At 34.4% G+C, this 72,089-nt stretch overlaps 2 long non-coding RNA genes across 3 annotated transcripts; one reads left to right on the forward strand and one right to left on the reverse strand.

Annotated features, from left to right (window-relative positions):
• Positions 1-23,205: 23,205 nt before the first annotated feature.
• On the reverse strand, positions 23,206-26,253 carry LOC124900833 (uncharacterized). Its single transcript, XR_007058424.1, has 3 exons — positions 26,110-26,253; positions 24,548-24,758; positions 23,206-23,360 (listed from the first exon to the last, which is right to left on the reverse strand). It is a non-coding gene; the product is annotated as an uncharacterized LOC124900833 (long non-coding RNA).
• A 2,074-nt stretch (positions 26,254-28,327) lies between these two features.
• On the forward strand, positions 28,328-51,284 carry LOC107986228 (uncharacterized). 2 transcript variants are annotated; one of them, XR_001741512.1, is made up of 4 exons: positions 28,328-28,721; positions 45,877-46,035; positions 48,975-49,111; positions 51,189-51,284. It is a non-coding gene; the product is annotated as an uncharacterized LOC107986228 (long non-coding RNA). The 2 variants fall into 2 exon arrangements; XR_002959838.1 differs by lacking the exon at positions 45,877-46,035.
• Positions 51,285-72,089: the final 20,805 nt, after the last annotated feature.

Here is a 72,089-nt window from a genome sequence, read left to right on the forward strand (position 1 = left end):
AAAATAGAGGCCTTTATTTCTTTAAATATTATGTTTTCCTTGTTGATTTATTTATTCTCTTTTTGATATTGTAATTAGGTGTATGTTATACTGTTTGGTATTATTCCATAGTTCTTGAATGCTCTGTTCTGTTCTTTTATTTTTTTTGTCTGCATTTTAGCTTGAATCATTTCCATTCATTTATATTCAAGTTAAATTAATTCTTTCTTATCCATGCTAAATTTACTGATGAACCCGCAGAAGGCATTCTTCATTTCTCCGCTTTTTATTTCTAGCACTTTCTTTGGATTTTGACATTATCTATCTGGTTTTGTTATGTTTTCTGTTCATTTCAACTAAAGGCTCAACATATTAATGGTATTTATTCTTATTGACCCAAAGGAAGAGGCTGAGGCACAAAATATAATTTTAAAGAGTTTACTTGAACCAAAGTGAAGACAGCTGCCCACGACACACTTCCAGGTTGCTTTGGGGAGTGCTCTTTTCAGCCTTTTTTGCAAGCAGGTTTTTAAAGGCAAAAAGAAACCAGGAGTGGGCCGATACAAAGTTGTTTGACAGGGATTCTCATTGGCTTACGGAGGTAATATTGATTAGTGATTGGCTATACCCTGTTTTACTATAGGGTATGAGTTATGGTGTCTAGCACATGGCATTCTATGACTGCTTGGTATCAGTTAGTCTAGAGCCCATGTAGCAAGGGGCTTCAGGAGGTAATTACTTAGCTCAAGGTGGTTGTAGGACATCACTGCTGTCACATTTCAATGCTTCTCTGGGATGGATAATTTAAAGGGGCTTGCATTCTCCAGATAAAAAGTTGTCTTTTTTTCTTATTCTAAACTCCTTGGTAATTCCAATGTATGTGTCATATTTGAACTTGGTTTGGTTTATTGCTTTGTTTCTTCAGACTGTTTGGTTTTTACTTTTTGGTATGTTTTGTGTGTTTCTTTCATTGAAAGTCAGTTGTGTTGTAGATAATTAAATTAATAGGACTTTAGTATGAGGAAATATGCTCATCTGGCTGTGAGTTGTGTTGTGTTGTGTTATAACAATGAGAACAAGCGGCTTCAAACTCCCCTTGTTATTTTGTTTTCCTTTGTACTATTTTCTTTGGAGCTTCCCTATGAGCTGCACTTCAGGAGAAGTCTCTTACAACTCTCTTCTCACTATAATTCACTGTGACTATTACTAGAGTTTTATTTTTATTAATGTGGTAGTATGGTGTGAGGGAGGGTTGTTCTCTAGTCTTTGAATTGTGTGGCAATCTTTAACGCACAATGGGCCCACATGTTGAGAGTATGGCCTTTTCAAGTGTTCTGGGGCTCCTCAAGGTTGAGCTTTATTTCCCTGCTCCTTGGTCTCGTCCCATACTGCAGTGGGTATGCTCCAACATCCCTAGAGCTGTGTTAGTAAAGCCCTGTCTCTTGCATATTAATATTTTCCCCGCTAGATGAGATAAAGTTGGAAGTGGGAAGAGCAGAGTTTTTTCCTACAATTGAGAGAAGTTTCTACTACTATCCTCTAGGGATGTCCGAACCCTACAGATTTAGTCTTCTGCTACATAAGAGAGAAAATATTCTGAGTTTTCACAATGGCTACACTTTCCTTCCTCTTGCCAGGACCATGACGGGGAGGGAGTAGAGGCTTTCTCCATATTTTTCCCTATTATCCTTGGGAAAGCCTGGCAGAATTCCTACAAACAACAACAAAACAAAAACCAAACAAAAACCCTGCAAAACTGCCCCTTGCCCCACTGCCCTGTGACTGTAGCCCCGCAGAGACTTTTACTCTCACTCTAGCTCACACTTGTCCTCCAGTAATTAATTAAAATATGTAGTTTAATGTTCCTACTGGCTTATATGACTTCTGGCTGCCTCTCTCAATGTAAGGAATGGCCCAGATCTTGGGTTTCCTGGAGATATTTGCCTCACAAGATGTCAGGATGATGGTTTTCTCTGTGACTTCACTTCTCTAAAGAAAAGTTGTTGCTTTTCAGTGTGTCTATCTTCTTCTTCTTGTGAGAATGGGAATGAGGATTCCCAAGTTCTTTCCTCTCTACACCGAAACCAGAGCCTCTGTGTGATATTTCAATTAAACACCACCAACAAATGGATAATGATGAACTGTTTGGGCATTATCATCAAAAAAGGAGTAATTCTATCATATAATTTAACAGCTTTTCACTTTAGTTAATGGAACAAGAAGTGGTATTATTTTCTTCTTTCTACTGTTGGCCATTCTTTCTTAATTTCCCATAACAAACAGATTATTTGTAATGAATTTCATACAGAACATTTGAAAGCGTAAGTATGTTTAACTAAATTTCAAAACCTTGTTGAAAATACACTGTAAAAACAATATAGATATTTAGATGACCCGAAAATGAAGAAATGAAGAAAGTCACATAAGCATTCAAAGTATAATTGTCAACCTAATGAGACTGAAGTTTGCATTTGTCTCTAAACTTCCAGAAGGCAAGAAAATAACAAGTGAGGTAAACATGATCAATTATCTAGTGTTCTTCAGAAAGTCTTCAGAGAAACAAAAACTTTTCAGTACTAAATTGCACAAGTTTATCAGTTGTAAATATTTATAAGAAAGATGATAAAATAAAGTGTCCTCAACAATGAGACAATGAATTTTACAGTTCTATTAATTCTTAAAACCTTAGAGAAATGTCAAAAACCAAATATAAATGATATTCACAGTCATAGATAATAATGAAGATACCTCCAAGTAAACTAATATGGGCCAAGTATATACAATTTTCATTATTCATTTTGATCGCAGAATGGAATTGATAAAATCTACAGAAGGAGGTGTTGCATATTGCATATTGCAGTAGCCCAGTTCCAGGATAACTCCCAAAGATCCCCTACTTTTGGTATGCACAACATTGTGTAGTCCTCTTTCACTTGTATTAGGTTTGGTCTGTATGATCAATAGACTATGGCAGAAGTGTTGGTTTGTGGCTTCTGAGACTCAAATATAAAAGGCCTTGTGACTTTCTCAATGTTTCTTTTCTTTTGGATGATTTGCTCTGAGGAAAAGCAGCTGTCACATCATAGAGCACTCAAGCATTCTTGTGTAGAGAGCCACATGGCAAGGAACTGGGGACTTCTGGCAACAACCCATCTTGGAAGAGACTCTTTTATCCCCAAATAAGTGTTCAGATGACTTCAGTAGCAGCCATCATCTTGACAACAACCTCATTAGAGTATCTGAGACAGAACCACCCAGCTAAGCCACTGCCAAATTCCAAACCCTCAAAAACAGTGTTGTTTTCAGCTAAGTTTTGGAGTAATCGGATATACAGTGATAGATAACTAACTCATCTTCCTTTTAGCAAGTCTTTCCTAAATTTCACTTGTCTCATCTAGATTTGGAACAGGAACTGAAGAACAGCATATGGTGGGACTTCTGAAAAACTGCTTTTTGGCATTGTTTTTATTCTAAAATGTTGGTTAAATGCAGTATATTTTGCTTTCAAAACAAGATCTTATAACAGTTTAAAAACTTCACTAACTCTTGCTGAAACTAAAGATTATCAAAACAACCACACAAAGGTGAATTATGTTCATTAATTTTATATATATTTATTTATACCCTGCTCTTTCCAAGGCGTTGTGTAGGTCATATGGGCGTACAGACTTACCTTCCTCTTGTGTGGAATAGATCTGTGCCTGTTGTACCTTATATATATGTTCTCAGTTGAGTAATTAGAGGCATTACTTCCAAAATATGGACAATAAAATGTTGGGCTTAGAAATTTTTAGTTGCTTTTACAACATTGGAAAAACAAAATCAATACATCTTTCATGGAATATCTGATTTTAAATAACTTGGTTTCTTAGTGTTCCTGCCAGGATTAATTATGAACAAACTATTCCTCTTTATACCTGAATTAATTGACTTGTTATGAAGTAATTTGATATAAACCTGCTGATCTTAAAGAAGTACCTATCATGTTTATTTAAGAATAAAAATTCATTGATTAAGTCCCTATTGTTGGTCATGTAATTTATATAAAAATTTCAATTAAAAAAATGAGGAAGAGAGGCCAGGCGCGGTGGCTCATGCCTGTAATCCCAGCACTTTGGGAGGCCGAGGCAGGTGGATCACGAGGTCAGGAGATCGAGACCATCCTGGCTAACATGGTGAAACCCCGTCTCTACTAAAATTACAAAAAATTAGCCAGGCGTGGTGGCGGGTGCCTGTAGTCCCAGCTACTCGGGAGGCTGAGGCGGGAGAATGGCGTGAACCCAGGAGGCGGAGCTTGCAGTGAGCCGAGATCGCGCCACTGCCCTACAGCCTGGGCGACAGGGCAAGACTCCATCTCAAAAAAAAAAAAAAAAAGAGGAAGAGAAAGAAAATGTGTTTGGAGACTTTTTAATGAACGAAAGTTAGCTATGTTCTGATTCTCAGAAATAGTTTATAAAATGAAAATGTGTAGTGGTAGTTTCTGATAGCCTCTATTATTCTTCAGGTAGAAGATATTACCTAATGGACGGGAATAAGTCATTATTTATTTTGAAAATCCATGTCAGTATAGTCAAATATGCAAAGTCACACATTTTCAAAATTAAACACTGAAATTTCTGATATAATCATTGTTCTCCCAGTGTGCCCATGTGATTACATCCACACACTCATCTGCCCTAGCACCATCTCTAATGTCTGAAGCTGACTGAAAATTATTCATAATTACTTTGTCAAATCTGCCATGCTTCACCCAGATAGATGATAGCTACTTAAAAGGAACAGCATCAATGCAGAGAAAACTCAAAAGCACTTCCATAATTTGCCATTACTGGGGCATATGATGTTTCAGGTAAGCAAAATTTTTCTGATTATGGAAAATTGGCTTGTTTATCACTGAAAGGGCTACAACTATTTTTTTTTCTTTGGAGGAGAACAGGGAAAAAGTAAAAATGGAGGCTCCCAAACTATTAAATAAAATACATTATATTATTTGCCCGAGAATTAACTCGATAATTACAATTCGAAAAAAAAAATACTTCATGATTTTCTATCATTGAAAGTTGGCAGAATAACAAAGATTACTGAAGGTTATCATTGCACATGTCTTGAGGGTTCTATTAATACTTCAGTAATGTTTGGACGAATACTAAAGATACATATGTAAGGAAATATTCCATATTTATCTTATAAAATGCACTTTCCTTGGTTTCGGTTTATCAAAATTGCTAATAATGTTTTTATACTCATTGTTTAGTCTTGAAGCTTTTTATTAGTTTTAATTTTTACAAATTTTGCTTTGTGGAGGCAACAGCAATCAGAATTCTTTTAAAATTTCTAAAGCATTCCTTAATTCATGGAAGTAAAGCATGGATTTTATAATCAATGTTAACATATTGCAATGTAGTTGCATAAATTACATTTTTAAAAAAATCACAGACAATAATGCTGTGAACATCTCAAAACACCATCATAAAAGTTGGCTTAATAGGCAAAGCAGATTATTAGAGTAATTAAATAAAGAAGAATATCACCTTGACTGAATTTTTGTGTCTCAAAAAGAGTTTAAGAAATATGTATTTATACTTATGTCCATATATAAATACATATTTTATCAAATATATATTTACATATTTTATGTAATACATATTTTATATGTGAATATATAAATACATATCTATATATGCACAGACGTAGGTATATATAGAGAGAGAAAAAATGAAAGAGAGAGAGAGACAGAGAGACAGAGAAAGAAACAGAGAATTTAGGACTGAACTCAACAGTGTAGAGAAAGTCAGTCAGGAGACTGATTCAGAAATTAGGCTGCTTTGTGACATGATAGTTTCATATTTGTGGACATTGCAATGTCATAAGAGTAAACTGTCTATCTCAAAAATAGTTTGAACAGCAAAATTATGTACTAATTTACAGTTTTATCCTGTTAAAGAACATATTAGAATAAATAATCACATTGTGTTGACATAGATGGTTGTTGGTATCATTACAAAATGTTTCAATGTAATTATATAAGTGACTATCACATAGATCATAAATCTTACCGTCTTATAAAAAATCTATCATCTATCTATCTATCTATCTATCTATCTATCTATCATCTATCTATCATCTATCTATCTATCTATCTCTACTGGTTCTTCAATTATACTCTTAACATTTTTATTGCCAAATTTTTACAGTGAAAACTAATTTCTAGAATAAAACTATTGCAGAGTAATTTTGTGATTATTTTTACATGAATCTTCCTCTTCATAGTCATGCAGATTGTTTTAGTGTTCTTGTAAATTATCACTTTTGTTGCATATATGTTATGCTCAGAGTTTTTTAATTAAGGGAAATGTCTTTAAATGTTTTAAAATTATGTTTTAATCATTTAAAGTTAAATAATAACTTTATTTATTCACAAATTTTCTAATAAACAGTGTGAGTAGAAAGTAAGTGTTGATACCAAACAACTACAACAGAGAAAATGTTAAATTAATTTCATGTTTTGGCGAAATACCACAATTAGGGTTAGCTCTTTGAGGATTTTCTGTGGGATTTGAATGGGATCTTCCCTCTCAACTTGTCTCGTGCATCTTTTATCTAGTCTAAATGAAGCCTAATTGCTTGAACAGAATTTAGATAGGACTACCATAATGTTTCCAAGAATGATTATTATGTCAGATTCAATGCATGTTTTTTCAAGTTGTCTCACTTTTAAATACAAAGATGCAAGTTGAAATTAAAATTTGCAGTCTCTAAATAGTAAAGAATTTTATTACTAAGTATAGATGAAGTACAAAAAAGTACTCTAGATTTTTTAGCAAACTTTGATGCTTATTGTTTTGTTTTGTTTTCTTTCTATTTTTCCTAGAACAACCACAGTGGTAACATTTTTATAAGCTTGCTCTCAAAAAACTTTTGTATTAATTTCAAAAATTAAGCGTTCTTGTTTCAATTCTTCACTTGAGTCAAAACTTATACATTTTAAAACCTTATTTTCATATTTTCTTTTAATAGTTCAACAATCTACAAAATAAATATTTGCTGTTCAACAGGTTTTTACCCTGATATCATCTAATTAAAGTGAATAATATTATGTTTAAATTCTTATGGTTGACTTTTATCTTAGTATATGGACTGATAAATTAATAATATCATTTTGGCTTCAGCCTAGAAAGTGATTGTATTAAAATTTTCATGTTTATTCCATGTGTTCATTTATTCTAGTATCAATTTCAAAATTATTTTAAGTAAAGCCAATTTTTCTATTGTTTCTGTATACGTATATTGCTTCTAGTAACACCAAAATATAAATATAAAAGAAACTGTATTTTAAAATAAAGTTACAATTATAATTTATAAGGGTACCACTCTGTCTTTGATAAATTCTGTTAATGGTTTGGAGTTTACATTAGCATTTTTTCAAACCTAGAATTTCATGACTGCTGATTTGTACACAAGTAACATTTCATAATTAACAATTAAATATTTTATAATTTGAAGTTACAGAAATTACATCTGACCTGTTTAAGTTGTGAATTTGATGAGAATAATTTTCTTGCTAATTTTCTTTGTTTTGATCCATAATTAAATCTTCATTAAATCAAGGATTTATAATATCTTGATTGCAAATTTTATGTGAGTGATGTTGGAGAGAAATCTGCTCACTTTGTCTCCAGATTTTAAAATGTAAGCATGCTGTGTTTCAAAGTTTCCTTTTTTAGCTTTGCAGTTTTTAAAAATAAACTAAATTTCTATCTTTCATTCCTTATCTTATTCTAACTTACACTAGCTCTGAATAACAATCTAAATAAAGTAAAAAATAAAAAAAATTGTATTCAGAGTACATGAAATTTAAATATCCACTTATCACTAAGGCAGTGCAAAATTAAATAGTAAAATCATTTTTCATACATTTCTAAAGCAACTTATTTCTTTTCTAAAATGTTAAAAATTTCTAAGATATCCAAATGTATACAAATTATGATTAATATCAAAACATTAAATAAAACTTTAAAAATCAGAAAATTATAATTTACATAATAAAAAAATTAATGAAAATATATTATTTTTAGAAATTAAAATTATTGGGTTAATCTGCCACTAAATGGTACTTCATGAACTAAAAAATTATATGTAGCGCATTCTATATGTTATATCTAGCCTTCTATTATAAAAACTTCAAAGAAATATTAATTATTTATTAGAAAATGTTTCTTAGCTGCTATGTTCATCTAATATCAGTGTGGTGTGAATTCATGATCACCTCTCTTAGGACAAACTGGAACAAAAAAAAGAAGCAAGAAAATGGACACAGCACCACTGACAAAAGATTCTTTCCTGTGCAAAAGTCCGTTGCACTAACACATATCTGAAAAAAAATGATTTGATAAAGAATTTTCTATAAATAAGTGCTTGTGCTGCTTAAGTCCTCCCTACGCTTCAAAGCAATGCTATCTCCAGCACCGGCAGTGCCACTGCACTCAGACTTTCACTCACTCTGTTGCTTTTAGTCCTAAGGAAATTGAAGAAAACAAGCCTTTCCCTGAGGCTTGAACCTTGCTAATCACGAAAATGAATGTCTAGGATGGGGGCTACAAGTGTCAGTGTTGAGATAGATGTCAAGGGACAGAAGTGCCAGAAGTTTCATAAAGGATTTTGTAGTAAGTCACTTTGGAATTTGTAAAACCTGGGCCCAGGACGAGGGTTTTCTTGATGGAATCATACTGTGTCCTGCTACTAAAACTGCATTTAATTTTCAATAATATGCATTTTCATGGGAAAATATTTTAGAATATTTACTATAAAAATTCTTGTTAAGACACTTTTTTTTTGTGGCTGAAGTCTGGTTATGTATAAACCAATTGAAATGAGTAAATTAATATAATTTTTCTTAAATTAAATATAATAAGATATATCAAGTGTAGAGAGACGTGTTATAATAAAACAAAAATTGAAGATCTAAAATTAGATTTTTCTGAGTTTGTGTTTCCATACCAGCATTTCAGGACACTTGTACTTTTCCCTTCAACTAGACTGTCATGCTGGGCACACCTCCAATGGGGGGTCACTGGGTTGCCTGTGGCGTTCTTCTCTTCTTCTCTCACTGACCTGAACTCCTGGGTTTTTGGACCTATTCTTTTCTTTCCCCAGGAATCCTTATCTTCATCTTGGCTTCTGGTTCAAGTTTTCAGACAACAGATTTAATCTAATGTTTTCTTCAAGAAACCTGGAGTACAGCAGCAAAACATGCAGGAAAATCTCTTTTGGTTTAGCCCCACAGTAAAACAAATCCTGGCTGTTTATTTTTATTGCACTGAAGCAATACATATTATTTCAAATTTCTATTATTATTTGTAAAGGGTTGCATTATAAAGACTCTTTAAAGAGTCTTCAATTTTTCTGTGATATCGAAGAATCTTTCCTATTATCTTGGCTGATTTTAGACCAGAGTCCTTGGAAACTAGTGGTGAAATGCCATACCTCAGAAAGGAGTTAGGGCTGGGGGAAAAAATGTATTTATTTAAATACACCCCCGCCAACACACACATATATATGAAGTTTAGTTACACTTACCTAGCAGAGTTGTTGAGAACAATAGAAACAATGTCTGCTAAACACCTTGCATAAAGTACGTATTTAACAATTTGTGGCTATGATTCTATGTGAAGAGAAGTTTTACTTTAAGAAGCAGAATCACACTAATGAACATTAATTATTACACTGTAGTATCTTAAAGTTTAGGTTTTCTTTCACAAAGTAATATTTATAAAATACTGTGTCTAATTTGATATGGTTCCTTTCTTCTGCTGCCAACTATCAGTTTCATTTTTCCAGCTTCCAATCTGTATTTTTTAATGTGATGAAAATTGAAACAAATATAATCAAAATTTTACTTTGTATAACATCTAATTAAATTGAGCTTTAAAGAAAATATCAGGTCCAGACTAAATTTATTTGATGTGGTAAGCTAACATTGATGACAGCAATCTTGAAAGTTGATGAGGAGATTCATGGTTATGTATAGGTTTAGACTGAGAGCGTGACAAGGAATTCACACATCCACCAAGGGCTCAAAGAAAGGAAATTCTGGCAAAGTTACACTTGTTAGGTATATAACCTAAATTTACACCCCATTGGGCTACATGATTGATATTTTGGACTTTGTATCAATCACAAATCTCAATGACTAAAAGCAATGCATTATTTCTTTCTTTGATACATGATAATTGTGAGTTGGTGAGGTGTCATGGCCGTCTCTGTTCAAGTTTAATCAGGAACTGATGTCTCTGTGGCAAGAGTAAGAGTGTATTATCACGTGCTTTCTCTCAAAGACTTCTACCTAAAAATGACAAGTTACTTTTTCCCTCATACTTCATTGGCTCAACTGATAGGGATTAACTTGAAGGAGTTGGGGAGCTCATCATATGCCAAAAGAGAGGAGGAAGGAGAATATGGGCAAATGACTTCTAATATCTACATTATGGCACAACGGCATCCTGACATCATTGTGGCTTTTCAAATAAATTTTTTTTGAACTTTTATCAGGTGGCTGTGGTTATCAGAAGTTTGTTATTTAGAACATTTTTATATTTTATTTTTATATTTTATTGTTAAATAAACAGTGAACCATTTTTGTATTTCATTGTTAAATCAAATTATTAAAAATTAAAGTAAAATTTTAGATTGATTTTTCCATTTTCCAACTCATTAAAAAGTCAGACGTATGAAATTATTGAATCTATTTTCAGCATTTCAGCAAGTATAGGAAAAATAATACCTTCATACCCAGAAAATAACTATTAGTATTAGTGTAATTTTTTCTAACTGCCACTTCTTCCATGCCATGTTTCAATAACAATAATCTATTTCAATTGTCTTATTTTTTTCATTTAAAATTGGAACTGCCAAAAAGATAGTCAAATGAATTTATCTTACAAAAGAAAAAATAAAATAATGTTTGGAATTCATAGCAGTAGAAGGAAAAATATTTTGTTCTTACACAGTTTTAAATAGTGTATTATTTTTCCAATCAAACTTCAAAAGAAAATCAGTTATATTAACTTATAATTATATAATCAATATAATGTTTTATAGAATAATTTTATAAACTTGAAGATTTATTTTCTCCTTTGAAACCAGTAAGAAGGGAGTTAATAATATATTAAATGTACACAGGAAATGGTACTTCTAGTAAACTTAGGTAGGTCACAGAACTGAAAATTACTTTCGTATTTAACTTTTTGCTGTTTTGAATCTCAATGTGGCTTTCTGTGTGTGAGTAGGGCATGAGGAATGTGGAAAGATGGATATATCATCAAAAACAAGTTTTCTTAATAATTTCATACATTGCATATTACTATAGTAAATAACAGATTGATTTGGGCATTTTAATTACTGAATATTATGAATATTACCAACTTTTGAATACTGCATATATCATTAGATAATGATGTTTCTAGACTCTTTCATAGAGGATTGGCAGATAAAGTGAAGGTGACTACAATGAGCTATTCAATTTATCATTCAGGGTTTTTGACCTGTCCAGATCCATTGTAATTGTGAATTAACAGTAATTATGCAAACAAAAGTATTTTAAACCATTTGTGTGATAGGTGTTTTTTCTTTTTTCCTTTCTTAGAAAAATCAGAAATATTTAGATAAAATATCTTTCATCCTCTGACAGTATGAGATAGACACTTGGCGAATCAGGATATAGGAAACCAGAAGTAATGCAGATTGAAATTAAGCTAACACCTATCTTCTGAATGTCTGTGTGTCCCCAAAATTCCTATGTTGAAACCTAATCCTCAATGTGGTGGTATTACAAGTTGGGCCTTCAGGAGGTCATGAGGGTGGGGACCTCATTAATGAAATTTGTTTTCATATGAGGAGCTGAAAAGACTGGGGTCCTTTCCTTTCATCATGTGAGAACACAGAGAAAAGGTGACTATTTATAAACCAGGAAGCAGGTGCAGTGTTCATCAGACACCAAACCTGCTGGTACCTTGGTCTTGGACTTCCCAACCTCCAGAATTATGAGAAATAAATTTCTATTTTTCATAAGCTACTTACTTTATGGTACTGTGTTATAGTAGTCCAAATAGACTAAGACACTAACCCAATATGAATCAACCTGTAGGCATCTCTGCTGTATATTATCAAAGTTATTAAGATATACTGGGGTCATTTTTGGCACTACTTAGTTGCATATATAATTATGTCTTCTTCTCATTTGATAACTACACAGTGCCATTAAACATATTTGCTTTAGACAAAAATTAATAGTTTTTATGTGCAGAGTTGTTTATATTATCACATCATTTACTCTTCATTGTAAATGTCCCTGCAAAGTAGTTGTCAATATACCTAATTATAATGATGAATAGTAAATTACTCAGGGAGCTTACATGGCTTTCTTAGAACCTCCAAGCTAGTCATCATGAATTTAGATTAAATTATTAGACTACAAAACACATTCTTTTTCTGCTATACCCTACTGAATATTTGGTAGATTAGACTAAAGACAAACAAATTAAAGAGTTTAAAAAGAATTTCTTTTCTTGTTACTCCGAGTAAATGGAATGCATTTCTTATTTTAACATTGTGGTCATGGATATATTTCTATTTTATTATAATTATTCAGACAGATTTTATATTCCAATAATGTCCACAATATCTCGTATCCCACATGCTCTTCTACCAGCATGACTTAAACACTTTTCTCATTGACAGGTAGGGTCTAGATTTCCTCCTATCAAATCTGAGAGGGGTTGTGACTTTGAATAAAGTGATGCTATGTCATTTCCACATTTAAGTCAGGAAAGGCAATACAGCTTCCACTTGATTCTCATGAGATGCTTGCTCTTGAAATCTGGCCACTAAGCACTTTCTGGGTAAGCCAAGCTGTGGGGAGGAGCCAGAGCCCACAGCCCCTGCTAAGCTCCCAACTGAGAGCCAACCCCAGCTTGCCAGCCACATCAAGGAGCCACTTTGGAAGTGATTCCTCCAGCCTCTAGTTTAGCCACAGTGACTGGCACCTTTTAGAGAAGAGATAATTGTCATTTTTGAACTCTGCTGATATTGAATATTTGTGAGAAGAATAAATTATTGTTTCAGACACTAAGCTATGGGATGATTTGTTATGCAGCCGTAGATAGGAAGTTATCTAAGGTACAATTTTCTCTAAGGAAGGTTTAACAATTTCTATCTTTAAGGTAAAACAACAAAATTATTTAATGAGTATTCATAAGGGTTTTTTATTTGCTTGCACTCATAACTATTCATCTACGATGGGACTGCCTTTTGTCTAAACTACTGTAAAATAAAATATATCTAACAATGGATCATTACCTCATTACCTCATTAAAAGCAGCTCTCTTATTGAAGAAGAATACATTTTAAAAGACAGCATTTTCATAAGAGAAATGTTTTTAAACCTCTGATTTGGCAGGAAAATTCAAAGCTTAAAAGCATTGGTTGTATTTTTGAAGCACTTTTTATATTAATTGTTAGAAAATGCCAAAGTCCCTTGTGGTACACAAGGCAAAACAAGCTGATTAAGAGGCTTAGTATTATTTTTAAATTACTTAATTGCCATTTAATGAAATAGGGAGCTCCAACTTCCACGCTACCTAATAAAATGGTTCCCCTGCAAGGAATGAATTGCTGGTTGCATTGACCTTGCAGAGCAAGCTGGGCTTAGAAAAGCCACATAATACATTTCTACAATGATGGTATAGGGACTGAAAGCCATATTACTGGAAATGTGCATGTTAGCATTTATATCCCTTTTATAATTGCTGAAATGATGGCCAACATACATTAAGAAATGTCTGGGTATTCCACTGGGTGCCCTGACTGCCGTCAAACCACACATATGAACACCTCTTAATTGCCAAAGTAATTTCTAAAGAACTAAAAACACAGTTCATTTGCTTTTCCACCCTGCCCTTGGGAACCTGCAATTTTGCTTCATTACAACCACTCAACCTTTAGCCCTCATCCACTTCAGAAAGGTTTGCAGTGTTTTATGTACAATAAACCAGCATCCTTATGCAGCCATGCACAATTCCATTATGTTTGTTAGCACCACTATTTTTAAGTTTAGAATTAGCTAAGTTCAAAGACAGAAATTTAGTTATATCGATGCATGTTTATAAGATGTGCCTACTTGGAATACAAGTGTGTCCCCTTTCACTTAGTAAGACAACTGCATATTTGGGAAGAAAGACTAAGTTACCATCTGTTTTGTTTACTGCTTTGTCTCATGACACCAATTAGCTGGATAAGAAAAAGGAATTTGAGGAATGCACACTGTATATCAGATTTCCTGTAACTACTCCCAAACACTAATTTGTATGGTAAATTTACTTATCTTTATCCATACCTACACACACATACACCATCATGTATATATGTAGCTATATATGAATATACACATACATACACACAAACCATTAGTAAATTTTAGTAAATTATTAGTGTGTGTGTATATTTATCATACATATAACAATTATATACACATCTTTTGCTTGTGATCAGTTTTTGTATCGTTTTTTATGTTCATCTTATATTTACTTTCTTTCTTCACTTTTCTCACATTATCCACATTGTTTACTTTTTGCTTTTGTCTTGTAGCCTGATATCTGTCACTGTCTAAATCACCTCCTACCTGTATATATTATGTGTCTTACTTGTTGGCGACTGATCAAAATTAACTCCCCTATTCTCGGACACTAGTACCCAGATTTTCCTGTCCTTATCCACTCTTAGTTCATGAACTTCAGGTGAAGGGGACAGTCTCTACAGTTGGCTTCCCACTTTAGCTTGTTTAGTCAATGCAATCCACTGTCATAACTACTGTGATTGCCTCGGGTTGGGTTTGTGACATACAAATGGCCAGTGAAAAGAATCTGGAAAAGCTTGTAGCTCTTCTAGGAAAGACATATTCACTTTCTAAAAATGTGCTAAGCTGGTTGTATTAGTCTTGAATACCGTGTGGTCATCTTTTTCATAGCCTGAGATAAGCATGACTAAGAATGAATACAAAGAGAGATATGAAAACAGATTTTTAATAGTGTGCTTAAATATTTGGATCCAACATGCTTTAGGTTATAGATGTTTCAGTTATATAAGACAACAGTACCTCCTCCCTCCTCTACCCCACAAATGGGGTATTGTTATTATTAAGTCAGTTGGATTTCTCTTACTTGCAATGAAAACTAAATTCTAAGTATAAAATTCTTGATTATTTCCTGTTTCTATACTTATATCCCTTTGGATTTCTATTTGTTGTCTAAAGTATCCTTATTCAACCAATGTTCTATTTTATTTTGTTCAGGCTGCTTCACTTTTTCTCTTTTCTTTCAAGTTTATGTGGCATTACCTTCCCCATTTCCTTTAGTCTTCTGCCCATTACTCTGTTACTAGCTCTATTTTATTTTATTTTTCTGCTGCAGCCAGATCTGATGAAAATTGTTTCTTCTCTAAGATATATTTTCTGACTTATGAGCAGGGTATACAGCTTTAGTAAAGTTGGCATATTTAGAGAAATTCTAGTCACAAAATAGAGAAACTCTATGTTTTCCTTAAACCACTCAAGGGTAACAGCCGTCATTGCTTTCTATCTCCTGTGACATTTTCCTTCAGTATCATTGTCGCCTGATTTTAGCAACTAGCCCATTTCAGAAGTAGTAAAGTCCAAAATCCTTTGGAACCAACAAATTATTCCCAAATATATATGTGAATTCAGTATAATTAGAAGTTTAGGTATATAATGATAATGCATAATAAGCAAATAATAAAATTGTATTTCATAGATTACACACATGAAATATAGAGGAGCTACAGTAACAATATATAATGTGTGGTATTTCTTACATTAGATTGTATCTGTTCACATTCAAAACTCTTAAAAATTTTCTTCCAAAATGTCAATGAAAATGAACTATATTTAAAAATTAAATTAAGTGTAAAATAAAGAATGATAGATAAATGACAATAGACATGTTGTCATCATGTCTATGATTGTCTGTGACAATCAAAATTCATTATCCTTCAAATAGTAGTTGACCTTCCTTTTCTTTTGGTTTTTGGCCCAAAACATTAATTTATATTCAAAGATTGCTTAGAAATAAATAAATAATTATGGCTGATACTGAAAAGTTTCACAGATTTGGGTGATATCCAAAATTACAAATGATGTTTGAGGGTTATGCAACTGCAGTAGATCAAGAAAGTACAATTTGACAAACCTTTCAGAGCTTCTTGTTATGATGTGGGAAGTAAACGTTGAATATGAAATAATCCTATTCCTTAGCTAGAGTCTATTGCAGGAGAAGATTAATCCACATATTGGCATGTAATGGGATTGGCAAAAGTTGTTTTGGGAAGACAAGACTAAGGATATTTCACTATTTCTGACAAAGTTAATGAAAGATGACACAGAAAGAAATTATGTTTAAATAAGAGCAAGAGGATATATCAAATACTGGGTGGAGGTAAAGAATCTATTTCAAGTACATGAACAAGAATATTCAAATAAATGAAAATCTAAAGGCATATTGACAAAGTCTCTCTCTTTGACAAAACTTGGGCAGTCTCCTCTGAGCCCTCTTTTCAAGCAGGCATAAAACAAATAAATAAGTTGTGGTGTTACCAAGAATGAAATATTATGTAGCATGACATGAATGAATCTTGTGTACATTATACTGAGCAAAGCCAAGCCAATACCAAATGATACATATTGTGTGATTCCAGTTATATAAGTTCAAAAATGTTATAAACTATTTTATAGCAATAGCAATCAGAATACAGTTCATGTGGAGTGGACATTGACTAGAAGTGGGATATAGAGGATGTCCTAGACTGACTAAAATATTCTGAATCTTGGTTGAGTTTATGAAAACATTTACATTGGTGAAATTTATTAAATTTTAAATTTAGAATTTGTATATTTAACTGTTTTACTCAATTAAAAATTTAACCAAAAAGTAAATGCAATTAAAATCACAGAAAATGTTATAAACAACCAGATATTTATAAAGTGCGAGAAAAAGACATTTTAACATCTACAAGATGTCAAAAATGTATTTCCATAAACCTTTGTTATAAAGCTTCTTGAAGTTGTGCTCTATCAAATTAAGTGAATATTTCAATACATACTAAGACACAGAATACAGAAAACTGAGACTACAACTCAGATATTAGGTATAGTGAATCCCCAGGGTTATGATAAAAAAGATTCCAGGTCAAAAAGTATGCATCAATATTAGAGAACAGGCAATTCAAATTGGTTGGGTTTACAGTCTTCTAGAGAAATTTCTTTAGGTAAATGAAATGGTAACACCATCAGTAGGAGAGCCAGGAGACTCCAACTACAGAAAATATAATTGACCAGAGGTCCCAGCAGCAGTGTTCAGAAATCTTTAGTTGGATTTACAATTGGGCCACCTCAGGACATTACTTGTTTTTAATATTTTTAAAAAGTATACAGCAGGAATGTATACTAATTATAACTGTATAGCTCAGTGAATAATCACAAAGTGAACACACTCATCTTACTGATAGCATAGTCAAATGCCCCAGCCTCTGCACAATCCCAATATCCTCTCTCCTCTCAAAGTTAACCATTTAACTTCTAACACCACAGAGTGACTCTTTTAGTGTCTTTGAATATCATATAAATGGAATATAGCATTATATTCTGTTTGGTTGTGCTGGCTGCATTAATAGTGTTCTTTCTATTCTCTTGAAGAGCTTAAGATACTTTTTTTTTTACTTCCTTAAATGTAGAGAAGTAAGTGGAGAAGACATCTGGTTCGCAGCAGGATAAAGTTCCAAGTATCCAGGAAGCTTGCTTGATCAAGTAGATCAAGTATATTTTGTTTCCTTTCTTCTTTTCCCTGTTTCATTTCCTCATTCTCCAAAGAGCCTTTTCTGGGATCATCATTTAAATTAACTCTTTGCACTTGAGATCTTGACTCAGCGTCAGTTTTTATGGGAAAACACCCAAGGCAATTTTAGTGGATGTTGTTGGTTCTACCTTCAGATGTTCTTGCATTCCTTCCCCTGGTTCTTTGCCTTCCTCCTCTATTATATGTTTTTTTTCTTTCTATGTCTACACCTGTTTTTCTCCTCAGGGACCTTACTTGGGCTATTAAACATGTTTTTATGGAAGTGTCTTAATAAATCACTTACATAGAAATCTCTCACTACTTACTTTGAGGCCTAAGACAGCAATCTTCTCCATATTTCCCCTACTCAACCATCTCTTCCACTATTTATTATAACTATTATTTGTATGTTTTTAACCAAGTATTCCAAGTTATATAATTTCTCTGATAGCATAGGAAAATAATAATCTATACAATTTTTTTCAGAATGAATTTTTTTGGTTATTTTCCATCTTGATATGGGCCATTCAATCTTTACTTTTGTAGTATTTTTGCATAAAACTTAGTTTAATTCCTATTTAATATTCATTTTTAAAGAGAGCCCATTGTAGATTAATTTATCATATATAGGGTGGGAAAATAGCTAAGAAAATGAAATGGGGCAGTTAACCACTCCAGATTACAAGTTTGTCTTAGAAAATGTCATTCCTGAATCAGGTAGTCATCTTTGAAATGCTTTTATGTGGCTTAACATTAGGATTTAAATAGTTGTTATCCAACTTGCAGAAATGTTCTGTAGGCAAGACATTCTCTTTTTTCGTATGTTTTCATGTTTATGGTCAAAACCTGCAAAACTGATTTATTTTCCTCTTTCCATGTTTCTTGCCTTTCAAAGAGTATATGATTTTTTTCTTAACTGAGATCAATATTTTTTAAAATAATTAAATATGAGAATAACATTACCTCTACTTATTTATTTATGATGGAGTCTCGCTCTCTTGCCAGGCTGGAGTGCAGTGGTGAGATCTTGGCTCACTGCAATCTCTGCCTCTTAGGTTCAAGTGATTCTCCTGCCTCAGTCTCCCGAGTAGCTGGGACTACAAGTGTGCGCCACCACACCCAGCTAATTTTTGTATTTTTGGAGATGGGGTTTCACCATGTTGGCCAGTATGGTCTCCATCTCTTGACCGCGTGATCCGCCCACCTCGGCCTCCCAAAGTGCTGAGATTACAGGCATGAGCCACCATGCCCGGCCCATTACCTCTATTTAAAGAATAATTTAAATTCTGTTTAATCCTATGTAAATGCCAAGTTTAGAATCATAAAGTAACTCCTAGTGTTCCCCATTTTTCATATTCTCTGATTTATCTAAAATTTTACAATGAAATCTTACTTTGGTCATCAGCTAAAACTGGATTATCATTCTTTGTTTTAAGAAAATAATAGGATAATTTTTAGGTCTCTGTGTTTATGATTTCTAAAATTCAACTTTATAAAAATATGTTAGTGTAGCAAGAGCTAAGTTAAAGCTACGAAGTTTCTCTACTTTTATGAAGTTACAGTTTAAAAGTTAAAAAATGTTTTTTTTAAAGAAATTTTATGAGAAGCTCAAGATTTAGATAATTACAAATTTCTAGGTGTTTGGGAAAAAAAATGTAATTTCCACTAACCTACTTAAACGCACTCTATGGAAGTTTATTCAAATGGGAAATTCAGATAAATATATTATACAAGGACATAGCTTGAGGTGACTTAGAATAATGACAATGAAATTATCATCATTAAACTCTGTCACACCTGAATTAATAGCAAAGCAGTGATAGTTCTAAGGTAGTCTATTTAATTCTAAATGCCGCTTTTTAAACTGCCTACTTTGATAAGACTTCTTTCAAACAATAGAATTTGTTTAAAGGAGCATAAGTAGTGGCTAGTCCAACCAATTGATATTACAAATGACAAATTGTAGCAGGAAAGGCCCAGTCTTGTTCACTGTCATACAATATATAATTTCCAGGGTTAAATTTAGAGTCCACATTTGGGATTACATACACAGCTTTTTTCTTTTATTACAAACTTAGGTTTATTTGGAAGTCTTGCTATGTTGTTCCTGATTATTCACTCTAAAAAAATTGTAGGATTGAATTTTGGATTAAAATATATGTAAAGCTAATGAATAAGTGTTTTTGGACATTTTAAATGTACACAGGAATTTCTGAGAAAAAAATACTGACAATAATTTAAATCAGTTATTTTTTGGAATAACTATATGACTTAGGCCAGGAAATCTGACATGAGGAAATAATAAATAAGTGACCTTAGCTTCTACCTATAATTTATCAGATTTCAATCAACCTCTTCTCATTATTTTGAGGAGAAGTATAATCAGATTAAAGAAAAAAAAACTGTGGTGTCAACAATTATGTTAACATCTAGTACTAGATTTTGGGTTCCATATTCATATCTGATGTTAAGGATGGAAAATTATATGCATCTGTCATAGCATCTGTTGTAAAAAGTTATTTGCCAAATTCCAAATTATTTGCAAGAAGGCAATAAGGAAATTCCAATTTACGTAAATAATTATGCATACGTTGTTCCTGAAGTATAATACTAGAATGTGAAGAAAGAGAAAAAATGTTTTTTTTTTTGGTTGGTTGTTTGTTTTTGCGTCTCACTCTGTTGGCTAGGCTGGAGTGCAGTGGCACGACCTGGGCTCACTGCAACCTTCGTTCCCCCGAGCTCAAGCAGTTCTTCTGCCTCAGCCTCCTGAGTAGCTGGGATTACAGGCATGCACCACGCCCGGCTAATTTTTGTATTTTTAGTAGAGACGGGGTTTCACCATGTTGGCTAGGCTGGTCTTGAACTCTTGACCTCAGTTAATCCACCCTCCTTGACCTCCCAAAGTGCTGGGATTACAGGTGTGAGCCACTGCGCCCCACCAAAAAAAGTGTTTTTTAAAAAGCAAATTACAAAATGGGAATACCATTCCAAGCTTTTAGTTGTTTTTGCATAAGAATTAGCAAAAGAAAAAAAAAGGTATGAAATTTTGTTGTTGTTATGTTGTTGTTTTAATGCCCATTGAGGGCTCCTGAAGCAAATTCAGGCCTCAGATAGGCTGGGCATTAGCAATGGCTTAGCATTTCATCCAATTATACTTCCCAAAGGTGATCTCAGTTGAAGCATAACTTTCTCAGATTTTGTTCTCAATTTGAACCTAAGAAAATGGTATAATATTTTAAGGAAAAAGATCTTACATCTGTCATGTATATATAAAATAGTGAGAATCTAATCAAGATCTTGCTATCAAATAGTAACAAGAATAAAAATATAGTATCACTTTTTTTTAACTTGTTACTCTTACTTGAGACATTTAAGAAAAAATTAGACTTTTTTTTATGTGGGGAAGTGGTGGGTAGTTGGAGAATGAATTAAAAAAAAAAAAAAAGAAAAAACTAAATTACTCTGGATGACAAAGGGACAGGAGTGGCCAGAGGGGTTTTTAATGCAATGATACATGTGAATGTTTTTAGTCACTTTAAATTATGTCCAGCATCAGAAAGAAATGGCAAAATCTATTGACTACCAAACTTGTCAATTTTGGGCTACCAGAAACAATATTTCTGAATTCTCTAAGAATTCTTAAGGAGAAAGAATTGGTTGCATCTAGTCAGTGTTGAAATGCTGTTTACTGTTGTAACACTATAATAAACAGTATTTTAAAAAGCTACATTTCAACAGATGTCAAATTCTTGCTCCCATTATAAGAATAAGCCTATTTTGAAGTCCAATTATAGATATTGTTGGAGAACTTCTGGGTGCTGCCTAATTCCGAGCCTCGACATTCTTCCTGTCTCTGAAAGGATACTAAATCCTACATACAGATCCAGCTCTGCTTCCTTCTTAAAATCACTTTCAACCTCAGCCAGAGGCATTTTCAAAGCTGCTGCCTAACCTAGTAATACTCTGAATCATGTTGCTCTTGACTGCAAGTCAGTCTTCATCATGTGGTTTGTCTCTTCAAACACGGTTTCTGTCTTTTTCTCTGAAGACTCTTTGCTAATTTGTTATAGTAACAGGCTTACTAACTTGCTCTGAATACCCAAGTCTCTGTGTTAGTAACCCATGTAAGATCCCATTTCTTTAGGATTCAGTTCCTGTTTTGCTTGGTTTTTCAGTGCCTTTTTTACTCAGAACACATTTGTGGCTGGGATGTAGCTATTCTAATAGTATTCCAGAGCATAAGGATTTCAGAGTGTGCCTCAGGGCTGGAAGTATGGAGAAGTCCCATGCTTGGAACTTCAGAATGCCCACACCCTACTTCATTTATTACAAATTTACTTAATTCATTATATATGTTAGGAACTATTCTAGAAAGTACATTCATTCAAAATAGTTGCATTTTTAAATTCTGTAGTTTCACTATTTAAAAATATTTTCAAAATCATTGTGAGAGTATAAAATGCTAATATTTCAAATTAGTAAGAAAAGGAGCAGAGATTTTTGTGATTTATGCAGTTTCACACAGCAAATAATGACATCATTTATGAGTTATTCATATGTGCCTAACATTGTACTGGGTACTTTAGATGTGATCATTCTTTTCATCTTCTCAATGAATGAATTGGGTTAGTACAATTATCATTCCCATTATAAATATGAGGAAAAGCAGCACGTCTATTAGGTGATGTATCCAGGCTTTGCATTCTGGAATTTGCCTCCACCTCCTTCAGAAGTCTTTTACCGTTGTGTTAGAAACTCTGACTCCTGATTCAGAGACATTTTTATGGTCACCAACTCTTCCTGCCTACTCTAATTATTGTTTTGCATTAGAAATATTCCCAAAGTTTATTTCTCAAAAATTAAATTATTCATTAAATTATTTACATATCCTTGCTTGAGTAAATATTTATGGCCTAAATGTCACTATCAACAGAGACTCATTGTTTCTTCTTAAATCATTCTGCAAATGATTGTACAAATCTTCTGCAAGTTAAGAGACTTCAATCTTCATGCGTAATTTTGTTAGAGATGAATTATAGCTGAATTTAATAAAACATTTTTGACATGTTAGGTTATTAAATCTTACTTGGAAATGCTTAAATTGATTTTCACATGATCCCTATTTCATAGACTAGAGGAGATTGAATGGTATTGAAATACATATATATGTATAAATACATACAGTATTGATTTCTCTTTATTGGATTCCATCAAAATATATTTAACAAGAATTTTTGTAAAGTAAATTAAGTTTCCAAATGAATTCCATCATAAAATTAGAGACACAATCTTTTGGAATAATGTTTCCAAAAGAGCAAGTGAAAAACAGTTATTTCAAAAAGTAATTTTTATTAGAGACATTTCATGGCATAATCACAGCTACTGGAGATGTATTAGTACCCTTCGAGACACGTGTAACAAAAGACTCTGAGCTCCCAGAACATGCCTTTCTTTTCCTTCTGTCTATGTTCAATTTAGAAGAGCCTGGAACCAATAGATGTCAGTTAATCCACTATAGAAGATATGCTTTACTGATAATATCATAAAATTATGTCTGAGATAAAGGTAAATATTAGTAGAGAAATATATGTAGAGGAGATAAAAAGGTTTAGTGTCCAAGTGTTTGCTGAAAATGATAAAGGAAACATTTTAGTTTATATCTTCAAATACACATACACATTTTAATAGTTCACTTATGTCTAGTGTTAAAGGGAAAGAAGCCATTAACACATGTAGATTTTTGAGATATTTAAAATGTAATTTATAGAACTATGTAATAAACCCAGACAAGAATTACAGTAACAGGATTGAGAGTTAATATAGCTCTAGTTTATTAAATTAAGATTACATCCATTTTATTTTGTTCATTCACAGGATTACATTTTATAGAAATATTTAGAGATAAGAGCTCATCAAAGTGATAATGTTTGGAGTGAGATCTGAAAACCATTCACATTTTAAGAATCACTAAAAAAGGAGAAAGTACTGATATCTGTTTTCAAATAAGTGAATGCCCATCACATAAAACAAACAAACAAAAAAGACAATAAAAGTTGACCAAGTCCTAAGAGTTGAAAGTATAGTAGATATTCGGTCACTTTAAGAAGCAATTTTCTAATGATTATAATTGCTCCTAAATGAATCCTTGTGTTACAAGTTTAACCAGAGGACAGAAAACATTTTTTATTACAGACCATTTTCCTTTAGAGAAACTCCATACCACTTTTTAGTAAGTTTTGTTTTCAAGTAGGGATATATATATTGGAGAAAATTTAGAAAGGACTAAAGTTTAAATAATATGTAAATTTAACATGAGTTCCAGGACACAAATAATAAAGAAATCTTTACTTATACCCAGAGTTGAAGATGATGGTGTTTGAAATAGCTCAAAATGCTAAAGAAAACTTAGTAGGTTGGAGAAGATTCCTGGAGACTTGATGTATAAGGAAGGGATAAATATACCAAAAATAGCTGAGAGAGTGTGCAAGGCAGAAGAAGCAGAATAAATAAATATATGAGAGATAAACACATGGAGAATTGAGGGAATGCATGGTATGAGGAAGATCAAAATGTGAGACAAATCCAAACTTTGAAGAGTTTGTTTCCTGGCTAAAGTACACACCTATGGATGGTTTTTGATACTCAACCAATGGCAATTAAAAAGGCCTTACCTGGCAAGCCGGATGAGAAAAGCTGCCCTCTCCACATATGACTTGGGGCATAGCCAGTGTGTCGCAGTCTCTGAGGTGAGTTGCAGTCAAGGTTTCAGGTTGGGCCTGGCACAGTGACTCACACCTGTAGTCACAGCACTTTGGGAGATTGAGATGGGAGGATCACTTGAAGCCAGGAGTTCGAGACCAGCCCAAGTAACATAGTGAGATCCTGGATGCAAAAACAAATAAATATATAAAAATTAGCCATGTGCTGTGGCACATGCCTCCCAGCTACTCAGGAAGTACTGAATAACTATAGGCAATTATAACACAATAATATTTGTGTATCTAAAAGTATTCAAACATAGAAAAGGTACAGTAAAAATACAATATAAAAGATAAATAACGGTACACAGGTACAGAGCGCTCACCATGAATGGAGCTTGCAGGACTGGAAGTTGTTCTGGGTGAGTCAGTGAGTGAAGAATTTGGAGGCCTAAGACATTATAGTACACTACTGTAGGCTTTATCCATTCTTATTCTTTATTATTCTTAGGCTTCACTTTATTTTTTAAAAATATTCTTTCTTCAATAATAAATTAATCTTATTTACTATACCATTTTTACTTTATAAACTTTTAAATTTGTTTAACTTTTCTGATTCATTTGTAATAACACTTCTTAAAACACAAACACATTGTACAGTGGTCCAAAAGTATTCTTTCTTTACATTCTTATTTTATAATTTTTTTCTATCTTTAAAGTTTATTTTTGTTTTTACTTTTTAAACTTTTTGTTAAAAATGAAGACACAAACACAAACATTAACTTAGGCCTACACAGTGTCAGGATCACCAATATCACTGTCTTCCACCCTCCATATCTTGACCCACTGGAGGGTCTTCAGGAGCAGTAACTGGTGTGGAGCTGTCATCTCCTATGATAACAACACCTTCTTCTGGAATACCCGCGAAAGATCAGCCTGAGGCTGTTTTACAGTAACTTTTTTTTTTCTAAGTAGAAGTATAACTCTAAAAACAACAATTAAAATCATAGTATAGTAAATACATAAGCCAATAACCTAGTCATTTATTATCATTATCAGGTATCATAATTGTGTGTACTATATTTTCATATGACTCACAGTAGGTTTGTTTATACCAGCATCACCACAAACATGAGTAATGTGTTGTGCTAAAATTTTATGACAGGGAGAATGTCATTAGGTGACAGGAATTTTTAAGGTTTATTATAATAAGACCACCATCATATACGTGGTCTGTCATTTACCAAAATGTCATTATGTGGTGCGTGACTGTACTATCACATCACAGTCAATATTGAAATCTTGACTGTTACTTTCATTTTGCCTTGTTATCTTGATTGCCTACTATGACACCTGGCAGCTCAGCTCTCTCCAGCTGAGCTTGTCAGCTCCTGACAAAAGGAAGAAACTTGTGACAGTAAATTTTAAGTGTCAGGTGGACTGGATTACAGGATATCCAGATAGCTGATAAAGCATTATTTCTGAGTATGCCTGTGAGGGTGTCAGTGGCCTGAATAAGGAAGATCTGCCCTCACCCAATGGGAGCAGGTATCATCCAATCAGCTGAGCGCCTGGATACAATAAAAAGGCAGAGACAATGTGAAATAGTTTGCTCTCTGTCTTCCGGAGCTGGGATACCATTTTTCTCTGCCCTTGGATGTTAGAACTCAGTGTTCTCCAGACTTCGGATTCTGGAACTTGCACCAGCAATCCGTCAGGTTCTCAGGCCTCTGACCTCATACTGAGAGTTACTCTGTAAGCTCCCTTGGTTCTGATGCCTTTGGACTTTGATTAATAGTTACACCACCAGTTTCACTGCAAGTTTCTCCAGCTTGCAGATGGCCTATTGTGGAAATTTTCAGCCTTTATAATCATCAGATGAGTCAACTCACTTAATAAATCTTCTATCTATCATCTATCTATCTATTCATCTATTGTTTCTGTCTGTCTCTGGGGAACTCTGATTAATACAGAACTGATAAATAAGAATCTAGAAAGTGTGGAGTTCTGATTGAAAATAATCCTGTGAGTAATAACGGGTGTCAATACTCTAGGCTCAGGCAGAAGTTATGGGAATGCCAGATGGATTTATTAGCTGTCTAGGAGGCAGATTCTGTATGATTTGTCCACTGATGATGTGAGGGCATGTTAAGTCATGAAGAATCATCAAGATTGACGTTTTGATTTATTTCTGGGGAGATTTGGTGGCTTTTGTTTTTCACTCACATACTAAGTAGAATCAGAGATGAATGCGAGAGAGGGGAGAAAGATAGAGAGAGATAGGATGGGGGAAAGAGAAATAGGCTAGCTATTTAGAATAATCAGGGAGATTTTAGAAATAATTTTGATATCTATGGTAATTAAATCATGGCAGTGTTTAATTCAAGGAAAAATGTGTAGAAAGAAAAGAGAAATAAGAAAATAACTCTGGACATACCAATATTTGAGGCCGTGGCCTAAAGTGTACAGCTGGTGAAGTACACTAAAGGTGAAGTGGTAGAAGGAACATTTATTGATTAATTTTTGCCTCATGTAGTTTTAGTCTCACCATATAAGTCTTTCCAGTTCCCCAAGTTCTTTCCTACTTCAGGGTCTGTGAAAAAGTTTATTTCTCTACTTAGAGAATTCTTACTTCCTGTGTCTCCCTACATCTGCTCTGCTATCTGCTATTCACTTACTGGCTTGAATTTAAAAATTTCTTCCTCCCTAAGATGAGTAGAAAAAAATCAGGAGGGTGGAACTAGACAAGCTGTGTTCAAATACCAGCTGTCTCACCTAATAACTCCATGAATTGGAAATCTCTTAACCTCTCTGCACTTCAGCCTCCTCATATGTAAAATACATAATGAGGATTAAATACTGAGAGCATACAGAACCGTGCTGGTCCAGAGCAAGTGCTCAATCAACATTAGCAATTGTTATGTTACTGTGTTGCTCTCTTAGCATCCTGTCCCTTTTCTACAGGAGCTCTGAAAGCTTGTAAGAAGGATCCTGACTGTCTTCTCACTTCTGTGTCTCCAGGGCTTAGCACAGAGTGGGCACTTAGTAAATGTGGCCCTTTGGGTGTTTTTTTCTTTAGTTTACACTTGTGCAGGAATCTTCATCAACACTGAAAATGTCAAATGCCCAAAGAATATAGCCCATGAATCTGGTTATACCTGGTTTTATCTGATTAACTCCTTCACTCAAAAAGGACTATAACACATATCTCCAAGCTCAATTATTTTTCTAATGGTTTCCAAGCCCAGAATTTCCCTTTTTTTATACTGCAACATTTCTTCTGATTCATTGGCAGTACTTTCTCCTTTTAGTATAATTTAGCTGAATCTCCTACTGTTCTAGATTGTTGATGTATATTACATCCTCTGGTTTAAGGAATATTTTTTAACAGTGGCTTCCAACTCTTAATTTAATTTCTTCAGAGGCAAATATTACTTTTATTTTTTCTGGAGTGCACTTAATTCTGTTGCATTTATGTATGTAAGTATGTATTTATGTAGTTTGCTAGTTTTCATCTTATTTTTTCTTATTAGTTGTCAGATGTATTGTTATTATAACCTACGTTATCCCTGTCTTTTTCTCTTCTTTTACAGAGACAATATTCTCTTGCATCTCACTTTGGATTATTATGCAGATATTGCATAAGTTTTTTTTTTTGTCTTTTTTAATTGAGTAAGTCATATATAAAGTACAAATTTTTCTCACTTGATGTAGGGTTAGTTACTTCCTTTCTTTTTTCCTTTTTCCTTCCTTCTTTTTTGTTTTGTCTATTTTTTCTTGATTGAAGATTGAGTTATCCAAGCCTACATGACAAATCATGATTTACCTTTATATTTGTTTAAAGATTTCACATATGCCACCATTTTTTGCCACTAAGTCTTAAACTCAGAAAACACTCTGAGACACTTGGATAATTTCTAGATAAAGCTGTTGCTCAATGAATGCCACTTTTAAAATTCAAAATATATTCTAATTTCTGCAGTAGGCCAAAGGAATAATAAGTGTGGGGCCAGAGGCACTTTCTATGGAGTATTGACTAAGAGAACAAGAATGAAATTGAAAGACGGGGAAGCTATCAGTGAAAATACACTGTTCCTGGGCCCGAAACTAACTGGATATATGGATGCAAGCAAAATCTTTGGCCAAGGTAACTTTCTGCCTTTCCTCACACACTCTAGAGACTTGTAGCCCTCTCACAGGTCATTTATCTTCTCAATAATTGTTTCCTTTATGGTGCTATCTCCCCAGCCATATATCTTGATGATGGCAGACAGGTCCAAGTAACCTGATAAATTACAGATAGCAGTCTAGTCAATGAATGGCCTAGACCCCAAAATTTATTTTACCATGCCTGCAATAAAATGACTGATAAATACAAATAAGGAAGCCTAAAACTGTCTTATGACACAAGGGGGAGGTACCAGTTGAGGTACATAATCTGCTGGATGCGAACCAAAACTACATGGTTCACAGGATAGGTGATCACAAATTGGGGGAAAAAAGACAAATCAAATATATATTTTGTAAATAAAAATCATCATATGTACACTTGTTTACATAATGTGAAGACATAACTTAATGACAACACACATTGATTAACCTAAAATGTAGGATTTCATGACCAATAATGCACTAAAATTTTAAAATTAAAAATAAAACCTCTGATCAAATGTATAAATTAACTCCATAAAACAATAAAACAAAGAGCAGAATTAGTCACTAAACAACTATGCAATTTAGCATGTCAGCTAAATGGAGATGTGGGGAATAAACAATGAGCCTGCAACTGAAAACTTTATTTTTATTTTATTATTTTCCTGCGTGGCTTCTATAACTGTTAATTTTTATCACCCTCAAGTCTAGGGCTAATTCACTTCGCCTGAATAACCCCAATTTATTACATATTTAGAACCTGGAAAGGAAGACTATTTTCTTTCTTACAAAATAACGCCATTTAATTGTATCTGGGAACTATCACTGTAAAGCTGCCTGGAAAAGCCTGAACATACGCTGGCCTTCTATTCAAGCATCACTAAGTAGAGTGATCAGTCATAGACTCAGTTCACTTTTGTTCTCCTAACCCAGTTTATATTATTAACTGTCCCACATATCAGTACTAATTCTCTATGCATCACAAGTCTACAGTGGCCACATTTAATGGCTCAGATTGGAAGGACTTGAATTCCATTTAACGTGCATTTATTAAAAATACCAGGCTTTGCTCAAGGGTATATGGGTACCATAATAACACTCTTTTGATATTAGGACTTTTCTAATTCTTGATTGACAAATTATATAGTTCAATGATGCCTTATTCCTTATCCTATTGATAACCATGTAAGATGTGGCCCTCAAGGTATCAGTAATAATAACACTATCTTACTCAGAAAAAAAAAACGGCAATTTGACAAACAATATATACATTTCATAGAAATTTCAGAATTTAGGTCTACATGACTGTATAGATTATCTTAATCTGAGTCAAAATATAATAAAAATCCTAGTATCTGCCACTATAAAATAAGTTAACATAAGATAAGGAGTCCATAAGGCTAGAAAATAAATCCAAAAAAGAACATCCACTATTTTAAATTTAGTAAATATTTACTGAACATCTAATATGAGATCACTTAATGATATCTTCTAAGTACTGAATAGTAGTTTTAAACATTTACTGCCTTCATAGATGTTATATTCAATAGTTCATAAATCAGAGTCAATTTAGACCTTGCAAATGTACCTATGACAATTAGCCTTGAAATCTTATCATCATCAAGGTTTGTATCACTATTTTATTATGTTCATACTGTTGTCAGACCAGTTAGTTATTTGCACATTTATTTTACCTTGCAGAATGGCCTATAGTAGGATTTAGTCAGCCTTTGGAAGCCCAGGCCCATTATGAGATTGGAAATAATAATAGATGCATGTGTCAGTGAATTTGTGGATTTCCTGCCTAAACAAGAACAACTTATTATTATTATTTTTATTTGACTATCACCCTTCACAAGGCTACTTGTCACAGGTTCATTTGCAAGGTCTAAATTGACTCTAATTCATGTAGTATTGACTATAACACCTAAGAGGGCAGTAACTTTTCATAACTACTATTCAGTACTTACAAAAAAGCAGAACAATCTGAAAACCAACAATTCTACTTACATTACTCAGAAAATTGAGGTCACAGGGAAGACCACCATAATGAAAACTGAAAAGAGAAGCAAATACAGATAATCAAAGCTTACTGGGAGCAGAATCTTCTGGTTGAGTCAGCATGGAATTGGAATACATGAAATTTAATTGACCAAGTACCAGAGACTAAGAGTGGACTAGATGAAAAAATAACCCCCCAGGAGGCTGAGCCTTCAGAGAGTCCCCACATTTTTGTGAGCTTTACCTGCAGTATCAAGTTCTCAGAGTGAAGATCAGAGAAAATTCCCCTCATGCTTCCTTCAAGGGGTGGGGAAAAGTTACCATTTGAAATAAACCCAGAACAGTCTATCTCTTTAACAAAATCCTGCTATTTTACCAGAGCTAAGCAATGTGCACTTTACCAAAGCCTAAGCTATGTGTAGAAAAGGAAGTACCCAACGCAAATACCTTCTAGCCTTTAAAGTGGGGAAAGAGAAATACCCAACTCCAATTGCCTCTTAGCTGAGGATTGAGGAGGAGAGTAAGCTGACAAGTACTAATAAATATCACAGCTCAGGCGCACAAGCTCACAGAGCCTAAGACTTAATCATAAAATTATAGAACAGTGCCCGTCCCCATACATCTTACTATTACATCAGTAGGGCTTCTGTATAGTAATAAGGGATTATAGCTGAAAATAACTGCAAGGCTCAGACTTTATAGGAAGGAGTCTCTAGGGAAACCCAAAGCATGGTTTGGCTCTGTGCCCCCACTCAAATCTCATGTAGAATTGTAATTCCCAATGTTGGGGGAGGGACCTTGTGGGTGGTGATTGAATTGTGAGGGCAGATCTCCCTTTTGCTATTCTCATGATTGTGAGTGTGTTCTCATGAGATCTGGCTGTATACAAGTGTGTAGCACTTCCCCCTTTGTGCTTGCTCTCTCTCTGTCTCATTCTCTCTCTCTCACTTCACCATGTGAAGAAGGTACTTGCTTCCCCTTCACCCTTCTATGATTGTTAAGTTTCCTGAGGTCTCCCCAACCATGTTTCCTGTACAGCCTGTGGAACTGTGAGTCAATTAAACCTCTTTTCTTCATAAATTACCCAGTCTCAGATAGTTCTTTCTAGCAGTGTGACAACAGACTAACACTGCACCTTAGGAGGCAAAACAAGGATATCATAGATAATAGTAGCTACTGACACCTACCTCTAGAGGATACTTGGACAATTTCAGGATGCCAAATCTTATTCATTTTTTGCAATTGCCATGTGGGCCTGTATCATTAAAGTTGTATAAAGATTTAGGGTCTTCTGCCTACATACATTTTACAGATATATTTTTGGATTAGGGACATTCAATGATTAATATTTTAAAAAAGTATTTCTATCCCAACTAGGAGCTAATCTGAAATATTACTTGTTTGTATCTCTCTGTGTATGGTGTGTGAATGTATTTTTCCATTGTCGTCATTAGTAAACTGTATGGATTTTAGAAAAAAATTTTGGTCATGATATGGGAAACACCATTACTGAGGCTTCTTTTTCCAAAAACTTATTTTCTAAGCACATACCTATATGTAAATACAATGCTCACTCAAATCACTTATCTGAATTTTTTATTGTAACCTACCATGAAGAAGTGTGTTAATTTTCTGCTGCTGCACAAAAAAAGAATCCAAAACATTGTGGCTTCAAACAACACATAATTATCTCACAGTTTTCAAAACTCAGAAGTCTGAACGGGTCTTAGCTAGGTCCTCTGCAATCAAGGAATCAGCTGGAGCCAGGGTCTCAACTGAGGATTTGGATTCTTTTCCAAGATCACTGACTGTCGACAGAATTTATTTTCCCATAGTTCCTCTCAGATTCTAGTAGCCTTCTGCCTCTCCACTTTATAGGAAGATGCAATTTTCTTTTTCAAGACCAGCAACAGAGTGCCTCCTCAGTCTGTTAATATAGTTTTATATAATATAACATGATAATGGGGGTGGCATTCCATTCCCTTTGCCATGTAATGTAACATAAACAAATAAGTGGTAACCCATCTCCTTTGCAATCTTCTATTAATTAGAAGCAAGTGCTTCTTCCCCTCAAATGAAGGAAATTTAAAGGTCATGAACATGGGATAACCTGAGAGTGTGTCAGGTTGACAGGAAGACAGAGTTGTGCTGAGCCAAGTGAATGACTAGAAAATTAAGAAAAAAATCAAAGCACTTGCATGGATTTTAGCAGAACACAGAGTATCCACAACATACTATCCAATATGTCTAGTTTGCAGTAAATATTTCCTTGAGATATGCATTAAAATATGAAAGTTATATTCAAAATAAAGCACTCAGTTGAAACTAACCTGAGATTAAATTGAACTTGGACTTAACTGACTAAAGAGAAATAAGAGCCAAACGCAATGAGTGACAAAGGAGTTGATTCTGGGCAGGAAAATAAAATAGTTGTAAAGGACATAAATTAGTTGTAAAGGACAACAAATAAAATTTTAATAATGTATTATAGATTACATAATAACACGCTATTAATATTTTTATTTTAATAATTACACTGCAGCTATATAATAGAATTCAATTGTTCTCAGTAACTTAACACTGGAGTACTTAAGATAAAGAAGCATGATATCGTAATTTACTCTCAAATGGCTCAACAAGAAAATTATGTATATCCATATATCTATGTCTCTGTGTCTTTACGTCTCTATCTATCTGTCTATCTGTCTATCTATCTATCTATCTATCTATCTATCTATCTATCTATCTAAAGAAGAGGGCAAGAAAAAGAGAGGAGGGATGATGATAAAGTGAATATGCTAAATTATAGCAACACATGAGTCTTAATTAAGGATACGCAACATTTCCTTATAACATTATTACAATTCCTCTGCAAATTTGAAATTATGTGATTATAAAATTTTATATTTTTAAATATTTGTTATATTTAATTGATATTTAATCTTTTTTTTTTTTTTTTTTTTTTTTTTTTGAGATGGACTTTCACTCTTGTTGCCCAGGCTGGAGTGCAATGGCGCCATCTCAGCTCATTGCAACCTCCGCCTCCTGGGTTCAAGTGATTCTCCTGCCTCAGTCCTCCGAGTAGCAGGGATTACAGGCATGTGCCACCATGCCCGGCTAATTTTGTGTTTTTAGTAGAGACGGGGTTTCTCCATGTTGGTCAGGCTGGTCTGGAACTCCTGACCTCAGGTGATCCACCCTCCTGGACCTCCCAAAGTGCTGAGATTACAGGTATTAGTTAGTCACTGCGCCTGGACAATATTTAATCTTCTATATTTCGCTTTTTAAAAATATATAGTATATAAATTGAAAATTAAAATACATATAATATGGAAAGATGAAACAGAGACTGGAAAAAAAATATTATAAAAGTAAACTCTAGGTGTTGTGATGACAGGTAGTTATTTAGGTTTTTTCCCTTTAATTTTATACAGTTTCTACTATATGCACATGTACATATGCAAAATTGCAAGTTAAAGAACATGTAATGTTGAAATGTTAGTAGACTCAAATTAACATGTGATATTTTTCCTCCTGAAGCTCCTACAATAAAGTTACATTTTCATTTATAGCACAACTATATACTGATAATTTTTTAAAGTGAAAAATAATTCATTGAATTATATTAGCTTCATTATTTTACCAAAAATATGTAAAACTCCTTTGGGTGCCTTGAGTAACTTTAAAAATTTTACCTACAGGGAAAATATTATATTTTATAGTAAATGAAATGAGGAAAATAAATATTTGGAAATAGAGAAAATATAAAATGCATATTTTAATTATATTTACATATCATTTTAAAATTTTCTGGGTATCTCTCATTTTAATTAGAAATTGATAATTTTATATGAATAAAAAACAATAATGAGTTAAAAAGGACATCATGGAAGAAGAGTACATGAGTTTGTATTTTCAAAGAAAAATAGTGGATGAAATTTTGTTAGAAGAAATAATTTAAGTTAATTTTCTAATAATTATATGGAAAATTTCCAAATATTGTAAGTTTCATAGCAAATATCAAGATTACTTTGCAAATATTTTTGTTAGTATAATGTAAAATGTGAAAATGTGGAAAGATTGGCATTAGATCATTTCTGGTTGTCCTGAAACATGGACTTGAATATATATAGTATTGATAGTCTTGAACTAGCTACTTCAAGTGGGCTGTATTTTAGTTTCTGGACCCATGTCAGATTGTATTCAATTAAACTCATTTCAGATTCTTATGCCATATTCCATTTGAGGAAAAGTAGAGATTGTACTTGAAATTGCACCAAAGTCTAAAAGGCAATGTCAGTTTTACACATATCAGTTTTTACTGTCCTTCTTGAAATAAAAGCCATGGCATTATTTTGTCTACCAAGTAAATGCTTACAGACAAGTATGTTTATTAAAGCTAGACTGCCCAAAATCAACAATTCCATGAGTATTGGGGCCTACATAATGCAATGAGAATCATTCTAAATGATTCAATTTAAATTAAAATTATCCCCTAACATGGGATCTATATTTTATTATGTGATTGTGGCTGAAGCAATTGACATTGGAAAAAACCTAGTTAAATTAAGTTATTCAACTCAGAGACATATCCAAAAAGGAAACGAAAGAAAATACTTGAAAACTCTACTCTACCTCACTCTTTAACTCATTCATTTCTCATGAACAAATATGTGTTGACTTTTACTAGGATTTGTAATAGGCTGAATGAAGGCACTTTATGAACAAATCTGTCCTAGAATGAACATTAATCTATGACAATTTTAAATGCTCAAAATTTACAAATATATACATGGATGATTTGATGTGAATAGATAGATATCTCCTGGAATGCTGAAATAATGTGTTAATTATGAAGATAGACTTTTAGTGTATTTCTGTCTAGTGCACAGGACGTATCATGAATCAGTAATGAATGAATTGGTTTTATAATTCTGGGTACAATATGAGAAGAAGGACACTCAGTATTAGAGTTGAATTTTAGATTTAGCAAAAATGAAGTGGCTCATGAATTTGAATAAATCTTCAATGGTCGCAGTACTTTAGAAAATAATCTGCCACCTCACAACTTTAAGTTCACCAGCTGACAGGTCTAAACAAAATAAGGTTTTGTCTAAAAAATGTATTTTCTTATGTTAAATGTTCTTTGATAATTTTTTTGCTTTTATAGAAGCTTAATTTGTTTCACTGTTATTTCATTATTTCAGTGCATAGTTATATTTTAGAAAAACCATATCACTAGTCATTTCAAATTAGAGAACTTCTATATCTAAATATATGTCACCAAAAAAACATTTATGGTTATTTGATATGTTTACAGATTCTATTACATATGCTTCAGTGTTTTCCTTTTTGAAACAAAAAAGCATGGAGCAATATAAAATTTATCTTGCCCACCAAATATTTGTATAATGTACCAAAATAAAATAATGAATAAAAAGATAATTCTGAATATTGAAGCACAGAGGGGTGAAAAGAACCTAACATCTGTTATCAAACTATAGGAAATCATAAATGTGAACATGCTATTATTTCTCAAAAAGAAAAATGTTGAGTATCCACAGTTGATCTTTCTTCTCTCTCTGTCCTATTCCTGCCTTTGTCAGAGAAAACATTCTTTTCTCATATACCCAGTCCCCATTTATCATGAATGTTAGCTATCTTTTATATCTTTTATTCTGCTGACAGGAAAAAATGAAAATATAACTTCTATTAATCTGCAGGCTAACATTACCGATCGTACTTCATATGTAGTAATGATCAGTTTACTGCCTCATAAAACCGAAAATAATTAACTTCTAAAAGTATAGAATGGACAGATGACTCCAGGCAAAATTAAAATGATTTGTGCATATATGGAATATTAAATTACTTCATAAAATATTTAACCATAATTTGTTTAAAAAAAGAAAGAAACTTCAAGGCCAATGTCTTAGCTTGTGTTCCAGCTGGGAAGCAGAACCTGGAATCAATACTAGTATTCAGATAGTTTATTTTGGGACATGACACCAAAGGAAGTGAATTACAAGTATAAAAGAGGCAAGGAGATAAAGGCAATACAAGGCTATACAATTAAGGTGATCTCCACTGTAAACATTTGGCACTTGATGTTCCTGGAACCCCCTGGGTTTTGCTATATAGAAAGAAAATCAAAATTGTCCTTTGAAGGGAGGAAAAAAGTGACCATTTTCCCCCACACCCCATTCCCAGTGGACAAGAGTTGCTCTAGAGTGTTCTAACACTGTCACTTCCAGGTTGTCTAATTCTCCCACGCATCCTGCATAGGTTCATTTGAAAAGTCTTGTAGCAAAAGTGAGGCAATAGGTGTTGTGGCTAAGGAGAGTGAGAGGTCAGAATGCCAGGTTATACCTATATCAATCTGGTTGACTGAGCAATGGCTGCAGGTGCACAAGAATATGTTAGGCAGATACACAACTACTAAAAGAGAACTAAAGTATTGCATTCCTAAATTAGAACTTGGATTTTAATTAAATATAGAGGAATGGTTATATAATTTTAGCCAAGCTCTTTGTTCCTGCCATGGTATTTGATTTGTCATATAGTCTCCCGCAGAATATAAAGTGAATGAAATCTTTTTTTTTTTTTTTTTTTATTATACTCTAAGTTTTAGGGTACATGTGCACATTGTGCAGGTTAGTTACATATGTATACATGTGCCATGCTGGTGCGCTGCACCCACTAATGTGTCATCTAGCATTAGGTATATCTCCCAATGCTATCCCTCCCCCCTCCCCCGAACCCACCACAGTCCCCAGAGTGTGATATTCCCCTTCCTGTGTCCATGTGATCTCATTGTTCAATTCCCACCTATGAGTGAGAATATGCGGTGTTTGGTCTTTTGTTCTTGCGATAGTTTACTGAGAATGATGGTTTCCAATTTCATCCATGTCCCTACAAAGGATATGAACTCATCATTTTTTATGGCTGCATAGTATTCCATGGTGTATATGTGCCACATTTTCTTAATCCAGTCTATCATTGTTGGACATTTGGGTTGGTTCCAAGTCTTTGCTATTGTGAATAGTGCCGCAATAAACATACGTGTGCATGTGTCTTTATAGCAGCATGATTTATAGTCCTTTGGGTATATACCCAGTAATGGGATGGCTGGGTCAAACAGTAATTCTAGTTCTAGATCCCTCAGGAATGGCCACACTGACTTCCACAATGGTTGAACTAGTTTACAGTCCCACCAACAGTGTAAAAGTGTTCCTATTTCTCCACATCCTCTCCAGCACCTGTTGTTTCCTGACTTTTTAATGATTGCCATTCTAACTGGTGTGAGATGATATCTCATAGTGGTTTTGATTTGCATTTCTCTGATGGCCAGTGATGATGAGCATTTCTTCATGTGTTTTTTGGCTGCATAAATGTCTTCTTTTGAGAAGTGTCTGTTCATGTCCTTCGCCCACTTTTTGATGGGGTTGTTTGTTTTTTTCTTGTAAATTTGTTTGAGTTCATTGTAGATTCTGGATATTAGCCCTTTGTCAGATGAGTAGGTTGCGAAAATTTTCTCCCATGTTGTAGGTTGCCTGTTCACTCTCATGGTAGTTTCTTTTGCTGTGCAGAAGCTCTTTAGTTTAATTAGATCCCATTTGTCAATTTTGGCTTTTGTTGCCATTGCTTTTGGTGTTTTGGACATGAAGTCCTTGCCCACGCCTATGTCCTGAATGGTAATGCCTAGGTTTTCTTCTAGGGTTTTTATGGTTTTAGGTCTAACGTTTAAATCTTTAATCCATCTTGAATTGATTTTTGTATAAGGTGTAAGGAAGGGATCCAGTTTCAGCTTTCTACATATGGCTAGCCAGTTTTCCCAGCACCATTTATTAAATAGGGAATCCTTTCCCCATTGCTTGTTTTTCTCAGGTTTGTCAAAGATCAGATAGTTGTAGATATGCAGCATTATTTCTGAGGGCTGTTCCATTGATCTATATCTCTGTTTTGGTACCAGTACCATGCTGTTTTGGTTACTGTAGCCTTGTAGTATAGTTTGAAGTCAGGTAGTGTGATGCCTCCAGCTTTGTTCTTTTGGCTTAGGATTGACTTGGCAATGCGGGCTCTTTTTTGGTTCCATATGAACTTTAAAGTAGTTTTTTCCAATTCTGTGAAGAAAGTCAGACGACATGATTGTTTATCTAGAAAACCCCATCGTCTCAGCCCAAAATCTCCTTAAGCTGATAAGCAACTTCAGCAAAGTCTCAGGATACAAAATCAATGTACAAAAATCACAAGCATTCTTATACACCAACAACAGACAAACAGAGAGCCAAATCATGGGTGAACTCCCATTCACAATTGCTTCAAAGAGAATAAAATACCTAGGAATCCAACTTACAAGGGATGTGAAGGACCTCTTCAAGGAGAACTACAAACCACTGCTCAAGGAAATAAAAGAGGACACAAACAAATGGAAGAACATTCCATGCTCATGGGTAGGAAGAATCAATATCGTGAAAATGGCCATACTGCCCAAGGTAATTTACAGATTCAATGCCATCCCCATCAAGCTACCAATGAATGAAATCTTTCAATGTCTACGCTGCCATAATGGCATATGTTTTTGTTATCTCTAACTTGATTGTTTTTCGTTAGACAGAATCAGACTGAATTTCTGAAATGTATAATCCCCAGTAAATAAAGATATTTATTCATAGGCTGGAATGACATACGAAGGATTCCTAGGTGGCTATGATATATGGCTAAGTGACTTTTGGTTCATTTACATCCCTAAAAATTCACTTACAGGCCAACCTCACAAGTATTGCAGGTTGGGTTCCAGACCACCGCAATAAAGTGAATATTGCAATAAAACGAGTCACACTATATTTTTTGTTCCCTAGTTCATATACAAATTATGTTTATACTATAGTGTAGTCTATTAGGTGTGCAATAGCATCATGTCTTAAAAACTAATGCACATACTTTAAAAATATTGCTAAAATTTGTAACAAAGTGAGCACATGCTGTTGGAAAAATGGCTTCAATAGACTTGCTTGATGCAGGATTGTCACAAACCTTCAATGTATAAAAACCACATTATCTGCAAAGGGTAATAAAGCAAAACTTAATAAAATGAGGTATGTCTGTACTCACGAATAAGTTAGCATCCTTATAGTATTGAAAAAGACAAGTCTTTAAGTACAAATTCATACCGATTTTTTTTCTATGTTCCAATACTTTACTCCATAACTTTTTTTAAATGAAGGAAATACACTATTGGAAAATAAACTGTGGAAAAGTGAATTCAATTGATTGATTTTCAAACTATTGCCACAAGTGGAAAGTTTATTTAAAGGCTGACCAACATCCAATTTATGGATCAATAAAGTCATTTTCAAATACGAAGGGAATATCTCGCCTGTATGATCACAATTTTCTCTAAGTCCTACATGGTGCATATCCAGTCTACTTCTCTCGGTATAGTCAGCAAGTGCAGGCGACCCTCTCTGTCTGTGGGTTCTGCATCTGCAGATTCAACGAAATGCAGATGGAAAATATGTTTAAAAATACGATAAAAACACAATACAACATTAAAACTAATACAAATTTTAAATCAATACAGTATAACAGGTATTTACATAGTATTTACATTTGATTAGAAATTATAACTAATCTAGAGATGACTTAAGGTAGGTGGCAGAATGTGCATGAGCTATATGCAAATACTACCCTATTTTAAATAAGGACCTTAGCATCAGGGGATTTTGGTATCCACAGTTGTTCTGGAACTAATAGCTGGTGGATGCTGAGGAACAATTGTTAATATTAAATTGTTACTTACTTTTCTATGTGTAAGAGTTATCTCTTCAACAAGATTAATATTTCCTCAAAAATAGGCATTTTTAAAATTCTTAATATACCTAACACCCAAAATGATCTCTATGAATAGTAAATGACCAATAAATGTCTTATTTATTTATTTAATTTTTTATTATATTTTAAGTTCTGAGATACATGTGCAAAACATGCAGATTTGTTACATAGGTATACATGTGCCATGGGGTTTGCTGCACCAATCAACCTGTCATCTACATTAGGTATTTCTCCTAATGCTATCCATCCCCCTGCCCCCAACTCCCTGACAGACCCTGGTGTGTGATGTTCCCCTACCTGTGTCCATGTGTTCTCATTGTTCAACTCCCACTTATGAGTGAGAACATGTGGTGTTTGGATTTCTGTTCTTGTGTTAGTTTGCTGAGAATGATGGTTTTCAGCTTCATCCATGTCCTTGCAAAGGACATGAACTCATCCTTTTTTATGGCTGCATTGTATTCCATGGTGTGCCACATTTTCTTTATCCAGTCTATAATTGATGAGCATATGGGTTGGTTCCAAGTCTTTGCTATTGTGAACAGTGCTGCAATAAACATACTTGTGCATGAGTCTTTATAGTAGAATAAATTATAATCCGTTGGGTAAATACCCAATAATAGGATTGCTGGGTCAAATGGTATTACTGGTTCTAGATCCTTGAGGAATTGCCACACTGTCTTCCACCATGGTTGAACTAATTCACACTCCCATCAACAGTATAAAAGCATTCCTGTTTCTCCACGTCCTCTCAAGCATCTGCTGTTTTCTGACTTTTTAATGATCGTCATTCTAACTGCCATGAGATGACGTCTCACTGTGGTTTTGATTTGCGTTTCTTTAATGACCTGCGATGATGAGCATTTTTTCATGTTTGTTGGCCGCATACATGTCTTCTTTTGAGAAGCATCTATTCATATCCTTTGCCCACTTTTTGATGGTTTTTTTTTTTTCTTGTAAATTTGTTTAAGTTCTTTGTGGATTCTGGATATTAGCCCTTTGTCAGATGGATGGATTGCAAAAATTTTTCCCCATTCTGTAAGTTACCTGTTCACTCTGATGATAGTTTTTTTTTTTTTTTTTTTTTTTTGCTGTGCAGAAGCTCTTTAGTTTAATTAGATCCCATTTGTCTATTTTGTCTTTTGTTGTCATTGCTTTTGGTGTTTTAGTCATGAAGTCTTTGCCAATGCCTGTGTCCTGAATGGTATTGCCTAGATTTTCTTCTAAAATTTTTATGGCTTTTGGTCTTACATTTAAGTCTTTAATGCATCTTGAGTTAATTTTTGTATGTAAGGAATGGATCTAGTTTCAGCTTTTTGCATATGGCTAGCCAGTTTTCCTGACACCATTTATTAAATAGGGAATCATTTCCCCATTGCTTCTTTTTGTCAGGTTTGTCAAAGATCAGATGGTTGTAGATGTGTGGTGTTATTTCTGAGGGCTCTATTCTGCTCTGTTCCATTGGTCTGTATATCTGTTTTGGTACCAGTACCATGCTGTTTTGGTGACTTTAGCCTTGTAGTATAGTTTTAAAGTCAGCTTTGTTCTTTTTGCTTAGGATTTGCTTGGCTATGTGGGCTCTTTTTGGTTCCATATGAAATTTATAGTAGCTTCTTCCAATTCTGTGAAGAAAGTCAATGGTAGCTTGATGGGGATGGCATTGAATCTATAAATTACTTTGGGCAGTGTGGCCATTTTCAAGATATTGATTCTTCCTACCCATGAGCATGGAACGTTTTTCCATTTGTTTATGTCCTCTCTTATTTCCTTGAGCAGTGATTTGTAGTTCTCCTTGAAGAGGTCATTCATATCCATTGTAAGTTGTATTCCTAGGTATTTTATTATCTTAGTAGCAATTGTGAATGGGAGTTCACTCATGATTTGGCTCTGTTTGTCTGTTATTGGTGTATAGGAATTTTTGAGATTTTTGCACATTGATTTTGTATCCTGAGACTTTGCTGAAGCTGCTTATCAGCTTAAGGAGATTTTGGGCTGAGACAATGGGGTTTTCTAAATATACAATCATGTTATCTGCAAACAGAGACAATTTGACTTCCTTTTTTCCTAATTGAATACCCTTTATGTCTTTCTCTTGCCTGACTGCCCTGGCCAGAACTTCCAATACTATGTTGAATAGGAGTGGTAAGAGAAAGCATCCTTGTCTTGTGCCAGTTTTCAAAGGGAATGCTTCCAGTTTTTGCCCATTCAGTATGATGTTGGCTGTGGGTTTGTCATAAATAGCTCTTATTATTTTTAGATACATTCCATCAATACCTAGTTTATTGAGAGTTTTTTGCATTAATAGGTGTTGAATTTTGTCAAAGGCCTTTTCTGCCTCTATTGAGATAATCACGTGGGTTTTGTCATTGGTTCCGTTTATGTGATGGATTACGTTTATTGATTTGCATATGTTGAACCAGCCTTGCATCCCAGGGATGAAGCCAACTTGATCGTGGTGGACAAGCTTTTTGATGTGCTACTGGATTCGGTTTGTCAGTATTTTATTGATGAGATTTACATTGATGTTCATCATGGATATTGGCCTAAAATTTTCTTCTTTTTGTTGTGTCTCTGCCAGGTTTTGGTATCAGGATGATGCTGGCCCCATAAAATGAGTTAGGGAAGATTCCCTGTTTTTCTATTGTTTGGAATAATTTTGGAAGTAATGGTACCAGCTCCTCTTTGTACCTCTGGTAGAATTCAGCTGTGAATTCATCTGGTCCTGGACGTTTTTTGGTTGGTAGGCTGTTAATTACTACCTCAATTTCAGAACTTGTTATTGGACTATTCAGGGATTCTACTTCTTCCTGGTTTAGTCTCGGGAGTGTTTATGTGTCCAGAATTTGTCCATTTCTTCTAGATTTTCCAGTTTATTTGCATAGAAGTGTTTATAGTATTCTCTGATGGTAGTTTGTATTTCTGTGGGATTGGTAGTGATACCCCCTTTATTATTTTTTATTGCATCTATTTGATTCTTCTCTTCTTTATTAGCCTGGCTAGTGGTCTATTTTGTTAATCTTTTCAAAAAACCAGCTCCTGGATTCATTGATTTTTTTAATGGTTTTTCATGTCCCGATTTCCTTCAGTTCTTCTCTGATCTTAGTTGCTTCTTGTCTTCTGCTAGTTTTTGAATTTGTTTGCTCTCACTTCTCTAGTTCTTTTAATTGTGATGTTAGGGTGTCAATTTTAGATCTTTCCTGCTTTCTCTTGTGGGCATTTAGTGCTATAAATTTCCCTCTACACACTGCTTTAAATGTGTCCCAGAGATTTTGGTATGTTGTGTCTTTGTTCTTATTGGTTTCAAAAAACATCTTTATTTCTGCCTTAATTTCATTATTTACCCAGTAGCTTTTCAAGAGCAAGTTGTTCACTTTCCATGTAGTTGTGCGGTTTTCAGTGATTTCTTAATCCTGAGTTCTAATTTGATTGCACTGTGGTCTGAGAGACTGTTTCTTTCGATTTTCTTTCTTTTGCATTTGCTGAGGACTGTTATACTTCAAATTATGTCATCAATTTTAGAATAAATGCAATGTGTTGCTGGGAAGAATGTATATTCTGTTGATTTTGGGTGGAGAGTTCTGTAGATGTCTATTAGGTCCGCTTGGTCGACAGCTGAGTTCAAGTCCTGAATATCCTTGTTAATTTTCTGTCTCATTGATTTGTCTAATATTGACAGCGGGGTGTTAAAGTCTCCCATTATTATTGTGTGGGACTCTAAGTCTCTTTGTAAGTAAAGACTTAAGAACTGGTTTTATGAATCTGGGTGTTCCTTTATTGGGTGCATATATATATATTTAGGATAGTTAGCTCTTCATGTTGCATTGATCCTTTACCATTATGTAATGCCCTTCTTTGTCTCTTTTGATATTTGTTGGTTTAAAGTTTGTTTTATCAGAGACTAGGATTGCAATGTCTGCTTTTCTTTTCTTTTTTTTTTCTTTCCATTTGCATGGTAAATCTCTCTCCATCCCTTTATTTTGAGCCTATGTATGTCTTTGCACACGAGAGGGGTCTCTTGAATACAGCACACCAATGGTTCTTGACTCATTATCCAATTTGCCAGTCTGTGTCTTTTAATTGGGGCATTTAGCCTGTTTACATTTAAGGTTAATATTTTTATGTGTAAATATGATCCTGTCATTATGAAGCTACCTGGTTATTTTGACTATTAGTGATGCAGTTTCTTCATAGAATTGATGGTCTTTACAATTTGGTTTTTGCAGTGGCTGGTAACTGTTGTTCCTTTCCATGTTTAGTGCTTCCTTCAGGAGCTCTTGTAAGGCAGGCTTGGTGGTCACAAAATCTCAGCATTTGCTTGTCTGTAAAGGATTTTATTTCTCCTTCATTTATGAAGGTTAGTTTGGCTGGATATGAAATTTTGGTTTGATAATGTTTTTCTTTAAGAATGTCGAATATTGGCCTCCACTCTCTTCTGGCTTGCAGGGTTTCTGCAGAGAGATCTGCTGTTAGTCTGGTGGGCTTCCCTTTGTGGGTAACCTGACCTTTCTCTCTGGCTGCCCTTACCATTTTTAACTTTATTTCAACCTTGGTGAATCTTATGTATCTTGGGGTTGCTCTTCTCGAGGAATATCTTTGTGGTGTTCTCCGTATTTCCTGAATTTGAATGTTGGCCTGCCTTGCTAGGTTGGAGAAATTCTCCTGAATAATATCCTGAAAAGTGTTTTCCAACTTGGTTCCATTCTCCCCGTCACTTTCAGGTACACCAATCAAATACAGATTTGTTCTTTTCACATAGTCCCATATTTCTTGGAGGCTTTGTTCATTTCTTTTCACTCTTTTTTCTCTAATCTTGTCTTCTCACTTTATTTCATTGAGTTGACCTTCATTCTCTGATATCCTTTCTTCTGCTTGATGCATTCAGCTATTGATACTTGTATATGCTTCATGAAGTTCTTGTGCTGTGTTTTTCTTCTCCATCAGGTCATTTATGTTCTTCTTTCAGCTGGTTATTCTAGTTAGCAATTTTTCTAACCTTTTTTTAAGGTTCTTAACTTCCTTGCATTGGGTTAGAACATGCTCCTTTACCTCAAAGGAGTTTGTTATTACCCACCTTCTGAAGCCTACTTTTGTCAACTCATCAAACTCATTCTCTGTCCAGTTTTGTTCCCTTGCTGGTGAGGAGTTGTGATCCTTTGAAGGAGAAGAGCCATTCTAGTTTTTGGAATTTTCAGCTTTTTTGCGCTGGTTTCTCCCATCTTCATGGGAGATTGATGTTTGGTCTTTGATGTTGGTGATGTTGATACTATTCCTTTCTGTTTGCTAGTTTTCCTTCTAATAGTCAGGCTCCTCTGCTTCAGGTCTGCTGGAGTTTGCTGGAGGTCCACTCAAGACCCCGTTTGCCTGGGTATTACCAGCAGAGGCTGCAGAACAACCAAGATTGCTGCCTGTTCCTACCTCTGGAAGGTTCATCCCAGAGGGTCACCCACAAGTTGCCAGCCAGAGCTCTTCTCCATGAGGTATCTATTGGCCCCTACTGGGAGGTGTCTCCCAGTCTGGATACATGGGAGTTCAGGGACCCACTTGAGGAGGCAGTCTGTCCCTTATCAGAGCTTAAATGCTGTACTAGGGGAACTGCTGCTCTCTTCAGAACTGTCAGGCAGGGATGTTTAATTCTGCTGAAGCAGCTCCCCCAGCCATTTCTTCCCCCAGGTGCTCTGTCCCAGGGGGCTCTGGTGGGCTCCACCCAGTTCAAACTTCCAGGTGGCTTTGTTTACACTGTGAAAGTAAAACCGCCTACTCAAGCCTCAGCAATGGTGATTGCCCCTCTTCCCATCAACCTCTAGCATCCCAGGTTAACCTCAGACTACTGTGCTAGCAGCAAGAATTTCAAGCCAGTGGATCTTAGCTTGCTGGGCTCTGTGGGGGTGGGACCTGATGAGCCAGGCACTGGAGAGAATCTCCTGGTCTTTTGTTTGTGAAGACCATGGGAAAAATGCAGTATCTGGGCCGGAATGTACTGTTCCTCCCCGTACAGTCTCTCACAGCTTCCCTTGGCTAGGAATGGGAAATCCCCCAACCCCTTGTGCTTCCTGGGTGAGGTGACACCCCACCCTCCTTTGGCTCACCCTCCTTGGGCTGCACCCAATGTCCAACCAGTTCCAATGAGATGAACTGTGTACCTCAGTTGGAAATGCAGGAATCACCCGCCTTCTGCGTGGATCTCACTGGGAGCTGCAGACTGCAGCTGTTCCTATTTGCCCATCTTGCCAGCTACCCAATAATGGGTAGCTTTTACTTTGGATTTAGCTTTACTTGTTAACAAGGAGAGATTTTTAGGTTGTAAGTTTTATGATTATGTTCTTCACATAAATTATGTTATGAAATTTTAATTCTAATCTTTTGTGATAGGCATTTTATTTCAAATTGAAAGATCCTAAGTGAGGAAATAATTGAAAACTGTCAAATAAGTGGTTATCTATACAGACATATAAAATCTAACTACAGATTTGTTAACTGAATCAATATGCCTTTCTCATGATAAAATGATATATTTTACATAATAGTGTGTCAGAGTGATCCTTTATAAAAGCTCTGTACTTCAAAGGTGGATGCATAGCTATATTCAGAGCGAACACCTTTTTTGCTAGCCATGTGTTTAACCTAAAGAATTACTTATACAACTATTTTAGAATAATTACATTTTTACATTTTTTATCTAAGGGAATTATTGCTATGGTACGAGAGAAACAATAACATTTATCTACAATATGAGAAAAACTAGTCCACAGCTTTCTGTTTGTGAATCAAAGGATGTGAGTAGACAATTCTCAAAATAAGATATAAAAATGACCAAAATAAGTATGAAAAATTACCAACTTCACTAGTTATCAGGGAAATGTAAAATAAAACCACAATGAGATACCACCTTACTCCTGTAAGAATGGCCATAATTAAAAAAATAAAAAAAAAAATTGATGTTGGCTTGGATGTGGTGCAAAGGGAAGACTTCTACACGCTAGCAGGAATGTAAACTAGTATAAGCAATGTGGTTATACCGTGTGTTAGAAAACAGTATGAATATTCCTTAAAGAAATAAAAATAGAATTATCATTTGTTCCAGCAATCCTACTACTGGGTATGTAACCAGAGGAAAAGAAGTCATTATATGAAAAAGACACTTGCACACACATGTTTATAGCAGCACAATTCACAATTGCAAAAATATGGAGCCAACCCAAATGCCCATCAACCAACAAGTGGATAAAGAAAATGTGGTATATCTACACCACAGAATACTACTCAGCCATAAAAAGGAATGAAATAACGGCATTTGCAGCAACTTGTATAGAGTTAGAGGCCATTATTCTAAGTGAAGTAAATAAGTAATGGACAACTATCATGCGTTCTCCCTTATAAGTGAGAGTTAAGCTATGAGAATACAAAGGCATAAGAATGATACAATGGACTTTGGGGGTTGGGGGAAGTGTGGGAGGGGGTGAGGAATAAAAGACTACATATCGGGTACAGTGCACACTGCTCAGGTGATAGATGCACCAAAATCTCAGAAATCACCAATAAAGAACTTATTTATGTAACCAACAACCACCAGTTCCCCCAAAACTATTGAAATAAAAAAATCATGATTTTAATAAAATCATACGTTATCCTGCAGTTTCAATGAGTTGAATGTATGTGTTTGTAGTAACATATGTATACATTCATTCTAGCATGTATACACTCATATCTATAATTATTACTTTATATATCAATGTATTAAAATATGCATGAGTTCAAGATAGATATCTTCTCTAAAAGTGTACCATCGGGCTCATTCTAACCTCCTCCTGTGCTGATTTGTAACTTTTTTCTCTGACAGAGAAAAATTTGGTTCCCATTATCTGAAATAAATTTATTTATTTGTACAACTCTAGTATACATGTAAAATAGTTTCAGAATAGTTAACTTGTACCTATGTGAGAAATATAATTAATAATTAGACTACAGTATTTGTGTACAGCCTTTTTGTTGTTTTAGCTTACAGTAACTGGTCAAGATACTTTTAAAGTTATTTAGGTCAGTTGCTATTTTCCTTACTCCTTTCCGTAAGTAGTTAGATTGATTTTTCACAGCCTGCATCCCATCCTTGAACCCTAAGTGACAGATCTTTTTTAAAGTATTTTTATTTATCTCCTCTACTGGCTTATGTGTCAGAGTTCAACCAGAGAAGCAGGACCAGTAGGATGGATAGATAACAGGGAATTGGATTAAACATTCATGGTGGCTGGTTGAACAGTAGCTGCAAGGCTGTTTTTGAGTCTAATGCTGGAGCTCAAGCTAAATCCATGGACAGTCAGGAATGAAAGATCATGAGTAGCCTGCAACCCCACAAGCTGGAACCTATAAGAATGAATTGAAACACGTGTCCTTGTTCATTCTTTTTGTCTCTAACCTTGAGGACATGAGTATCCTGCAGAAGCCAGGTCTTTCATCAAAGAGTTCAACACACATTGGCCTATGAGTCAGAGAAACTGAAGGAGGATACAAGGCAAGGTAGAGCAATTGCAGACACGGCTGCTGCTTCACACCAATGAGGTGAGTCAGCCGATTAGCAACAGTGTGTGTGTGTGTGTGTCTGCGCACACGTGTATGCTACAAAATGGCTATTGCCTCCCTTGCGCCCTCATGTGAGAATCTTCTTGGTAGTCCACCCTAACCAGAAAAATAGAAATATATTTGTGAAATGTGATTCAGCCTGGCCAAACTAACACTCACAAGTCCATCATAGCTTATTTGCTATATGTCTGTTCTTGTTTCTCAGTTGTTACTCAAGGGAGCATTAGCAGCATTTACCTGAATTTCTGTTATACTACATTCCACTTTTCTGAATTTCTATTATACTAAGTTCCATATTACAGCTATATGTCTGTTATTGTTTTTCAGTTGTTACTTAAGGGAGTAAAATGTGTACATTTAATTTAGCTATATTTACTTTAATTTGTTATACTAAATTCCACATTTGTGAAGTTTTCATGTATTTTCTTCTAAATATTCTGTAAACTATATAATTTTTTGCTCTAGTCAGTTGCCTTTTATGAACACATTTTTAAATAGTATTTTATGTCTATTCCCATAGGTATCATTCTGTATTCTTCATTACTTCCTATAGAGCCAGAGGTTTTTAGCTAGCGTCATTTTTTTTAACCAGAAAAATTTCTTGTTTTGCAGTTTTTCTAATTGGATCTTTCTTTCTTTTGTTCTTACTTTACTTTTCTGTCTTTGAAAATATCTCTACTGGGCGTGGTGGCTCACGCCTGTAATCCCAACACTTTGGGAGGCCAAAGGGGGCAGATCACAAAGTCAGGAGGTCAAGACCAGCCTGACCAACATGGTGAAACCTGTCTCTGCCAAAAATACAAAAAATAGCCTGGAGTGGTGGCATGTGCCTGTAATCCCAGCTACTCGGGAGACTGAGGCAGGAGAATCACTTGAACCCAGGAGGTGGAGGTTGTAGTGAGCCGAGATCGTGCCACTGCACTCCAGCCTGGCGACAAAGTGAGACTCTGTCTCAAAAAACAAACAAACAAACAAACAAACAAAAAACTCTTTTCTATAGATATTGAAAAATTTTTATTCTGTTATGAAATTTTACCTTTCCTTTTTTTGGCTCCTTTTCAGATTTTCTCCTTATTTTGTTTTTAGCAATTTAAGTATGATTCATTGTGTTTTAATTTTATTTTGATTTATTCTTTGGATTTATTAATTTTATTGGATCTCTGATCTAGTATTTTTTATGAAATAAAGAAATTGTCATACTTATTTAAATGTTTTGTCTTCAGTTTTTTCTTTATATAGGTTCCAATGATATCTCCTTTGTCTTCTAAAGAAAATTTTGATTTTAAAAGACATAATTATTTATTTATATATATTATATATGTATATTCAGAATTTATAATATTTAACAAACAATAATATTTCATTTCTAATAGTTACACTAATCCAGTTAAATAATTTTTTTACAGCCAACTCTTCATAATATATGTTCCACTACACACACAAATGCGGTATTTCAAAATTGTTTAAAATGCTATTTTGAGCCGCAATTTATAACATACACTCTATATAGTTAGGTCCATTTGTGTCTTTATACTGTTGATGTTTAGAAGTTGTTGCTATGGTATAAATACGTCCCCCAAAATTCATACTTAGTTTTTGCTCTCGTCTGTTGCCTTTTACCAAAAAAGGTTTTGTTTTGTTTTGTTTTGTTGATTTTCTTATTTTATCTTACTTTAAGTTCTGGGATACGTGTGTGGAATGCGCAGGTTTGTTACATAGGTATACATATGCCATGGTGGTTTGCTGCACATATCAACCTATCATCTAGGTTTTAAGCCCCTCATGCATTAGGTATTTGTCCTAATGCTCTCCCTCCCCTTGCCCCTGAAAATATTTTAAATAGTATTTTATATCTATTCCCGTATTTACCATTTCTGTATTTATATATTGAAACTTAATTGCCAATGTGATGTTGTTAAGAGCTGGGGCCATTAGGAGGTGATTAAGTCATGTGGGTGGATCCCAAATGAATGGATTAGTGACCTTGCAAAAGAGGTGCAAGTGAGCTGTTCACTCCTTTTTGACCTTTTGCTCTTCTGTTTTTCTGGTACGTGAGGACCCAGCATTCAAGGCACCATCTTGGAAGCAGATATAGACCTTTATCAGACAAGGAACCTGCCTATGTGTTGTTCTTGGATTACAAAGCCTTCAGAACTGTGAGAAATAAATTTCTATTTCTTATAAATTACCTAGTTTCACACACTTTGTTATAGTAATACAAACACACTAGGTCAGTTTTTATTTTTGTTAAACTTTGATTGTGTATGAATAAACATAATTCCAAGGTAAAAACCTGTAAAATAGCATACATTCAAAAAAATATAATTTTAATTTTTGTCTCCTGTCCTGGTTCATTCCCTCTCTTATATGTAGCTATTTATAATTTTTGGTTTAACTCTCTATTATGTCTTTGTGTGGCTCTCTGTGTGTCTGCATACTTTTATTTCCATTCCCTTTCACATACAAAATATTACATATTATAAATCATAGAGTCTGCTTTTATTCTGAATAATATATACTAGAAGACCTGTGTTACAGTTATTGATTGCTGTGAAACAAACCACCTCCAAATCTTACTCACTTAAAACAGTACCTTTTAAAAAATTATTCATCACAATTTGGTGAGGATTTGCTTGAGTAATGCTTCTTTTCTATGTAGCACTTATAGAGACCACTCAGTGATATTTGTATAGTCCGTGGGGTGCTCTACATGGGTCAAGATGATTTTCCTCTCATCTGGGAACTTAGCTAAGATGGTTAAAAACTGGGCCTGCCAGGGACTTTCTATGTGTGTCTGTTTGAGCTTAGTATTTCCACATGATGAGTCATTAGAGGCTTTAAGAACAAGTGTTCAAATGATCAAAGGTGATGTTGCATGGCCTTTGTATGACCTACTCAGAGAAATCATGTAGTGACTCTTGCAACATTCTCCATTAATTGGAGCAGTTACAACTCCTTGATTCAAAGAGAGAAGATATATAACCATCTTTTAGTGTGAGCTACGTTAAAGTATTTGTGGCCATGTTTTAAAACTGCCCCATTTCCCTGGAGTATTCATTTGGGATAGCTAGATCAGTGGATTAGTGAATTAGTAAATAATAATAATAATACAATCTTATTACTAACTATGCATTTTATTGTAATTTATATTGTTAATAGTATACAAATGGCACAACAATAACTGCTATCAAGAAAATGCAAAGTGAGGTAATATACCTGGACATATTGTTTAGGAAGAGGTGATTGAAACTTTGTTTAGTTGAGAAAGTCTTCTCTGAGGAGAGGACTTTTGAATTGAAATCTAAATGGTATGAAAGTCAGGGGAAACAGTTTCAGCTCAAGAAAGAACTGTGAGAAAGCAATCAGGGTGGCATAGTTTTTGAAGGGATAAATAGCAAAAATAAATAAATAAATAAATAAAAGCAAGGAACACTGTGCTTGAAGCATATTGCACAACTAGAGAAGATATGAGGTCTCAGATATAAGGTACAGGTCTTTTTGAGTTGTTCAACCATGGTAAAGCAGCTAGAATATATTTTAAATGGGTAAAAAGCCATTGGTTGAATAATATGATCAGTTTTATTATTATAAAGTATTACTGGAACTGTATTAGTCAGTTGTTATACTGCTCTAAAGACATACCTGAGACTGGGTAGTTTATGGAGAAAAGTGGTTTAACTGACTTACAATTCCACAGGCTGTATGGGAGACATGGCTGGGGAGGCCTCAGGAAACTTACAATCATGGCAGAAGGCAAAGGGGAAGCAGGCACACCCTTCACATGGCGGGAGGAGAGAGAGAGAGAAGGGGGAGGTGCTACACACTTTTAAACAATCAGACCTCATGAGAACTCACTCACCATCACAAGAATAGCAAGAGGGAAATCCACCCCCATGATCTAATAGTCTCCTATCAGGTCCCTCCCTCAACAATGGGAATTACAATTTGACATGAGAGTTAGATGGGGACACGGAATGAAACCATATCAGTAGCTACTACAGAATCAATTTTAGCATAAGAGTGGCAGCAAGGAGACCAGTTAAAAATTTTTAATAGGCTAGGTGGTAGATAATGATGTTTTGAGCTAATATGTTTACAAAACAGAGGAGTTTGGGATTCAGTTTGAAGAAGGATTATCAAGAGCTTGCTGAAATATTGGCTGTTCGTAACAGAAATGGAAGAATTTGGGCAGATGCCTAGATATTTTCCCTGAACAATTCAGGAGCTGATTGTGTTCTATATCAAGATGTGAGATGCAGATTGGAAAGAACAGCTTGATTGGGAGAAATCAAGAGTTCTACTCTAACTTCTTAAATATGAAATTCTGTTAAGAGTAAACATAGGAAACTATCAAGTACGCTATTGAATATGAGTCTGAAGCTAGGTTATGGTTCAGGATGGAAGATATAAAGTCAGGAGTCATTAAGATATGAATTATATTTGAAGTCGTTGTCTTAGTCTGCTCAGGCTGCTATAGCAAAATCTTGAGTGTCTTAAACATTAGCCATTTATTTCTCGTAGTTCCGAAGGCTGACACGTCTGAAATCAGGTGCCAGCATTGTCAAGTTCTGGTGAAGGTCGTTTTCCTCATTTGTAGATGGCTGCCTTCTTGCTGTATCTTCACATGGTAGAGACAGGATGCTCTGGTATCTCTTTCTCTTTTTATAGGGGTAACAATCTCATTATGAGGGCTCTACACTCATTACCTCATCTGAATCTAATGACCTCCAAAGGCTCTACCTCCTAATACCATCACATTGGGGGTTAAGGCTTCAACATATGAATTTTAGGGGTACATAGGCATCCAGACCATACAGGATGTAAATGAATGAATCAACCAGGATGAAGAGAAAAAACCCAGAAGATTGAGAACCTAACAATATTCTCTATTTTATAACTCTTATATTTCAACCAACATTTTTATTAGGATGCCAGATACCTGCCATAAATTTGTCATGTCTTTAATCTATCACCGTCAAGTCTTATGCATATATAGGGGCAGATAAATAAGTTAACATTATGAATTGCTTTAGAGAAGATAGAAAGACACAACTGCTATTTTAGATATAGAACCCCCTTAAATATAGAACGCTTAAGTGGTATTCACTGCTCACCCCTACCAGTCAGTGCAGACCGTTATTTCACAGCTTTACTTGTGATGGGTTCGATCCAAAATTTTTACAAAGAAAGTTTAATAAATAATTGAAGAGTTATTCCTGTTGTATAAAACTTTATTTTTGGAGTATTGTTGTGATTTTCTGACTTTGTGATCTTGGAATGTTTGTATTTCCCAATTTACTTTTTGTTGAGATTTTCTTAATCCCTTTTGTACTCACTGTCATTCTTCTACTTGCAATATCAGAACATGTGACATTTGTCCAATATACTGATTCTGTTAAGGAGCTACTGTTGTATTCTATGGTGTGCAATGGTCATTCCCACAAAATAATTATATGTTAAAGAATGATATAGTGATTAATGTATGGTAGACACTCCATTAAAGGTTGGTCATGGTTTCATTCATTTATTCTTCAAATTGGCCCTAATGTGGTAATTTTATTGTCTACCTTTATAAATAAGGAAGCTGTAAGAGCCAAGAAACTGTATGAGTTTCCTATAGCTGCCCTAAGTACCAGAAACTAACTGGCTTTAAAAAACAACTAAATGGTCTCTTACAGCAGTCTGCAGTCAAGGTGTTAGCACGGCTTTTCTCCTTCTGGAGGTCCTGGGGATGGAAACTTCTTGTCTCTTTCTGCTTCTGGTGGCTTCTGGTGGCTTTGGCCTCCTTAGTTTGCAGCTTTCTCACTCCAACCTCTGCTTTTGTCTTCATACCACCTGCTCCTCAGTGTGCCTTTTCCTCTTCTGTCTTATCCAAGGACACTTGTCATTGGATTTAGGGCCAACACAGCAATTCAGTATGATCTTACCTCAAGGCCCTTAACTTAATCTGCAAAGATTATTTTTAAAGAAAATGTGGCACATATACACCATAGGATACTATGCAACTGTAAAAAGGATGAGATCATGTCCTTTACAGGGACATGGATGAAGCTGGAAGCCGTCATCCTCAGGAAACTAACACAGGAACAGAAAACCAAACACTGCATGTTCTCACTCATAAGTGGGAGTTGAACAATGAGAACACATGGACACAGGGAGGGGAACAACACACACCGGGGCCTGTCGGGGGGTTGGTGGGGCGAGAGGAAGGAGAGCATCAGGACAAATAGCTAATGCTTGTGGGGCTTAAAACCTAGATGATGGGTTGATAGATGCAACAAACCACTATGGCACATGTATACCTCTGTAACAAACCGGCATGTTTTGCACATGTATCCCGGAACTTTAAGTAAAAAAAAAAAAAAAAGGAACATTCACATTCCCACATATTTGGATAAGGGTGTATCATTTTGGGGGCCACCATACAAGGTACTACAAGGACAAATCCTACGTCCCATAGTTAGGGAGAGTCAGTGCCTTTCTATGGTAAAGCTTCAGCAAACTAGAAAGAAAGGGAAATATTTTTAACTGGCTAAAAAATATTTATAAAATATCCCCTTTATCTTTTGTTTTAAGCATCATTCCCTTTAAAATCAGGTACAATATTAGGATGAGTATTTTCATCACTCCTAGTCAAACTTGGATTGAGGATTATAAAGATCAGAAAGGAAAAAACACATTTTACTTTTTATTAGCAAATAATGTGTAGAAAATCTAACAGAATCTATAGTCAAAAATGTTAAATGTAAAAAAAAAAAATCAAGGCTGTTGCAAATAAGATCAAAACACTAAAATCAATCATGTGGTTTATATATATAAACCAATTATTTTAAAATGGAATCATTTTAAAATGGAATATATCAAATATTCCATTCACAATAAAACTTTAAAATAACAAAAACTATAAAGCACATGGCCATGTACAAACTTTGTAATTAAAACTGTCCTTAAATGAAAGAAATAGTATAGATACTGGATAAATTCCAAGACATGTCATATCTATGAAATAAAATATTAAAAAGTTAATAATAAAGAAAATTAATTAATCTGTACATTAATTCTATTTTATTCAGAATACTAACAGGTTTTTTTTTAATAATGAAACTTGACTCCTTGACACATTGTAAAGAGAAAAAAAAGTCCTTATTTAATTTTTGAAAAACGGAAGGAGGGGAAAAAATGAGAAGACAATGAAGGTGAAGAAGAGAAGGAGGACGAAAAAGAAAGAGGAGGAAGAGAATGAGTGGAAGCTGGGAGATTTGATGAAAGGGATAGGAAGCCCACTTTCTCAGATATCAAGTGCCAGAGTTCAACCTATAAGAATGAAAATGGTCTTACACGGAGTCAGCAAAGACACACAATAGCTAAGAACTAACCACCTATCCATAAATGGATGAAAACTTGCTCTGTGATAGAGTGACATTACAAATCAATAGATAAATAATGGGCCAATTAAAATAGAGTGCAGGAACTATGAAATATTTATATTAAAAAATAATTAGACCCCAATGTATAAAAATCAAATATCTAAATATAAGAAAAAGTTGTAATACATTTAAAAGGAAAAATAGGAAGGATTTTTAGTACATTCGATTATGAAAGCATTGCTTGAATAAAATTCAAAGATTATAGATCATAAAAGAGCATGTTGATAAATTTGAATATATTCAATTTAAAAGAAATTTGTATAAAACAATATAACTTATCACAGTTAAAAGAAAAGCTGCTAAATGAGAAAATATATTTACAATGCTTATGAACAACTTTGTTTACTGAATATATAATATGTTCCTAAAGCATCCCATTAGGAAAAAAATGGGGATAATATATAAATAGGGCTTTTATTAACAAGAAAGCAAGAATGATTAATAATGTGAAAAGATGCTCAACCTCATTAATAGAGAAATACAAAATGACAATGTCATGCTATTTCATACCCACTGGGTTTATATCTGAGAAAGCAGCATGTTTAAAAAGATGGAAAGAAACAGGTACTCTTAAGGAACTTCTAGTGGGGATATAAATATTTCTTGTCTGAAAAATAATCTAGATTTATTTAATACAGTTGAAGACACACACAGCTAGCAAAGGCTCAACGATGTACACCACACACACAAACACACATATAAATATATATCTGTATATATATAGAGCAAACTAGAAAGCTGTCTCTATATAATATATATATAGCATTTTATATATATATATATATATAGCATCATATATATATATATTAGATGGACTTGGACACATATTCAACAGATGACATGAAACAAAATTTTTGAAGACATCACTTTCAATGACTCCCAAATATAGAATTTCACAATAGAAAATTAGTGTGGTGTTGTGATGATAGATTTTTAAAGTAGGAATAATTTTCACTAGATTACTTTAAAGGGATTTTAATTATAAAGAAGTATCTTAAAGTGTAAAACTAATTATCATTTTGAACGTTTCTACATTTAAGAAAACATTATCATGAAGATCAGTGACATGTGTCTCAGACATTGCTTTTGCAAACCTCCTCAACAAATACATTTGCTGTATTACTTGAAGAGTAATATATATACTGGCTAAGAGAGTGCTTTGAAATAAACTCTTGGGTTCCTACACTGGCTCTGATTCTTTCTAGTTCTGTAGAATTAGTAATTATTTCAAAGAGTAATTTTTGTACATTAAAATAGATAATGCACATATACCACTTAGCAAATTACTAAATAAATATAACTACTATTACTATTATCTGTAGTTCCTTTAATTTCAGAAACACTTTATAATCCTGAAATTAGAACATTAGCACTATTATGTTGTTAATGTTATATATTACTATGCGTAAGTAAAATTTACATATGAACATAGAATTTGTAAAGAGTTCTCCAATTCTTTTCTAATGTTACTGTCTTTCACAAGTGAAAGAAAAAATAATACAGTCATCCAAGAACACATTCTTTAGCTTTGTCAATTTACAGGAAGGTTTCTATAAATGGGTAGCTGAGCAGATAGTGGAGAGAGAGGAAAAGAGAGGAAGATAAAAAGAAAAAAAATAGAAAGAGTGAAAATAGGACAAAAGGAGAAGCTACCTGTACATCAGTTTGTATTTTCAATAGCCATAACCCCACTTCTCAAGACATCGACTAAGTCAGCATTTCTAGTGGGAGCTAGAGGGAACTTTAGTTCATTATCATTTTGCAGTTTTCTCTTGGGAGGTAAATGGCTCACATGGCTTCATTTGGAAAGGATATCCATAAGATTTTATTAGTTTCTCTTCCATTTTTGTTGGATGACTTTGACAGGGGCAGATTTTTGATCAGGCACACAGTAAGTTGTATGTTTATTTCCTGAGCATCCTTGAGCTAATTGAAAAAAAAGAAAATAAATGATGCCCAAAAAATGCATAGGCAAGCACCTAGCTATTAAAAAAAATAAGCGTTTGTTGGATTGAGTTGGAAAAATTCCAGAAATTGCACTATTTTATAAAAATAACATGGATGTACGTCTTTGAATCAGACATCATATGTCTGTGGTGTTGTGATGTCACAACACCACATCACAACACCACATATGACTGTATGTAGTCAAACACTACATACAATTCTTATGTCAGGGAATCCGGGAGAAGATTTAATATTTATTTTGATATGTAGAATTCCAAAATTATTAAGGTATTCAGAATACTCTGATTATAAACATCAATACAAATTATGCAATTTTCAATTTTCTAAATGTAAACATGAAACTTCTGGTGAGAAAAAGTTATCTTGGCAGCTTCAGAACAATTATCATCTCATAAACTTCATTTATGACAACATAAATACATCTTTGATTTCTTTTTCAGTCAATAACCTCTTTAGGAAAATTCCCAAATTCCCTTCCATATCTTGCTTGTGTCAAGTCATATCCATCAAGTAAAAAAGTTCTATAAAAAAATTTTTGTGGTGAGCTGTAAGGGCAAAAATATAGCCCGACTTTGTCTCCTATCTCTCGTGTTACTCTGATGCTTCTGGGATACCAGCTGGTAGGTCACAGAATTGAAGATGGAGATAGGAAAGTTATCCGGCCTACAAACCTGTTTAGACTTTATTGAAGAATTCAGGAAGAGCCAGTTAAGAAAGATATAGTCAGTTATCCATGGGAATAAAGAGGATAGAAAATATTTATAAAGCATGGTAACAGCATAGAAGTAAAAGAGGTAACTTTTTGTTAGTGCTATAGGAAAAAAATAATTTCCTACTGCTGTCTTTTAAATGGCAAATTTAACAATTATACTATGTTTTGTTCTGATAATTATTTGTTTCCAGCTCTTAATATTTGATAAACTTTTCTTACTTTTCTTATCTGGTTATATGTCTTATGTTTATATATATGAATCTACAATTACCCCTATGGAGATTAGGAAAAGGAGATACTCCCCATGACCAACACTACCTTAGTTAATAACAGCCCAGATTGTAAACATTTTCTTTACTGTTTTATTCATCTCTGTGTAGTTAATGTGTATTTTAAATTTCTTCAGGATGAGTATCTATATAACAAAATGGCAAATTCCAAACTTTAACATCAGGACCCAACCTCGAATATATTACATAGATTTTAATTTTATTTACTGTGGCTGTCAATATAGTCTTATTACTCTATTTCATTTTTGATCTTTAATGAAGTACCTGTAAGTTATGATGTGGAAAAATGTCAGGATGGGAAAATGATGATCTCCATTTTTTTTCCAGCCATGACATTTCAGTATTATGAGCTATATCTCACAAGGTCAGGACTGTGTGACCTGCTTTCCTGTACTCATTATCTACTAATCCCAAGATAGAGGCCAAGAGAAAGTGGGGAGTATATTTTGTGAGGATTTCCTGACATGGCTTTGTGTGATGTGTTGCCTGGAAGGACAACATGGGGGGATATTATTGCTGGCTTTTTGAGGTGAAAAAATTCAAGCTGTATCATGAAAAAATTAACTCATGCCCCACCGTAAAGAATCAACAATGAGTTTATGTTCCCACCACCTTTTGCCACCTTTGGGCATGACAGAGAGGAAGGTAAGTCACTTTTCATGAAATAATCCTTTTTGGACACTTGAACAACATTTGTGAGAGAGTAGTTGAAGAAGTGCAATTTTGAAGTGTGAAAAAAAGCTGCCATTTTTTTTTCTTTTTGCAATGAGCATATATTGTTCATGTGAAACAACAATAACGTAATGCTCAAAGCTGTTAACAATTTAACTATATCCGCAGTCACCTGCTAGGACACACATCAGAATTTTCACAGAAGGAAATATAATCCCAACCTGGGGATATATTTCCCCATAATTTTAGAACAAATTGAGAAAATTGTTCATTCCTGATATTTATTATCTAAAATATGGTCACTATTCTTAGCTCTAAAGAAAATCCATATTTAATCCCAAAAAGGAAAACCTAGGACCTAATTCAAACATAAGTAGAGCAATATCGAACCAAACTAGCAGCCCAGGTACAAATCATCATGTAATATATAGTTGCCCATCCTAGTCACCTAAACTGGCTTAATTGCAGCACACCTGGACGCCCAGAAACATGAAAAAAAAAACACTGTTTAAAACAACTAGCCACTGAGTTTAGGGGTCATTTTTTGTCAGCATTATTTTGGCTGTAGCTGGATAATACAAATATTAAGAACACAGAACTTCAATTTGAATTATGTTTACCATGAGAAATTATTTAAGGTTTCTGTGATCAATTTTATAACTTGAAATATAGATATTTGCTTAGATTTTCTCAGAAAAATAGGAAGGTCATTAATTAAGAATGTAAAGGGAAAAGGTGTCAAAGCGAGGAGAATGTAAATGTGAACGTACTTAGAGATATAAAAATATTGGGGGATAAGTTGTATGTCTTAAAGGTGGGTTATAGAAGTTAGGGCACCAAAAAAAGTTAACTAGAAAGATGCAAGTTGGTGGTTGCAGAGTGTAAAGAACAGGGTGAATCTGAGATGATGGAGGGTTTAAAGTTACTGGTAATGACAAAATCTAAGAAATGACCATACTGGTAAATGTCTAAGGTGAGGGATAGTCTTATAAAAAGATTATTGGAGAAGATAATTCAATGAATTGAGAGAGATCAGAACATTGCAAATATCAATAATTTGTTCACTGAAATAATCAATAAATGTTGAAGAGACTGGGAGTTAACCAGGAGCTGGAAATCTCTAAGAAATGACAGGGAGTAGACTGGAAATCTCGAAGAAATGACAGGTCTTATAGAGTGTGGTAACAGTAAGAGATCCTGATACTTATGTACTGATACTTATATGCTGATAAAGAAGATCTATTTGTTTTGAGGGGGAGGCACTGAAAATGCTCTTGAATGAGAAAAGAGAGACATATAGAATACCTAGCTCACCTGCAGGTGCAGTTTTATGAAAACAATCACCATTTGCAATACCATTTTGATGCTAAGTACCAGAGTTAGCATACATTTCACAGGGTGAGGGCACACTCTCCCACACTGCTCCCCTTCCCTGCTGACACCAGCCACAAGCTTGGGACTTCCCAAGCTACCCACACTTCTGACAAATGGCTACAAATATGGGAGTTCAATGATTCGGTAGAATAACTCACAGAACTCAAGAAATGCTATTTAAATGACAGCTGTATTACAAGGATACAAATCAAGAACTATTCAAGAACCACTGAGTAAGTTATCAAAAGGTCCCAATACAGCTTTTCTGTGTCTTCTCTAACTGAATTAGAAAAATCAGAAGCATCACTATCCTGGTACATCAGGATGTTCACCAACCAGAAACTCTAATATCCAGAATTTTCTGGAAACTTCATTAGATGGGCATGATTGAATCATTGACCACATAATAGAACTCAATCTTCTGTGTTTTCATCCTCTTCAGAGGTTGGGGTAATATCATCTGGCTCAAAGCGTCAATCATCTCATCATATGGTTGGTGTTCCTGGCATAGCCAGTTCCAATTATAAAACTATCTAGGGACCCACCATGAGTCATCACTCTAGGATAAACTCAGGCATGGTCCCAGGGACTCACCATTAATAAATAAAGCAAGGGTTTATTTTTCTTAGGAAAATCCAAGGATTTAGAAGCTTAGGCCCAAGAACTAAGGACAAAGACCAGACACTTTTTTTTTTAATTATACAACACTATTTAAGAGAGCTACAGGGAAATCCATCCTTGAGAGAGAGCCTGGTTACCTTTGGAGCAAGAATGTGGACAGGTTTAGGATAGGCAGGATTTGGCTGATAAATCACCATCAGAAGGTACAGTAAAAAGATTTCAGGAGTTAGGAAAGAGTGGTAGATATCAGAAAGTGGACTGTTCAGAAAGTAGACTTTGAAAAGTTTTATCAGGATTTGAGTACAGAAGATGAAGAGTGACCTGAGACAACTAAACCTTATACCAATTCAAACTGCTATAAAAATAATGAGATTAATGCTGATGGTTTACCGTGACAAGTGATATAAGGACTGTGAATAGTGACAAGAGGCATTGAAAGTTTGTAGCCTCTTTTTTAAATTGTGCCAAAAGAGTTGTTGAGGTTGGAAGAGGCTTGGAGAGTACAAAGAACTACTGGTAAACCAGTCAGTGTAAAACATTGTGTGGCCCCAGAAAAACAGAATGTCTTCTCTCACCTAAATAGTCACGATTCTGACTTCTCGCTTATAAAGACCAAATCTCAAAAATATGTAAGAGTCCTAAATTATGTAGTCTTTTGTATCTGCCCTATTTTATTCAATAGAAAATCTTTAATAACTTGTAATTGCTTCATAGTTTATGGTTTACAGAATATTTGATAATATATTATTTAAGTATCCCATAAAATTAGGATGCTGGGCCCACCTCTGATGAGAGAGTAGTGTCTGACCCCATAACAAATATCTGCTAAATAATAAAACCCTGATTTAAATGAATATTTCCCAGTTTAAAATTTTTTCTGCCTTTCCATTAGTTCTCAGTGTTTCTCTATTTGGGGTGAAGAGCTTATTTTATATAAGCTTATATATTCATAGCCTTACTAAAATGTCATTAAGTATACTAAACCAACTCAGCTATATCTGAATAGTGAAGTGAAATGTTGTTTAGATGAACAGTTTCTTTAAGACTTCCTGATTTTCTACTTTCCTTTTGACTCACATATATCCTTGATGAGTTTATGCATTATTATGCCACAGGAAACTCTAGAGAGAGCTGTGACATCTCAATGTATGTATCTATTCGGAAGTTAACAAGACTTATCAGTAACAATAGCTCTTCTTGTTTTCCATTTAGGACTTAGGTCTTAAAAATCTAAAGAATGTTGCCTTTAGGATTTATTTTATGAACACTTACAGTGCCCCTCCCTAACAGGTTAGCTGCTAGGAATAAATTGAAATTATTCAGTAAAACATAAGTGAAGTGCCCAGTGTTGCCAATTCATTAGAAAGGTGGATTGTTATTACTCCACTAGCATATTATAAATAATGTAGGAATTTTAAGCAAATAACAAACCAACTTTTATATTGGTGCATATTTTAGTTCAGAGTCTCTCTTAATTTTGAGCACCAGATTTATTTCACATGTATTTTTGATGTTTTCTGTAGCCAATATTTATTTACTAAATTACATAGATAACCAACATAAACTGTAACCAGGAGAATGAGTCATTAATATTACAATGGATCCATAGAGAACTATATGTTAGATCTATGAGGATCTGGAATGTGCCAGTCCTGCCAAAGTGGTCTTTTCCATTATCAGGGAGTAGCTTCCCTGCTTCTTGTTCTAATGTGTTCATCTTTGTTTGCTGATGCTCTCCATCTCAAAGGAGAGAAGAAGGGAAGGAACCACAGCAATAATTACCAACTGAGCAAGTCATTATCATTACAATAGATGTGAAATTAAAATGGTAAGAGCTTGGCATTATTCAAATTTTTACTCCATTCTGTTAATTGTTATATCATATTTAAACTCCTCACAGGCTTCTTTTGAGCTGCAGATGTGTCATAATACCTAAAGTAACTTAGGATAGGAAATTGTGGCTTAATCCACTGATCAAGTCTTTTAGGCCAAGTCTCTAGGTGTATCACAGCCCTGATCCTTATGACCCTTCAAAATGTCTTCCTGAGGAGTTAATAGAGAACAGATGTTACCTAAGGCAGCAGCTGTTACAATTAGACAAATGGGGAAAAATGGCAAATGATGATGGCAGAAACTCTTTAAATAGACCATCCACTTCCTTAAAAGTCAATAAAACGTTTTGAAAAGGTCAGAAAAGGTACACAATCATGTGTTTGCACACAGACATTCATTACAAATACTTTCAAAAAAAGACAACTTTTATTGAAACAAAAATTCTCAGGTGTTCATTTGAAATAGGTCAGCAATTACAGTTATGGAAAGCATATCATACTATACTGGAAAAATAAAGTTTGATTTGGTTTTACTGAGTTTTCAAGTTTATATCCCTTCCTTTCTTTTTTTTTTTTTTTTTTTGAGTCAACAATATCTTTTTAATGGCTTAATGTGTGCCCAATGTTATAACGCAAAACTTAGTGAAAAACACATTGGTCTCTTTCTTTCCTTTTTTTAAAATTTTGAGACAGAGTTTTGCTCTTGTTGCCCAGGCTGGAGTGCAGTGGTGTGATCTCGGCTCACTGGAACCTCCACCTCCCGGGTTCAAGCGATTCTCCTGCCTCAGCCTCCTGAGTAGCTGGATTACAGGCGCCCGGCCACCACATCAGGCTAATTTTTGTATTTTTAATAGAGACGGGGTTTCACCACGTTGGCCAGGCTGGTCTCAAACTCCTGACCTCAGGTGATCCGCCCGCCTTGACCTCTCCAAGTGCTGGGATTACAGGCATGAGCCACTGCGCCCGGCTTACATTGGTCTCTTTCTTAGTTTAGAAGATCACCTTCCCTCAGCGGAAAGAGACATGAGCATGTTATGCTGTGACTGCTAGCAGAATTGATGGAGAAATTAATCTTTCTGACAGGGAAGGGAAGCCTTATAAAAAAGGCATATTTGGCTTGGGTCTGGGAGATGGAAAAGAAATTGACAAGCAGAGGAAGAAAAGACAAGCAATCTTACCACTGGGAGCTCTGAACACTACACAGAGTTGTGAAAGCACATCGTAGGTTAGAAAACAAACAGGATGTCAGAATTGGACAGAATAACACTAGTCTTCAGGTTACAGTGTGCATTACAATCATCTAGAATTCCTGTTAAGAATGCAGATATCTGGGCCGCATCCTGGATATTCTGATCCTGTAAGTCTTGATGGTGTCTGGGAATTTGCATCTTACTAAGCACACCTTATTATTCTGATGGTGTCAGGGGGTAGACTACATCTTAAAACATATTTTTTAGGTAAATGATTCTTGAAGTGTGGTCTCCAGACCAGTGTCACCATAATCATTACCTGGAAACTTTTTAGAAATGAAAATTCTCAGCTCAGCCTCAGGCCTGCAGAAACTCGAGGTGAGGCTGGGTTGTTTGTGTTTTAACAAGCCACTTAGCTGATTATAATGCATAATGAGCTTTGAGAATCATTGCTTTAAATTGTACAAATATTTTAGATCTTCATTGGCTAGGAAATCTCTTTTGACCAGTTCCCAGAAGTGAGCTAAACTTGATATTGCATACTTAATAGTAACTTTATGTGTGAAAACGTTTTGATGATATAGAAGCAGGAATAAAACTCAGAGAGACCCATTGAGTTTAAACCATTAATTATTGCTGGTATCTCTTAGATGGTCTGATTTTAGATTAAATACCTGACTTTACGGGATATAAATATGGACCAGGATCCAGTCTGAAGTAATATAAAAGATTGTCCCAAAATATATACTAAATTATAATTATCTGTCTGGAGACTTTGTGTGTTTTACAAAGATTTTAGCAAATTCAATTAGACAGATTTTTGGATTATACTGGAGTTTGTTGCAATATTTTTCTTTTTTAAAAAACTTTTAGGTTTGCAGGTACATGTGAGGGTTTGTTACATAGGTAAACTTGTGTCACGGGGGCTTGTTGTATAGCTTATTGCATCACCCAGGTATTAAGCCCAGTGCTCGATAATTATCTTTTCTGCTCCTCTCCCTCCTCCCACCTTCCACCTTCAAGTAGACCGCAGTGTCTGTTGTTTCCTTCTTTGTGTTCATGAGTTCTCATTACTCAGCTCCACTTATAAGTGGGAACATGCAGTATTTGGTTTTCTCTGTTGTGTTAGTTTGCTAAGGATAATACTCTCCAGCTCCATCCATGTTCTCGCAAAGGGTATAATCTCATTGCTTTTTATGACTGCAAAGTATTCCATGGTGTATATGTACCACATTTTCTTCATTCAATCTGTCATCGACGGGCATTTACGTTGAGACCATGTCTTTGCTGTTGTGAATAGTGCTGTAATGAACATTAGCATGCATGTGCCTTTATGGTAGAAAAATTTTCCTCTGGATATACACCTAGTAATGGCATTGCTGGGTTGAATGCTAGTTCTCCTTTTAACTCTTTAAGAAATTGCTACACTGCTTTGGTTGCACTTATTTGCACTCCCGCCAACAGCATGTAAGGGTTCCCTTTTCTCTGCAACCTCGCTAACATCTATTATTTTTTGACTTTTTAATAATAGTCATTCTGACTGTGGTTTTGATTTGCATTTCTCCAATGATCAGTGATATTGAGTTTTTTTTCACATGATTATTGGCCACATGTATGTCTTCTTTAAAAGTATCTGTTCAGGTTCTTTGCCCACTTTTTATTGGGGTTGTTTTTTTCTTGTAAATTTTTTTAAGTTTCTTATAGATGCGAATATTAGACCTTTGTCAGATGCATCGTTCAGTGATGGAAAAGCAGCTACTATGCAGTCAGAGATAGATGGAGGTTAAAAAAAATAAAGCAAGCTTCCTATAATCTGTAGCTCATAATGTTCTGGGAGAAATAGCTGCATGCCAAAGTAGCATTTTAAAAAAAAGACAAAGAAGAGTACAATTATTTAAATTATAACCCCTATATGTTAAATTTCAAAGTACATTTTTGCTAACCTCTAGGGTCAGTACATGCATAATCTTCTCTTAGTATTTTATGATATAAGTCCATGGTATTGACTGACATTAATCAAAAGGAAAAATTAGTTTATTCTGTTTTTGTATAGAACAGATATTTTTAATATGTTATTTCTCCCCAGAATAAACATAGAATCCTGTTAGAATATGTCTTGGAAATTATTATTATTGAAATTTCAGGTATGAACTTTTAGAGACAGGGCGATTTTCTTGGAGACAGAAGAGACATTGGATCTAGGCAGATCTGAATTCCCAGACTTGTGGCGGTTATTTTAACCCCTCTGGAACTCTGTTGCCTCTTCTTTGTACCTGTGAACTGTTGGTAATAAATCCTACAGTATGTTGTCATAAAATAATTACGCAATATGACGCTTTTGAAGAGCCTGGTATTTGGTTGGTGCTCAATGAATTTTAGTTTTATTTGACATACATTCTCTTCTATGGCTTATAATTTCCACATATTGGGCATTAACTGTTTGCTACTCCATTTCACAGAATATCTCTTTGAAGTTTAAGGAGTCAGCTTTAAAAAATAAAATTGTTACAGTAGACTGTTTTCTTATTGTTCAAACAGAACATGAATACTTGGTGTAGATCTACTGTATACCATGCATTCATACTAGTTCCAACAGACAGTTGGAGTGAGTGGTAAAATGTAGGATTCCAGACTACAGAATTAAAGCAAGAGAGATGGTTTGGATTGGCTGACATTTGCGGCAAGAATGGCTAGTATGAGTGAAAGAAGGAATACAAGGAAAGTGAAAAGATACAAGCCAAATTCTAATTAGGTTTCAGTGCTAGCATTGACTGGCTCTCTGAAGGTTTCTTAATATATACAAAATTCCTTCTTTCCTATTTTTATTTTTGTTCTATTTTGACTTTTTCACCATTACTTATAAAAAGTAAATTTTTGTGCACTTTTTAAGCATGAAGGCAATAGGGAAAAAATTAAGAATCTGCTTCATGTTTCATAGAAATTCTAGAAAACAACCTGCCAGACAGAAGTGCTTGCAGATAGTGTCTATTTATCAAAGCTGAGAACTAATGTGAAGAAGTGTCTCTCTATTGGCTTTGAGGACAGCAGTAGTTTTTCCACATTTATTAAATACAGAAATAGTTTATTGTATTGTGCTAACCACTGCTCTAGGTGCCGGTGTTGCAGAGATGAATAAAACAAAGTCAATATTACCGAGAAGCTCAGGGTCTCAGAAAAAAAAAAAGATATCTGGTTCCCACTATCTAAGAGCCTGTTCAGAGCAGAACAGTTTCCACTTGAACTGCAATACTTCATCACTTAACAGAGAGTGACTAAAGATACAATGGAAAGGTAGGTTGAGAAGAGGTTTAATTTTCTCCTTTCTAGGCTCTATTATCTAACATCATAACTGGATTCTATAAAATAAGATACTTTTCTTATTTTAAGAATACTAAGATAGGAGCAGAACAATATGCGTTCCTTCTTCCTTCTGTATGTTTTATGGATTTATAAAGGTACGTTAGCAATGCAATCTCTAAAAGAGTTATATTATGATGTTCTACGCATCATGTTACAAATAGGTGACATAAAATATCATATTGCTTTGTAAGATGCCATGATTAGTGGGACTATTTTAGTATTTGTGATAAGAAAACACTAATACAGAGTACTATTTTCATGTTTATGTATATTTTTTCTTTTGAAAATTTTTCTAAAATACATTTCTGGGAAATTTCTGAGAAGAGAGCATATCATGTGAAGTGAAGCATTTATTTGAGACTGGACTTCTTTTTACATGTATAGTTGTGCCTGCTGATCTTGAAAGGCAATAAATGCTTCTTAAGAACTTAAAAATCTGATCCATATTCCAGCAATTATTCTGATAAGTAACATAATTTGTATATCCCCAAGATATGTCCACAGCCAAAGTACATATTTTAAGAGATGAGATGACCATAAAAACTGACTTTCAGATTTTTATAGTTCTATTTATTGAGAGACTTCATTAGCAATAAATGTTGAATATAAGTTTTTCATATCACAATATTTATAGGACATTATTTGATCCTTTTGCCCTAAGCTTAATGATATGAATATTTTTCTACCTTTCATCCTGAAGGTCTTTTTTAAGGAGATGATTCTGTACAATTTAAAGAATGGAGTAATTTTAAAATGAAAAAAATAATAATTGTTCATACTTTTTAAGAATGTTGCAATGTGCTTATACTTATTCTAACTTTTTTGCATGCATTCATTCAGATAAATCTATTATTTTCATTTTCATCTTACAAATGAGGAAACTGAAGCTCAGAGAGAGGTATAAATTATTTGCCAAAAGCTGCACGGCTACAGATTTGACCTCAAGAGTGCAGAAACAGTGGCTATATCCTTAAACTCTAAGTTCTGTTGATTCTCTCGTTTCATCCTTGTAACACAAAGAATGACAAAGTAATCTGTTTAAACATTCTAATTGGTGACTATTTCTAGAATTGTATGTAAAATTATATCATTTCTCCCTTAGATTTCTGTATCATACCTAGTATTCCAGAGAAGATTGAAAGTAGTACTGAAATTTGCCCGCACACTGTTTAGTGTGTTTTAGAGCCTAGCATTGAGATAAATTACTTTTAGTGCACACAGAACAATGAAAATGAGTAAAAAACAAGGTCTACCATATTTACCTTTAAAAGACTATAATGATTTGAATAGAAAAAAAATAAAAGATTTTATTCCTTCATTACCTTCTACCTCCTTCTCCTCCTCCTCGTCCTCCTCCTCCTTCTTCTTCAAATAATTTCTTGCTGAATCTCATCCCTCTAGAAAAAATAGACATCATTCTTCTGAAGTGGCAATAAAAATAAAAAATTGGCCAGCTGTTGCACACCATCTTTGTTTCCTGCATACTTAGACCTGAATACTATGCAATTCTCCAGATAATTGTGAATGTTTGTTCTCATTAATTTTGTATAGTTTTTAGAACTAAAATAATAAAAGTCATGAATCAAGATGTGAGAAATATGAATAAACACATAAAAACAGAGTGTTCAGAGAAAACAGGATTTTAAAAGAGCCATTTTATTATCCTCTATTCATTGTGATCCAGTGTTATGGTGAAAACTCAAGGCAAGCTTTTTTCTGCACTCAACAGCTTATGGTTGCTGCTTAGCTAATTATATATTGCATTTCATTTACTGTATAGCTCTAATATTTAATGTAAAATTATCCATAGCCTCACAAATAAAAGTATCTTATCCAACTGTATACCAAAAGCCTCTATCTCAAAAGGATTATCATAAAGCATATTTGTTCAATCACATGGAATTTCTGAGACAACTTTATCCTCCTTTATCTCTAAGGTTCAGGAATATTAGAAAATAAAGGTGAAAAAAATTAAAGTTTTCTTAATATCACTATGTCACTCAGTTTGTCCTGCTATAACAAAATACTTGAGACTGGGTAATTTATGAACACCAGAAATGTATTTCTGAAGATTGAAAAATCCAAGATCAAGGTTTGGTGACTGGTGAAGGGCTGGTCTCTTTTTCAAAGATAGTGGCCTGCTCTTCCTCCTTGCATGTTGGAAGGTGGAATAGCAAAAGGGGACAAATGTTGTGTCTGCACATGGTAGAAGAGCAGAAGAGAGGGAAATTACTCACTCAAATGCTTTAATAAAGGTCCTAGTCCCATCTATGGGGACTTCATTACTTAATCACCTCCTAAAGACCCTGCTTCTTAAAACTATCACATTGGTGATTAAGTTTCAACATATAAACACTGGGGGACATATTCAGATCATAACATTCTGGCCCTTGCCTCTAAAATTCAAGTGCTGTAACTTAATTTTCAATATGATGGTATTAAGAAATGGGATCTTTAGGAGTTGATTAAGTCATGAAAGCAGAGCCCTCATGGATGCCATTAAGGCCCTTATAAAAGGGCTTGAGAGAGTGAGTTCATTCTCTTCTGCTCTTTCACTATGTGGGGACACAGGCTTTGGCCCTTTTGCCCTTTTACCTTCAGCCATGTGAGGATCCGGGCAAGATACCATTTTGGCCGCAAACCCAGGGCCATTACCAAACATCGAACCTGATGGCACCTTGATTGTGAGATCCTCAGCCTCCAGAATTGTGAGGAAATAAATTTCTGTTGCTTATAAATTACCGATTATCACAGCACAAACCCATTATGGCAGCACAAACAGACTAAGACCAAAATTTATACCAGAAACACGGGGTGCTGCTGTAACAATTACCTAAAAATATGTAAGTGGCTTTGGAACTGGGTAATGGGTAGAGGTTGGAAGAGATTGACAGTGCATGCTAGGAAAAGCCTAGACTACGATCAAGGAGCCTTCAGGGAAATTCTGGTGAGAACTCAGAAGAAGAGAGCTGTAAAGAGAGCATATGCCTTCTTATTGATAATCTAAGTTCTTGTGACCATAATGCTCTTAGAAATATGGACAGTAAAGCCCAGTCTGATGAAGTGTTAGAGAGGAATGAAAAATATCTTATTGGAGACTGAAGGAAAAGTCCTTGTTATAAAGTGACAAAGAATTTGGCTAACTCGAATCCGTGTCCTAGTACTTTGTGGAAGGCAAAATTTAAGAGAAATGAACTAGGCTGTCTGGCAGTAAAAAAATCTGTAAACAAAGTTTTCAGGGTGCTGCATGGCTTCTCTTAAATGCTTGTAGTAAATATTAGAAAAGAAATAAATGAAAGGAGACATTTATAATCAAAAAGGAAGAAGAATTGAAATATTTGGAAAGTTTTCAATCTGGTCAGGTTGTAAAAGTATATTTGAGATAAAACTCCAAGGGTGTGGCCAAGTGAGCATTTGATAAGGAAATTAAAGGAAATTAATATGGATAGAAGGAAGCTGGATGATAATCATCCAAAGAAAGAATGATCTTGAAGGCATTTTAAAGATTATT

Source organism: Homo sapiens, chromosome 4, assembly GCF_000001405.40.
Source record: "Homo sapiens chromosome 4, GRCh38.p14 Primary Assembly".
Lineage (NCBI taxonomy): Eukaryota > Metazoa > Chordata > Mammalia > Primates > Hominidae > Homo > Homo sapiens.